At 28.2% G+C, this 72,089-nt stretch overlaps 2 protein-coding genes across 2 annotated transcripts; both read left to right on the top strand.

Moving 5' to 3' along the window:
- Positions 1-28,787: 28,787 nt before the first annotated feature.
- On the top strand, positions 28,788-29,450 carry LOC145270321 (uncharacterized). Its single transcript, XM_080125968.1, has one exon. The coding sequence runs from the start codon at positions 28,788-28,790 to the stop codon at positions 29,448-29,450; it is 663 nt and encodes a 220-aa protein (XP_079982094.1).
- Positions 29,451-56,734: 27,284 nt separating this feature from the next.
- Positions 56,735-59,180, top strand: LOC145270890 (uncharacterized). The gene has a single exon (XM_080126441.1). It carries the CDS (start codon positions 57,128-57,130, stop codon positions 58,667-58,669), a length of 1,542 nt encoding a protein of 513 aa, XP_079982567.1. The 5' UTR covers positions 56,735-57,127; the 3' UTR covers positions 58,670-59,180.
- The last annotated feature ends 12,909 nt before the right edge of the window (positions 59,181-72,089 follow it).

Raw genomic sequence — 72,089 nt, forward strand, 5'->3', positions numbered from 1 at the left:
TAAATTACAACTGAACTTTTTAGTACTTATACAGAATACGGACCGTGCTGAAATAATTGGGTTATTTAAAAACCTATGCTTAACATAAAGAGCGACGGCTTAAAAAAAAAACTATTCTGTAGTTTCACCTATAATTTGATAAACAACGATAAAAACAACAGATACAAAAACAATGTAATATCCCATCTAAACAATAAGTAAAAAAAAGTGTTGTTTCTTCTTTTTGTTTTTTGTTTTTGTTTTTTTAGTAACAAAATCTTTTAATTAATATTTACTTTTCTACTTCATCGTTTTTCGCAATTTTTGATATGTTCATTACTGTGGCATGACAATAAAGTCGATACCATTGATTTAACTTGAAAAGTTTGTATTTCGGCTTTAGATACAAACAATTAGTTTTATTTTAAAGACTGTATTTCGACTAAGCACCTTATATTTTAATATTTCCCAATGCTGTTTATAAAAACACAGATTTTATGATTTAAAAATTTTGAAAAGAAAAAAGAAAGGTACTTGTACAGTTTAATAAAGATATCAAAAAAATGAAAATATTGAAAAATGTTTCAATTGTACGTATCCGGTATGGAATGAAGTTCTCTGAAAAAGAAATTCACTTAATTTCATCCAGTATTTTTTGTTGTTGGTTTATTTTTATTTTTTTTAATTTTATTTTATTTATTTATTTTTTTTTACAGCGAAAAAACAATTTTTGATACCAAACAAAAGGTTCGATTTTTAGGAATAAATGCTAGCATTAAGGATGGGGAGTGTTGGCGCTTTAAATTGAGTTATTTCCCCGTGGCGTGTTAAAAAAAAAAATCCAAGATTCTACCTTCTACGCGCTGTTATAAAAACGTGATTTATCGCTGTTAAAAAATAAAAAAAAATAAAAAAAAAACTTACTCTATCAAATTAATTGAACTTTTTTTTTTTTTGAGATCTTCTGTCCAAAACGGATACATAAAATATAACCTTTTTTTTTATCTTCGATATTTTCAGTTTTTAATGTCTTGATTAAACTATACAAGTGGCAAAAAAATTGTTAAGTTTGAAATGATTTTTGAAAATTATTTTTAGTCCAATTTAAAAAAATATATATTATTTTATTGTGAAATAAAATTTACAAAATGAAAATTTCTTTAATAAATAATTTTCTAAATGCCATCCATTGTGAATGAATATTTTAAATTTACCATTTATATCTCGGTGTGTTTGTAAATTAGTGATCTTTTATAAAACGCATTTCCGATGAGAACAGAATTACGTACTTCATTTTCAGGTAAAAATAAATATAAATTTCAAGAATGACGAAAAAAATAATTTAAAGTAGAATAATAATTAAACTTGTCGAAAGCAATATATTTTTGGGCTGTTTTAAAAATTAAAATTCGTTTCGTTTTACTCTCTTTTATATGATGTCAAATTGGTTGCATATTTTACCTAAGTAATGGCTGACAAATATAATTTTCCAGCATCTTTTTCTTTTCTTTTTTTTTTCGTCGGGCAATAAAACATAGTTTGCGCAACGGCACATTCGACTTTTGAGCGCTTCTACACTATTGAGACAAACTTTCGGAAATCGTAATACTGAATTTCACATGTAGACGATGGTATCGTCGTATTCCTCGTATTTTTAAGATGATTATATCCAAAAATTACGAAAATCGACGAGGGGGAAAATCATTTATTAAAGAAAATAGAACATAGATTTAGAAAAAAAAAAACGGTCATAAGACACAGGAGAGCTCAAAAGGGGGATAATTTTGCGTTTTGATTTAAACAAGATGGTGGCAATTTTTCACTTGTTAACACGATTAAAGTTGTTTTGTTTAATAATGCAATAATATTCAAGTAATTTCGACTGAATAATTTGTAAGCTAACATTGTAATTTATTAGAATTAACATAAAAAAATTAGTAGAAACCATTGCTTTTTTTAAATCTAAAAACTCCATTTATCGACTACAAAATTTCGTCCTAATAGTGTAGAAACGCTAAATAATCATTTAAAAGTCTGCGTAAGGAAATATAAGTTTAATAAAACAATTTAGTATTGAAAGCAACATTAAATTTTTATCAAGTATTTTTTTTTTCGGGTTGTTTCAGATGAATAATTTAAACGAAACATTTTTCGAATTGAGGCAACATTGAAAGGTCATCAACAAATTAATAATTTTAATGAAACATTTTTTTATGATTTAGATAAACATTGAGTCAAATTTGAAATATTTTTGGACTCAATTATTTAATATTAAGGATTAAGATTTTCGTACAAATCCAAACAACAAAATATAGATGAGAAAACATTGTTTCGTAACTATTTGGACAATTTTTAATATATCATTAAAAATATTCCGACATAGCTACTCATCATACGATAAAACACACCCTAATTATACATATATGAGTACATTCCATACATTCAAAGAGACTCAACGCAGCTGATCTATTTTTTGTTTTTTTTTATGTTTTCGATGGCTTACACATCTATCGGTTTTCCAACTTTCGTATTTTTACTTTTTAAATGATATTTCCAACAATTAAATATTTTGCATGCTTTTAAAATTTTTATTTATTTGTTATAATTCTTAACAATTTATTTAATTTATTTCTCAATTACTCTATTACATCTTCAAATTCTAGATTCTATTCAAATATTTATTTTTTGCTTAGTTGTTGTTTCTTATGAATGAACAGAATTTAAAAAGGTTCATCTGAATAAAATATTAATTAAAATATTCTTCATCCCCTGCTGTTTATGTTAATCATTTAATTAAAATTCTTTTTATTACGTTTTTTTTTTCAATTTTAATCTTTCTTGTATGTTTGCAATGAAAGGGAGATAACTTTTTATAGTCAGTTTTTAATAATTTATCGTTTCCATCTGAATTTTACTTTATTTTTTTAATTCTGTATTACTGGTCTTAGCCTAATTTTAAACTAATAATACTAACATTATCTTTTAATGACAAGCTCATTTTAGTTTAAACTTATTATATTTTGTGTGTGAGTGTGCACACACACCTATATATATATATATATATATATATATATATATATATATATATGTGTGTGTGTGTGTGTGTGTGTGTGTATATGCCTCATAACTATGTTTAATCTTAGTTTTTAAATGATTAATATATAAATTATCTTTTTATAAAAAACTCATTTTTATTTGAACTTATATTTTACACACACACACACACACACACACACACACACACACACACACACACACACACACATATATATATATATATATATATATATATGGTTCATAACTATGTTAAATATTTTTTGGAAATGATTAATATATATATTATATAGCTTACTTCTTATATTCAATATTTACCTTTCTATCTTAATTTTGTTTTATTTTCTATTACTGGTCTTCCGATTCCCGATTCCGATTAATAGGTACAACACACACACACACATATATATATATATACATATATATATACATATATATATATATATATATATATGTATATATATATATATATATATATGTATATATATATATATATATGTCATAACCATGTTTATTCTTGTTTTTCAATGATAAAATATATAAATTATAATTCACTTTGTAACATGTAATCAATAAAGTCTGGCAATGAAGAAACTCCAAACCGGATCTTTTGCCAGGATTTACTCTTTTTACCTTGCCTTTATTAAAGAATCAACAAAGAAGCGGAGTGGAGCTATTCGTTTATAGCTGATGAATATTATTAGAATATTAAAATATTTCCAATTTTCACAAAAAATCAGGGAAATTAATCGTAGTTATGATTGTATCATTATAAAATCAACCTCCTGGCCATTGCTGAGAAGATAAGCTGCTCGGGTTAGTTTCTGGGACAGAATAAGGAGGGTAAGAATAAAAAAGCTAACATGTCAGAATAGTCAAAAGAAAAGCTGATGATCTCCTGTTCAAGACTGGGGGTACATTCAATCAGGAGAGCGAGCAGATCTTAGATATAGCAACAAAAAACAATCAGAAATATTATAATAATAACAAGTTAAGTGATTTTTCTTAAAGATCATGATTGTATCAATATAAAAGATATTCATCATAGTTATGATTGTATCAATATAAAACATATTCATCATAGTTATGATTGTATCAATAAAAAAGATATTCATCATAGTTATGATTGTATCAATATAAAAGATATTCATCATAGTTATGATTGTATCAATATAAAAATATTCATCATAGTTATGATTGCATCAATAAAAAAGATATTCATCATAGTTATGATTGTATCAATATAAAACATATTCATCATAGTTATGATTGTATCAATATAAAAGATATTCATCATAGTTATGATTGTATCAATATAAAAGATATTCATCATAATTATGATTGTATAAATAAAAAAGATATTCACCATAGCTATGATTGTATCAATATCAAAGATATTCATCATGGTTATGATTGTATCAATATCAAAGATATTCATCATGGTTATTATTGTATCAATATCAAAGATATTCATTATTGTTATGATTGTATCAATATAAAAGATATTCATCATAGCGATGATTGTATCAATATAAAAGATATTCATCATGGTTATGATTGTATCAATATAAAACATATTCATCATAGTTATGATTGTATCAATATAAAAGATATTCATCATAGCTATGATTGTATCAATATAAAAGATATTCATCATAGTTATGATTGTATCAATATAAAAGATATTCATCATAGTTATGATTGTATCAATAAAAAAGATATTCATCATAGCTATGATTGTATCAATATCAAAGATATTCATCGTGGTTATGATTGTATCAATATCAAAGATATTCATTATAGTTATGATTGTATCAATATAAAAGATATTCATCATAGCTATGATTGTATCAATATAAAAGATATTCATCATGGTTATGATTGTATCAATATAAAAGATATTCATCATAGTTATGATTGTATCAATATAAAAGATATTCACCATAGCTATGATTGTATCAATATCAAAGATATTCATCATGGTTATGATTGTATCAATATCAAAGATATTCATCATGGTTATGATTGTATCAATATCAAAGATATTCATCATAGCTATGATTGTATCAATATCCAAGATATTCATCATAGCTATGATTGTATCAATATCCAAGATATTCATCATAGCTATGATTGTATCAATATCCAAGATATTCATCATAGTTATGATGGTATCAATATCCAAAATATTCATCATAGTTATGATGGTATCAATATCCAAGATATTCATCATAGTTATGATTGTATCAATATAAAAGATATCCATCATAGTTATGATTGTATCAATATAAAAGATACTCATCATAGTTATGATTGTATCAATATAAAAGATATTCATCACAGTTATGATTGTAGCAATATAAAAGATATTCATCACAGTTATGATTGTATCAATATAAAAGATATTCATCATAGTTAAGATTGTATCAATATAAAAGATATTCATCATAGTTATGATTGTATCAATATAAAAGATATTCATCATAGTTATGATTGTATCAATAAAAAAGATATTCATCATAGCTATGATTGTATCAATATAAAAATTATTCATCATAGTTATGATTGTATCAATATAAAACATATTCATCATAGTTATGATTGTATCAATATAAAATATATTCATAGTTATTATTGTATCAATATAAAAGATATTCATTACGGTTATGATTGTATCAATATAAAAGATATTCATCATAGTTATGATTGTATCACTATAAAAGATATTCAACATAGTTATGATTGTATCAATATCAAAGATATTCATCATAGTTATGATTGTAGCAATATCAAATATATTCATTACGGTTATGATTGTATCAATATAAAAGATACTCATCATAGTTATGATTGTATCAATACAAAAGATATTCGCCATAGTTATAATTGTATCAATATAAAGGACATTAATTCATAGTTATGATTGTATCAATACAAACATTTTTTATCAGTTATGATTGTATCAATACAACAGATGTTCATTATAGGTATGATTGTGTCAATATAAAAGACATTAATCATTGTTATGATTGTATCAATACAAATAATATTTTTCATAGTTATGATTGTATCAATATCAAAATGCTCATCATAGTTATAATTGTATCAATATAAAAGACATTAATCAAATTTATGATTGTATCAATACAAACAATATTTATCATAGTTATGATTGCATCAGTACAAAAGATGTTCATCATAGGTATATTGTATCATTATAAAACGTAAATCTCTAAATAATTTTCTAAAAGTGTCAAACAAATTCAATAACTTAAAAATTAAAAAATATCTTTTTAATAAAAAAATCATTTAAAAATAATATTTGCAATAAATAATAAAAATTTATTTATTTTTTCCTTTGCAGATGTTCCTGCTTTAACGCGTTAGTTAAATTTGAAGGACTCTATATTTTCTTTAATATTTGCTACAGAGAAAATCCTTTTCGCGTTTAGAAGATATACACCGACATCTGTGGCAAAAATATATCTCGAATTCTTTTATTTACCAGAAAACATCCTGAATAATTTGTTATAACACTATTGTTATTCATTCTTGTTTCTCAAAATAATAATTATTAAAACATGCAAGTACACTGTAAATATAAACCATATTGTGGCATGTGAATTTTCCTCTTCTCGATTAATACATCTAATGCAACATATTATGAGCCACACAAGAGACAACTCTTAGTTTTGTACAATATGTGTATCGATTTTTTCTAAAGAAAATCAAATGCAACATATGATAAAGAACGCTGAACATTAGTGTTAAATTGTGTATTCTGATAAATCAAATCTAGCGAAACCTGTAACAACTCATTCTGGAAGAAAACAATATTCTCGTGACATTCCCGTTCTGATAAAACAAATCTAGCTATGAATATGAGGAAAAACACTGGACAAAAGCCATATTCTTGGGAACAATGTAAATATCCATGTTCAGTGAAACCAAATCTAGCGATGCATATGAGTACTCACATTGGAGACACGCCATATTCTCGTGAACAATATCAATATTTAGGTTCTGAAAAACATACTTTAGCGATGCATATGAGTACGCACACTGGAGAAATGCCATATTCTTGTGAAAAATGGGATTATTCATGTTCAACTACATCAAATCTAGCAGCACATATAAGAACTTACTCTGAAGACAAACCATATTCTTGTGGACAGTGTGGTCATTCATGTTCAACTAGATCCAATCTAGCAGCACATATAAGAACTCACTCTGAAGACAAACCATATTCTTGTGGACAGTGTGGTTATTCATGTTCAACTACCTCAAATCTAGCAGCACATATAAGAACTCACTCTCAGGACAAACAATACTCTTGTGAACAATGTGATTATTCATGTTCAACTACATCAAATCTAGCAGCACATATAAGAACTCACTCTGAAGACAAACCATATTCTTGTGGACAGTGTGGTTATTCATGTTCAACTACATCAAATCTAGCAGCACATATAAGAACTCACTCTGAAGATAAACCATATTCTTGTGAACAATGTGATTATTCATGTTCAACTACATCAAATCTAGCAGCACATATAAGAACTCACTCTGAAGACAAACCATATTCTTGTGGACAGTGTGGTTATTCATGTTCAACTACATCAAATCTAGCAGCACATATAAGAACTCACTCTCAGGACAAACAATACTCTTGTGAACAATGTGATTATTCATGTTCAACTACATCAAATCTATCAGCACATATAAGAACTCACTCTGAAGACAAACCATATTCTTGTGGAGAGTGTGATTATTCATGTTCAACTACATCAAATCTAGCAGCACATATAAGAACTCACTCTGAAGACAAACCATATTCTTGTGGACAGTGTGATTATTCATGTTCAACTACATCAAATCTAGCAACACATATAAGAACTCACTCTGAAGGCAAACCATATTCTTGTGGACAGTGTGATTATTCATGTTCAACTAAATAAAATCTAGCAGCACATATAAGAACTCACTCTGAAGACAAACCATATTCTTGTGGACAGTGTGATTATTCATGTTCAACTACATCAAATCTAGCAGCACATATAAGAACTCACTCTGAAGACAAACCATATTCTTGTGGACAGTGTGGTTATTCATGTTCAACTACATCAAATCTAGCAGCACATATAAGAACTCACTCTGAAGACAAACCATATTCTTGTGGACTGTGTGATTATTCATGTTTAACTACATCAAATCTAGCAGCACATATAAGAACTCACTCTCAGGAAAAACCATACTCTTGTAAACAATGTGATTATTCATGTTCAACTACATCAAATCTAGCAGCACATATAAGAACTCACTCTGAAGACAAACCATATTCTTGTGGACAGTGTGGTTATTCATGTTCAACTACATCAAATTTAGCAGCACATATAAGAACTCACTCTCAGGACAAACAATACTCTTGTGGACAGTGTGATTATTCATGTTCAACTACATCAAATCTAGCAACACATATAAGAACTCACTCTGAAGACAAACCATATTCTTGTGGACTGTGTGATTATTCATGTTCAACTACATCAAATCTAGCAGCACATATAAGAACTCACTCTGAAGATAAACCATATTCTTGTGGACAGTGTGATTATTCATGTTCAACTACATCAAATCTAGCAGCACATATAAGAACTCACTCTGAAGACAAACCATATTCTTGTGGACAGTGTGGTTATTCATGTTCAACTACATCAGATCTAGCAGCACATATAAGAACTCACTCTGAAGACAAACCATATTCTTGTGGACAGTGTGATTATTCATGTTCAACTACATCAAATCTAGCAACACATATAAGAACTCACTCTGAAGACAAACCATATTCTTGTGGACAGTGTGGTTATTTATGTTCAACTACATCAAATCTAGCAACACATATAAGAACTCACTTTGAAGACAAACCATATTCTTGTGGACTGTGTGATTATTCATGTTCAACTACATCAAATCTAGCAGCACATATAAGAACTCACTCTGAAGACAAACCATATTCTTGTGAACAATGTGATTTTTCATGTTCAACTACATCAAATCTAGCAGCACATATAAGAACTCACTCTGAAGACAAACCATATTCTTGTGGATAGTGTGGTTATTCATGTTCAACTACATCAAATCTAGCAGCACATATAAGAACTCACTCTGAAGACAAACCATATTCTTGTGGACAGTGTGATTATTCATGTTCAACTACATCAAATCTAGCAACACATATAAGAACTCACTCTGAAGACAAACCATATTCTTGTGGACAGTGTGATTATTCATGTTCAACTACATCAAATCTAGCAACACATATAAGAACTCACTCTGAAGACAAACCATATTCTTGTGGACAGTGTGATTATTCATGTTCAACTACATCAAATCTAGCAGCACATATAAGAACTCACTCTGAAGACAAACCATATTCTTGTGGACTGTGTGATTATTCATGTTCAACTACATCAAATCTAGCAGCACATATAAGAACTCACTCTGAAGATAAACCATATTCTTGTGAACAATGTTATTATTCATGTTCAACTACATCAAATCTAGCAGCACATATAAGAACTCACTCTGAAGACAAACCATATTCTTGTGGACAGTGTGGTTATTCATGTTCAACTACATCAGATCTAGCAGCACATATAAGAACTCACTCTGAAGACAAACCATATTCTTGTGGACAGTGTGATTATTCATGTTCAACTACATCAAATCTAGCAACACATATAAGAACTCACTCTGAAGACAAACCATATTCTTGTGGACTGTGTGATTATTCATGTTCAACTACATCAAATCTAGCAGCACATATAAGAACTCACTCTGAAGACAAACCATATTCTTGTGGACAGTGTGGTTATTCATGTTCAACTACATCAAATCTTGCAGCACATATAAGAACTCACTCTGAAGACAAACCATATTCTTGTGGACAGTGTGGTTATTCATGTTCAACTACATCAAATCTAGCAACACATATAAGAACTCACTCTGAAGACAAACCATATTCTTGTGGACAGTGTGGTTATTCATGTTCAACTACATCAAATCTAGCAACACATATAAGAACTCACTCTGAAGACAAACCATATTCTTGTGGACAGTGTGATTATTCATGTTCAACTACATCAAATCTAGCAACACATATAAGAACTCACTCTGAAGGCAAACCATATTCTTGTGGACAGTGTGATTATTCATGTTCAACTACATCAAATCTAGCAACACATATAAGAACTCACTCTGAAGACAAACCATATTCTTGTGGACTGTGTGATTATTCATGTTCAACTACATCAAATCTAGCAGCACATATAAGAACTCACTCTGAAGATAAACCATATTCTTGTGAACAATGTGATTATTCATGTTCAACTACATCAAATATAGCAGCACATATAAGAACTCACTCTGAAGACAAACCATATTCTTGTGGACAGTGTGGTTATTCATGTTCAACTACATCAGATCTAGCAGCACATATAAGAACTCACTCTGAAGACAAACCATATTCTTGTGGACAGTGTGATTATTCATGTTCAACTACATCAAATCTAGCAACACATATAAGAACTCACTCTGAAGACAAACCATATTCTTGTGGACAGTGTGGTTATTTATGTTCAACTACATCAAATCTAGCAACACATATAAGAACTCACTTTGAAGACAAACCATATTCTTGTGGACTGTGTGATTATTCATGTTCAACTACATCAAATCTAGCAGCACATATAAGAACTCACTCTGAAGACAAACCATATTCTTGTGAACAATGTGATTTTTCATGTTCAACTACATCAAATCTAGCAGCACATATAAGAACTCACTCTGAAGACAAACCATATTCTTGTGGACAGTGTGGTTATTCATGTTCAACTACATCAAATCTAGCAGCACATATAAGAACTCACTCTGAAGACAAACCATATTCTTGTTGACAGTGTGATTATTCATGTTCAACTACATCAAATCTAGCAGCACATATAAGAACTCACTCTGAAGACAAACCATATTCTTGTGGACAGTGTGATTATTCATGTTCAACTACATCAAATCTAGCAACACATATAAGAACTCACTCTGAAGACAAACCATATTCTTGTGGACAGTGTGATTATTCATGTTCAACTACATCAAATCTAGCAGCACATATAAGAACTCACTCTGAAGACAAACCATATTCTTGTGGACTGTGTGATTATTCATGTTTAACTACATCAAATCTAGCAGCACATATAAGAACTCACTCTGAAGATAAACCATATTCTTGTGAACAATGTTATTATTCATGTTCAACTACATCAAATCTAGCAGCACATATAAGAACTCACTCTGAAGACAAACCATATTCTTGTGGACAGTGTGGTTATTCATGTTCAACTACATCAGATCTAGCAGCACATATAAGAACTCACTCTGAAGACAAACCATATTCTTGTGGACAGTGTGATTATTCATGTTCAACTACATCAAATCTAGCAACACATATAAGAACTCACTCTGAAGACAAACCATATTCTTGTGGACAGTGTGGTTATTTATGTTCAACTACATCAAATCTAGCAACACATATAAGAACTCACTTTGAAGACAAACCATATTCTTGTGGACTGTGTGATTATTCATGTTCAACTACATCAAATCTAGCAGCACATATAAGAACTCACTCTGAAGACAAACCATATTCTTGTGAACAATGTGATTTTTCATGTTCAACTACATCAAATCTAGCAGCACATATAAGAACTCACTCTGAAGACAAACCATATTCTTGTGGACAGTGTGGTTATTCATGTTCAACTACATCAAATCTAGCAGCACATATAAGAACTCACTCTGAAGACAAACCATATTCTTGTGGACAGTGTGATTATTCATGTTCAACTACATCAAATCTAGCAGCACATATAAGAACTCACTCTGAAGACAAACCATATTCTTGTGGACAGTGTGATTATTCATGTTCAACTACATCAAATCTAGCAACACATATAAGAACTCACTCTGAAGACAAACCATATTCTTGTGGACAGTGTGGTTATTCATGTTCAACTACATCAAATCTAGCAGCACATATAAGAACTCACTCTGAAGACAAACCATATTCTTGTGGACTGTGTGATTATTCATGTTTAACTACATCAAATCTAGCAGCACATATAAGAACTCACTCTCAGGAAAAACCATACTCTTGTGAACAATGTGATTATTCATGTTCAACTACATCAAATCTTGCAGCACATATAAGAACTCACTCTGAAGACAAACCATATTCTTGTGGACAGTGTGGTTATTCATGTTCAACTACATCAAATCTAGCAACACATATAAGAACTCACTCTGAAGACAAACCATATTCTTGTGGACAGTGTGGTTATTCATGTTCAACTACATCAAATCTAGCAGCACATATAAGAACTCACTCTGAAGACAAACCATATTCTTGTGGACAGTGTGGTTATTCATGTTCAACTACCTCAAATCTAGCAACACATATAAGAACTCACTCTGAGGACAAACCATATTCTTGTGAACAATGTGGTTATGCATGTTCAACTACATCAAATCTAGCAACACATATAAGAACTCACTCTGAAGACAAACCATATTCTAGTGGACAGTGTGGTTATTCATGTTCAACTACATCAAATCTAGCAGCACATATAAGAACTCACTCTGAAGACAAGCCATATTCTTGTGGACAGTGGGATTATTCATGTTCAACTACATCAAATCTAGCAACACATATAAGAACTCACTCTGAGGACAAACCATATTCTTGTGGACAGTGTGGTTATTCAAGTTCAACTACATCAAATCTAGCAGCACATATAAGAACTCACTCTGAAGACAAACTATACTCTTGTGAACAATGTGATTATTCATGTTCAACTACATCAAATCTAGCAACACATATAAGAACTCACTCTGAAGACAAACCATATTCTTGTGGACAGTGTGATTATTCATGTTCAACTACATCAAATCTAGCAACACATATAAGAAATCACTCTGAAGAAAAACCATATTCTTGTGGACAGTGTGGTTATTCATGTTCAACTATATCAAATCTAGCAACACATATAAGAACTCACTCTGAAGATAAACCATATTCTTGTGGACAGTGTGGTTATTCATGTTCAACTACATCAAATCTAGCAGCACATATAAGAACTCACTCTGAAGACAAACCATATTCTTGTGGACAGTGTGATTATTCATGTTCAACTACATCAAATCTAGCAGCACATATAAGAATTCACTCTGAAGACAAACCATATTCTTGTGGACAGTGCGATCATTCATGTTCAACTACATTAAATCTAGCAGCACATATAAGAATTCACTCTGAAGACAAACCATATTCTTGTGGACAGTGTCATTATTCATGTTCAACTACATCAAATCTAGCAGCACATATAAGAACTCACTCTGAAGACAAACCATATTCTTGTGAACAATGTGATTATTCATGTTCAACTACATCAAATCTAGCAGCACATATAAGAACTCACTCTGAAGACAAACCATATTCTTGTGGACAGTGTGGTTATGCATGTTTAACTAAATCAAATCTAACGAAACACATGAGAAATCACAGACCCATATTCTTTTGAAAATGTTAATTATCATCTTCTCATAAACAAGAAATAACGAGGCATATGAGTCAATGTGAAAATCATATTCATGTGAACGATGTTAACATTTCAAGTTCTCATAAACGAACTCCTTGTAATCTTGATAACAATGAGTGTATAATTGTTCATATGCATTATAGTTATTTAAACATAAAAATCTATTCTGAAAAAAATAAATGTTTACTGGAAATAACTGAAATGCTTACTTAACATCGTCCTCGAATATCTTCAGGCTCTCTTTATTGTTGTAGGGGACCTGCAATGCGGATACTTCTCATCATAATATCAGCTATTAATAAAAAAAAAAACAGTCGTTAACCATAAGATAATCATATATAAAAATAATATAAAAAAATACAAAAATAATGCGTGCACCCAAGATGAAGGACAGAAATGAGACGATTTCAGATATAAAGTCTTGATAAAATCTATGCAGATCCGTGTATCTCCATCATTTGTAGCAACAAAGAATAGAGAATTAAGAACTCATAAAACCCATGGATTTTTTATCAAAAGAAAATGTTTTGCTATCACTAATCCAACTTTGTCGCAAATAAAATAAATCCTGGATGAGAAAATTAAAGAAAACAACGTCATTGAAAAGAAAAATAATTCACTGGTTCGTCCTTAAAATAAACTTTCAGCGATGAAAGTCTCTTTGTTTTTAATGAAAACACAAATATCATTTCTCATAAGTAAAAAAGAGAATCACAATTGGCTTCATTCAACAATGTATCACAAACACATGTTAAACTACACTACCATTTATTTGTTGATTCATTCGAACAGTTTTGACCATGGCATCTCATCACTTACAACCATGATCTTATTTATCAGCTGATAAATGTAAACACTTACACCGCTTGTTTTTCCTTGTTACTCTCAATGGCAAAGCTACTGCAATCAATTTGACAATAACCTTAGAAATTGCGATGGTCAATAAGTCCAGATTATGGAAATGTAGGGAAGAGCTCAGTTGTCAAACATGAAAATATAAAGAATCACACAGACCGAAATAAAGATTTACCTCTACTATTAAAAAGTGTAACATGCAACACACTCTTCCTGGAGCTTAAGCAGATATATTAAGCTGCAGAACTCTAAATTATGAGTGTCTCAATTGCAATAACAACGGGTGCCCTGTGCACAAAACAAGACCAGATAGTGAAAACGGAAGCACTGGGATCGGCCGAATGTGTGCAGAAATATTTTTTCAGATAAAACAATTCATCGCCTCTTACAGTGCTGATACTACTGGAGAAGATAACCTGCAGATACATTATCTTTTTGTATATAATAAAGATTCTTTATCTTTTTGTATATAATAAAGATTATCTTTTTGTATATAATAAAGATTATCTTTTTGTATATAATAAAGATTATCTTTTTGTATATAATAAAGATTATCTTTTTGTATATAATAAAGATTATCTTTTTGTATATAATAAAGATTATCTTTTTGTATATAATAAAGATTATCTTTTTGTATATAATAAAGATAATTCTTTATCTTTTTGTATATAATAAAGATTCATTATCTTTTTGTATATAATAAAGATTCATTATCTTTTTGTATATAATAAAGATTCATTATCTTTTTGTATATAATAAAGATTCATTATCTTTTTGTATATAATAAAGATTCATTATCTTTTGTATATAATAAAGATTCATTATCTTTTGTATATAATAAAGATTCATTATTTTTTGTATATAATAAAGATTCATTATCTTTTTGTATATAATCAAGATTCATTATCTTTTTCTATATAATAAAGATTCATTATTTTTTGTATATAATAAAGATTCTTTATTTTTTGTATATAATAAAGATTCTTTATTTTTTGTATATAATAAAGATTCTTTATTTTTTGTATATAATAAAGATTCTTTATTTTTTGTATATAATAAAGATTTATTATCTTTTTCTATATAATCAAGATTCATTATCTTTTTCTATATAATAAGACGCAATTTACCCCCTCAAACCCAAGACGTTAAAATAACTTTTTTTGGACTTCTTAAAAAGCCGCAAACACAATTGTTTTGCAACCAACTTTTTCTATGCTTTTATTTATTTGAAGTTAAATACACTTTTATTGTTCTCCGACTTGCATATTCGTGTTTCTTTTTCGTCTGAGTCCAAAGTGTTTGGTCGAAACACAACAGAACTAAAAATATTTGTTTCAAATGAATCCGTTTTTCAATGCCATTTAAAAAAATATTTTTTCAATTAATTTGTAAAAATTGTTTTACAAATGAATCCATTTCTTCATTGACTTTTAAAAATATATTTTTTCAATGAATGAACACCCATTTTACAAATAAATCCTTATTTTCAATAATTTTTTTAAAAGATACTTTTTCAATGAATTAAAAGCGATATGTTTTGGAAATAAAACAATAAAATTATTAAAACATTCATTTTTAAATACCTTAGAAAATCTTTTCTTTTTTTATAATAACTACTCGTTCTACAATTCCAACAATTGGTTATTCCACCAATAAACGAACACTTATAAACAATTAACCACGCTGCGATTTTTTCAATGAATTAAAAATGTTTTACAAATGAATCTATTTCTTCATTGGCTTTTTTAAAGATATTTTTTAATGAATGACAAACAGTATTTTACAAATAAATCCTTTTTTTCAATGACTTTTTTAAAGATGTATTTTACAATGATATAACAATATATTTCGGAAATAAAACAATAACATTCTTTAAACTGTTATTTTTAAATTCTTCGTGTTTATTTATTTTTTATTTATTTATTTATTTTTTTAGATAAGTAATTTTTCTTATACACCGGGCGCCCGGTGTGCTTTTTTCTTCTTTTTTGTGCTCTTTTTGTGCTCTTTTGGAAATGCCCGATCTATGGGTAACTGAAATACAAATCTTCCGGATTTTCTTAATACGAACATATTTAACCACATTTTTGTATAAAGATTATTTTGATTATTCTGATTATTCTAATGACTGTTTTCAGCTTCGACTAATCAAATAATAATGAAATGTTCAGTCTTTAATAATATGCTTAATTTCATGTTTTCATAGATTTTAGTTTTTAATGAATTCGACACACAAAAGAGAAAATTACTGAAGAAATCGCAACAATTCTTCATCATTGACAAATATAATCTTAACTTGATAGGAAAAAAATTCGGCACACTTCACGGACATTTTTACACTAGAAACGAAATAACGATTACACCGTGTTACGGTGATCTAAATTCATTGTTCTTTAACACTCGGTTTTCTCTTTAAATAATCTCACATTTAAATCGTGTTCTTTATCTTTTAATTTTGATTCTTTTATATTTTCATATATTTTATTTCTTAATGAATTGGACACACAAAACAAAGGTTGTATCAATTTACTAAAGAAAAAAACACATTCTGTTTTGAACAAAAAGGACAAAAAACGAATTCATCCGTTTTTTTTTTTTTTTTTGTATTGAACTCTTTTCTTTTCTTTTTTCTTTCTTTTTGTTTTATTTTTTTTTACTTTTTTACACTTAAATGGTGCGACTGCACTTACTGATCCGCGCTATTTTTTTTTCAATCGTTTAATGTTTAATGAAAGTTTTATGAAATTTTTTTTATTCAATTGTAAGGTTAAAGTATAGAATAGGTACAAAACATCCTCCCTTCCTCATGTTAAGAATGGCTTTTTAAATAATAACGTTATTATTTCAGCACGGATCAATAAGTGCACTACTAGTACCAAAATAATTTTAAACAGTTTTTCTTCTGTTTTTAACACACACACACACACACACACACACACACACACACACACACAAAAGATATTTTTCTCGTATTGAATTCCTGGAATAAAAGGTAAGTTTCTTTTTTTTTTTTAATTCTAATATATTTTTTTAAAGTTTTAAACATTAAAATACATTTATTTTAATCCAATAAAAGCATTTATACCGCCATGCATTATAACAAAATAATTAAAAATATATTTTTCAATCTGACTTTTTGCTTATTTAAATAAATCTTTCGTTATTTCTGCGACGGTAATAATGTATACTATAAACACAATGTAAATAAGAACACAATAATTTAATTCGAACTTATTCGAATTATCTGACAATTTAGTTCAAAAACTGCTTTTTCGATATTTAATTGCTTTAACATTTTTAAAAAATATTTCTCTGTCAAAACTTACCTATCATTGTGTTGATTGCTTATTTAATGTTTTATCCATTTAAGAATACGTGTGAGTCTGTTTGCATGAGGATGAGGGTGTTTTTTAAAACTAATTTAACGAACAAAAATATCGTAAAGATTGAATTTAACTTTAGCATATTATTAAAAATATAGCGCGGTTAGCACAAACACCAAGACATCAGTTTAAAAAAAAAATGAAGACCCATTGTTTAGTCATCAGAAATTGAAATCTTTATAAAATTGAAATCTTTATAAAATTGCAATCTTTATAAAATTGAAATCTTTATAAAATTGAAATCTTTATAATGTTACCTTTGTTGTTGTTTTCTTTCTTTTCTTTTTCACACAAAAAAAATTCTAATCAATATTTTTTTTTAATCTTAAACATTAGAAGGATTTTTTTACGCAGTGGCCCAATGTCTAAAAAAATGAAAATCTATTTTGTTTTTCTTTTGTCAAAAATAATATGAATGAAGAAATGTTGAAAAAAATAGATAAAACTTAACACTTTAAAGTGGGAGATCACTTTCCTATATAAATTTAACGTAAAATGAGCACCTACTTCTTGGCCACGTAATGTTCGGCGAGACATATCAACCCTAGCATTTTTTAAAGTTCGATGATTGGGGGGGGGTGACAGATTTAAATATGCTTTTCGGACGGGAGGGTGGCAGAGAGAGAATTACATTTGAAACATAAAATAACAATATATTTGATTTAGATTTATTTGGGCGGCGAAAGGAGAAAAAATTTGAAACATAAAATAACAATATATTTGATTTAAATTTATTTTGATGGCAAAGGGAGAAAAAATTTCAAACATAAAATAACACGATAAATTGAATTAATTTTTGGTAAATGTGGCCTGGTAGACCAACTCATAACCTACCTTTAAAAACTTATTTTCTAGGGCTTTCGAGTGTGCTGAAAATGAATATCGTATTTAATTTAAAATACGATATTCAAGCCGGAAACTAGTTTTTACGATGTTGCAAACATACTTTTTCACATGTTTTATGTTGCAATGTAATGTGGCCGCCACATTTGTTTTATTTCTATAGGTTTTTGGGTGTGCTGAAAACGAATATTGCATGCAATTTTTTTACAAATAAGTAGTGGTCCGGATATTAAACAATGCAATCCTTTGTGTTATACATTGCGGCTAATGTTCTATGCGCAAACGTGCACATATATTTGTTTTAATTTTCGATTTTTAATCGATTATCGTTGGATCTCCTAGGTGATTGTCTCATTTAAACTATATTTTTTGTTGTTCTAAAGTAAGAGTCGGCACCAATTATTTTCAAAGTAAATAAACGCTTCAAAATATGTAAACACCAAAAGTGTATCCAGTATGCTGGAAGAATAACGTCTCTTGCCTTTGGTAACGTTTATTAGTAATATAATTGGGTTTTGTAGTTTTATTCATTTAATTTCTGTGTACTTTTATTCGTTTAATATTGTATTTATTCTATGTTGAAATGATTAACTCATGTGTTTAATTTTATTAATCATCTCTTTTTAATTTTATTTATCTAATGTTTTATTTATTAAGTCCATGTTAAAATGATTTACTCTTGTGTTTAATTTTATTATTCATGATTCGTTTTTATTTAATGCTATATTCATTCCATGTTGAAATTATTTACTAAGGTGTTTAATTTTATTAATTATCTCTCTGAATTAATTTTGAGTTAACTTGATTTTTCTTTCAGTTAATAAAATACGTGTAATTCTCTCCCTGTTCCCCCTTTTTTTTACTCATGTTCACCCCTTCCAAAGCATATTGCCACTAAGACGTAAGGGGCTACTATTTGGGGTCATGTCTAGGAAAGATTAACAAAATATTTGTTTATGTTACATTTAAACTTCTGCATATCAGTACAGCTAAGGAAGCAAGCAGCAGGAAGGGAATTCCGAAGTCTAGCTGTTCGAGGAACAACTATTAGAATAGAAGGTTTTCTGGCATTTAGGGGCACTAACATGAATGGTTGAGATCTTATTGCTAAGCGGGTTTGTCAGGTATATGTATGTCGGGAGGGGGGTAAAAGTGAAACGAGTTAATCAGAACACATTCTGTTCAAACATTTGTAAAACAGGCACAGTGATACAACATTGCAGCGATGGGACAGAGGCTGGAGCTTAGTTGATATGTGGGACTGATTAGATTAACAACTCTTTTTTTAAGAGGGCGAGACTATTGGTAAATCACACGCCTTCAATGTTGACGTCCCTTACTGCCAGAAAGTGTTCTACTCTAATAGGTTCTTCAATAGAACAGATAGACTTCCCTTCATGATATCTGATTCCCTAACTGTACTGACATGCAGAAGTTCAAATGTAATGTAAACAAACATCTTAATCTTTCTTAGCCATAGTCCCAGTTAGTAGCCTCTGAGGTCCTTATTTTTGAGAAAGATGAGTAAAAAAAAATTAATTCGAATTAAAATGTATAGAGTATCATTTTAGCTTTAACAACCAAATTCGTGTCCAAATGGGCACTAAACAAACACATACTAAGTAAATATTTCAATATTTTTGATAACTTTGCATATCAAGTATCGTATGTGTGTTGAAGAAGGCCAGAACGTACATGCAATAAATATTGTTATGGCTTATTGTAATTTACTCTCATTGCTACATTAAGATACATATATAGTGTAGTATTATATATATATATTATAATATTATATATATATATTATAATATTATATATAGACATATTATAATATTATATATAGACATATTATAATATTATATATAGACATATTATAATATTATATATAGACATATTATAATATTATATATAGATATATTGTAGTATTATATATAGATATATTGTAGCATTGTATATAAATATATGGTAGTATTATATATAGATATATATTAATATTATATATATTAGTATTATGTATATATGTTTTAGTATTATACATATATATTAATATTATATATATTGTAGTATATATATTGTAGTATCATATATATTGTAGTATTATATATATTGTAGTATTATATATATTTGTAGTATTATATATAGTGTAGTATTATATATGGTATAGTCTTATATATAGTGTAGTATTATATATTTAATGTAGTATTATATATAAATATTGTAGTATTATATATATAGTGTAGTATATATATATGATAGTATTATATATAGATATAGATCTATCTCTTCTCGTTAAGATACAAATCATAAAACGCAAGATATATTTTCAATTAGCATATAACTTAAACAACAACACTATAGAAAATAGTTGTGAGTTCAATCCAATAATATTTACAACAATAAACAGAATATTAATATGTGAATTCAAATACTAAACATTGAATGTTCCTATCACTTGGATTCATCGGAAAACTGTTCTCATCTTGAGTGTGATTTTTACAATGTTTTCGTCGATGTAATGTCCGCCCTTCTTCAGGTGTATCACTCAAGAATATTTCTATAAAATTCGGGAATTAGGATGGAATTTCAAGCGGAACACTTTTTCGTGGGGTAGCATACTCTTATTCATGAGTCATGAGTAATTCACAACTGTAATTTTTGGTCGCCTTCAGGAGAATATCACTTGTTACAATTGATTTTTCTAATACTCTAACCACTGCGCCACAGGTCCTTGCAGACAATAAGATAAATGCTTAGATCGACCGAAATATTGTGAAAATCACACTCAAGATGAGAACAGTAGTCCCCTGAATCCAAATAACACAAAAATTAATCCTCATTTCAATAATTCAGAAACGTTATATTGAATTGTTATGTTTAACGTTAATCTTCGTCGCTAACTGTTATGTTTGCAGGTTGAACCAAATAACGTATAAGGCAATACAAATAAAGACTCAAAAAACAAAGGTAGATCAATAAGAAGTGTATTACGAAAAGTATATTTACAGTATATTTACATAATGGTTGTCAAGTAAGAGAGTCTTGGCTGGAGAACATATCTGCTCTCGGCTCGGCCTTCGGTGGCTTCTGGTTAATACACACTCAGACTAACCGAGTCTTGCTATTTATGTGTAATATTATCCACATATGTAAATGAGTGGGTGCCTCCACAACACCCTCCTCTCAAGATTTGAAGTCACACAGATTTCAATATCTTTTCTCTTGGGATTTAACAATAATGGTTCATTAAACTTTCTTTTTCTACCTGATCTTAGGGTCTCAGGTGTATATTGAGGCGGTTCCAAATTAAAGGATTCGTATATGATGTACATGGTTTCCTCCTCTTCGACTGCTGTTGCATAATAACCATCTTGAGTGTGGCGTTTTTTTAATTTGGTTCAGGTACTTTTTATGTATATTTTGTGGACCTTTAATCATGTATGTACAATCACCACTGCGTTTACCCACTATTCCACATTCCCAGTAAGAGGTGTTATTCCTGTAGCACTTGAAATATACTCGATCTCCCGAGTTATATTTCTTTCTCATCATGTGTGTAGTGTTTCGGACAATTGCCTGTCTTGACAATAGTTTATAAAACGCCGATTTCACCTTTCTGGCAAACATTAAATCAGCTGGTGATATGTTTGACGATTTATTAAGATAAGAACAGTAGTTCCCTGAATCCAAATAACACAAAAAAATAATCCTGATTTCAATAATTCAGATACGTTATATTGAATTTTATTATTTTTTTACAGATGTTCCTGATTAAACCCTATCATTCAATTTTAATGGAGTATCATTAATTATAAACATCATTAACTTTAAACAGTTATTATTTTGTTTCAAACAAGATAATGAAATTTTGAAAAACTGTACATATAAATAAAAAAGCAAGAAAACAACCTTATCACAAATTATAGAAAAATAACTTTTAAAAGACAATATTATCACAAATTATAGAAAAATAACTTTTAAAAAGACAATATTATCACAAATTATAGAAAAATAACTTTTAAAAAGACAATATTTCCTATTGGAAAAAATAGCACGAAGAAAACTCCCAGAGAAAAGTAATACCTTATACATGCTAAATAGCATTTTAAAAAGATATCATGGTTGTAATAAATGAAATAGTGTGTAACGTTTGGAATATGTATAGTCTCACGTTTTCAGCTTAAAGAAATTCATAGGAAAATTGAAACAAAAAGTATGCGTGTGCGTGGATATATAATCGTTTTGAGTAAAACATAGATACTCACACTAGAAAAAAATTCTTGTAAAGTGTATTGAAATTTTTGTTTTCATATATAAACCTTAGTGGTCAATATGAATATGCATACTGGGGAAAAGAAATTTGCTTGTGAAGTTTGTGACTATTCTTGTTCTAAAAAATCTAATCTAGTGAGACATACAAAAACACACACTGGGGAAAAGGCACATTCTTGTAAAGTATGTGGATATTCTTGTTCTCAAAGATACACGATAATGACACATATGAGAACTCACACTGGTGAAAGGCCATATTCTTGTAAAGTGTGTGAATATTCTTGTTCACAAAAGTCAGTGTTAGTGAGACATATGAGAACTCACACTGGGGAAAGACCATATTCTTGTGAAGTGTGTGGATATTCTTCATCTCATAAATCAACGTTAGTAACTCATATGAGAACTCACACTGGCGAAAAGCCATATTCTTGTGAAATGTGTGAATATTCCTGTTCTGAAAGAACACATTTTGTGACACATATGAGAACTCACACTGGAGAAAAACCACATTCATGTGAAATCTGTGGATACTCATTTTCTGATAAGTCCAATTTAGTTAGACATAAGAAAACCCATACGGGGGAAAAGCCATATTCTTGTAAAGTGTGTGGGTATTCTTGTTCTCAAAAATCAGATTTAGTTAGACATATAAGGACACACACTGGGGAAAAACCACATTCTTGTGATGTTTGTGGATATTGTTGTTCTCAAAAATCAATATTAGTGACACATATGAAGACACACACTGGAGAAAAGCCGCATTCCTGTATAGTTTGTGGATATTCTTTTTCTAGAAAATCACATTTACAGTCTCATATGAGAACTCACACTGGGGAAAAGCCACATTCTTGTCAAGTGTGTGGGTATTCATTTTCTGAGAAATCCAATTTAGTAACACACATAAAAACTCACACTAGGAGCAACTTGAATGCCTGTTAGACACTTCTCGACCGTCTAATGTTTCTCTGTCCAGCAGTTTTCAGAACAACTTAGCTTGAGGATACTTTTCCCTAGAAGGAAACGTTGACAAAACATTCAAATCATACAGTATTCGCAGCCCAAATGAGATTTCCTTTCTATGAAAAACCCACATTTGTCCAAGTGATTTTTCCTCCCTCTATAGCACGGAGGTGGATACTCCACTGGACCTTATAAAATCTTGTCCTGGAACTGAGGAAGACCAAGAAACTAAAATGAAAGATATATCACAGCATATGAAAATGGTATATTAGAGAAGACCAAGAGACTAAAATGAACGATATATTACAGCATATGAAAATGGTATATTAGAGAAGACCAAGAGACTAAAATGAAAGATATATTACAACATATGAAAATGGTATATTAGAGAAGACCAAGAGACTAAAATGAAAGATATATTACAGCATATGAAAATGGTATATTAGAAAAGACCAAGAGACTAAAATGAAAGATATATTACAGCATATGAAAATGGTATATAAGATAAGAGCAAGAGACTAGAATGAAAGATATATTAAAGCATATGAAAATGGTATATTAGAGAAGACCAAGAGACTAAAATGAAAGATATATTACAACATATGAAAATGGTATATTAGAGAAGACCAAGAGACTAAAATGAAAGATATATTAAAGCATATGAAAATGGTATATTAGAGAAGACCAAGAGACTAAAATGAAAGATATATTACAGCATATGAAAATGGTATATTAGAGAAGACCAAGAGACTAAAATGAACGATATATTACAGCATATGAAAATGGTATATTAGAGAAGACCAAGAAACTAAAATTAAAGATATATTACAGCATATGAAAATGGTATATTAGAGAAGACCAAGAGACTAAAATGAAAGATATATTACAGCATATGAAAATGGTATATTAGAAAAGACCAAGAGACTAAAATGAAAGATATATTACAGCATATGAAAATGGTATATAAGAGAAGACCAAGAGACTAGAATGAAAGATATATTACAGCGTATGAAAATGGTATATTAGAAAAGACCAATATACTAAAATGAAAGATATATTACAGCGTATGAAAATGGTATATTAGAGAAGACCAAGAGACTAGAATGAAAGATATATTACAGCATATGAAAATGGTATATTAGAGAAGACCAAGAGACTAGAATGAAAGATATATTACAGCATATGAAAATGGTATATTAGAGAAGACCAAGAAACTAAAATGAAAGATATATTACAGCATATGAAAATGGTATATTAGAGAAGACCAATATACTAAAATGAAAGATATATTACAGCATATGAAAATGGTATATTAGAGAAGACCAAGACACTAAAATGAAAGATATATTACAGCATATAAAAATGGTATATTAGAGAAGACCAAGAGACTAAAATAAAGAAATATTACAGCATATGAAAATGGTATATTAGAGAAGACCAAGAGACTAGAATGAAAGATATATTACAGCATATGAAAATGGTATATTAGAGAAGACCAAGAGACTAAAATGAAAGATATATTACAGCATATGAAAATGGTATATTAGAGAAGACCAAGAGACTAAAATGAACGATATATTACAGCATATTAAAATATTAGAGAGAGGAAAATTATGTACTCCTTTTATAATATCTCAGGGTTGAAATATAAAGAACTTTAATGGAACATTCGAATATTTATGTATGATATATAGAGTTCAAGTGTAAACCCGTTATTTATGAGAATTGTGACAGAAAGAAGGAAAGTAAAACAAAATCTTTGAATCTCAGAGTCCAGTGAGATACATTTTAAGGATTTCTCTTCTACCTTACAAGCTCCTTCAAATATTATGACGTCCTAGTAGAAACAGGAAAGGAGTAAGAGAGTCAACCATTTACTTATTATGGCCGATCTCAAACTCTATGCATCGACAGCAAACAGCTTGTACCTTGTACAATGCATGGAGTTTTGATTTGATAAATGTGCCACATGCACTATAAAGAACGGGGAAAAGACGATATCTGAACATCTTAGGTTACATGATTGGAGATCTTGGAGAGGGTACCACATATAAGTACCTCGTTATAGAGGGAAACGTTATTGTTGAGCATGAAAATACGAAACATATTTTTGAACAAAAATACACATTAAAAAATTCTCACTACTGAATAAAGCTCCAAAACAAAATAACTCATGAATCAGTTTGTCATCTTGTGTGCTTTTTGCGATTGTTGACTAGCATCAATGCAATATCAATATGCTTCTAATCTTACATAAAATAATATACCGAAACCAATGTAAAAGAACGATTATTGACTAGCATCAACTAGCAACCAATGTATTGACAGAATATACCTATCATAAAAAAGAGGGCCCCCGTCTCACTGAAATAAACCATTCATGCCAAGCCACTAAATTAAGCATGAAGCAGTACATCAAAATGTATGGACAGGATATACCTATCATAAAAAGAGGGGCCCTGTCTCACTGAAATAAACCATTCATGCCAAGCCACTATAGTAAGCATGAGGCAGTACATCAAAAGCTTAACAAATATGACAATGGAAATAGTAAGGGACAACAATGAACGTCTACCCCCCCAAAAAAACCTCAATAACAAACTTTGCTGAAAACTTTGCTGATGTCATGCTTATAAATACTTTCGATGTATATGATCAACCAGCAACACAGATTGCAATACAGAAAATACACAAATCCACGAAAATCGATGAGTACAACGTAATAAAGCAGGAATACATAGACAATGGCTCAAGAGCAGGAATTACACATACATTAAAAATGGCCAGTGCAGCTTTTGCGACTCAGCGATTGAGAGCCACGCAACAATCTTATTGGCAGATGATTTTACAATTGTTGGAAGATCTGTGGAGAGATGTTACTTGACACTTTGCCATCTGGAAACATTACCAATAATATCATGCGATAAAATGACAGTGTTCTATGACCAAGATACACATGCAGGCAGATACATGAAAGACAATGCAATCAAACCAGACATGGCGATCATTATCACTGTCATATTTCCGAATGATTTTGGATTTAATAGAGCTGAATGGGAAAAGATAACAAAATATGATGACCTAAAAATGATTTAAAACGACATGTTTTTTTGGAAGAAATAAACATTATATTCCCGATTGAAATAAACATTATACCGATTGGAATAGGGATAACTGGACTAATAAAAAGGAACTAGCAGAAATACTTAGAAGCAATTTCTGGAAAACCACGCTGTAAAGAAATACATATAGCAGCTACAAAGGGAATAACGTCTATTCTTAAAAGAACCTTCGGATATAAATCTTATTGGAATTTCTCTTAAAACTGACTGAAGTTTAATAAAAACAAAGAAAAGCTATATTGTTGTGAAGTGTGCGGAAATTCTTGTTCTCAAAAATGACATTTAGGGACTCACATGAAAAAGTATATATTATATTTTTATAAACTTCAAGAGTATTATATTTTTATATGAATTTATTGACGTAACTAACTCAACATTTATTGCCATAAAAGAGTAGAAAATATCAGTTAACATAATTGATTAGAAAGGTTATACATCACTATAAGAGGAACTAAAAAAGTGTTTAATGACAGCAAAGTCGCTAAAAGTTATACAAATTACACCGTCTTCTACAAGCTAAACAACTGATTGCAGCTATGAAAATGACTAAGTATCTCATTAAATAATCTGGTACTTTATTCATAATGAAAACAAATATTGATTTCTTCAAACTGATGTATTATACAAAATGCAAGATGGGACTCATGGTGTGATATCAAAAGAATAAAAAACAATATTCTTACACATTGTTTTGTTTTTTGTAATAAATGTGTTGTGAAAATAACTCATTTAAAATAAATTCTTACACATTATTTCAATGTTTGGTTTTTTATAATAAATGTGTTGTGAAAATAACTCATTTAAAAATATATTTTTACACATTATTTCAATGTTTTGTTTTTTGTTATAAATGTGTTGTAAAAATAACTCATTTAAAAATATATTTTTACACATTATTTCAATGTTTATGTTCTTTATAATAAATGTGTTGTGAAAATAACTCATTTAAAATATATTCTTACACATTATTTCAATGTTTGTTTTTTTTGTAATAAATGTGTTGTGAAAATAACTCATTAAAAAATATATTTTTACACATTATTTCAATGTTTTGTTTTATTGTAATAAATGTGTTGTGAAAATAACTCATTAAAAAATATATTTTTTCACATTATTTCAATGTTTTGTTTTTTTGTAATAAATGTGTTGTGAAAATAACTCATTAAAAAATATATTTTTTCACATTATTTCAATGTTTTGTTTTTTATAATAAATGTGTTGTGAAAATAACTTATTTAAAAAAAATATTTTTACACATTATTTCAATGTTTTTTTTATAATAATTGTGTTGTGAAAATAACTCATTTAAAAATATATTTTTACACATTATTTCAATGTTTTGTTTTTTGTAACAAATGTGTTGTGAAAATAACTTATTTAAAAATATTTTTACACATTATTTCAATGTTTGTTTTTTATAATAAATGTGTTGTGAAAATAACTTATTTATAAAATATATTGTGCTGACAAAAGAAGAACTCTCTTCTATGCCTTCCGGAAGCGAATTACTTCCCTTACCGGAAGCGAATTATTTCCCTTTAGTTTTTATCCTATGTATGAAATGTAGAACACGTGGACTCGCTTCTCTGCGTTGTTTTTAGTGAAATAAAGCTTAGTTTAAGCTCACTCAGTTCTCCTGTCCTATTTATCACAATTTATTTCAGTAAAGAACTATGGAGAAGTACCTGAACCCCGAACGCCTTGATTTGGAACCCACAAAGGCGGACGCAACCGATATATGGCGACACTGGAAGAGGTCGTTTGTTATATTTATCGAGGCGGTTAGTGGTCCGCAACTGACAGACGAGTTAAAACTCAATTTATTAATCAACCTTGTGTCTACAGCGATTTATAAACACATTTCTGACGTTAATGACTACCAGACAGCTATGAACACCCTAGAAGAGGTTTTTGTTCAACCTAAAAACAGCATCTTCTGTCGACATTTACTTGCAACTCGTCGTCAACAAAGAAACGAAAGCGTGGACCCGTATTTACAGTCCTTAAAAGAACTTGCTAAGGATTGTGACTTTCAGGCTGTGTCGGCGATACAAGCGAGGGATGAACACATCAGGGATGCATTCATAAACGGAATCGAGTCATCCTACATCAGACAGAGGCTCCTGGAGAACAAGAAACTCGACCTGCATACTGCGTTCGACCAGGCTCTCACGCTCGAGACAGCTCAAAAACAGTTGTCATCGTACGCTCAGTCGGACTCCTTGACTGCGTCGATATCTGCAGTCGGAACGGAAGAAGACGACAACCAGTCTAGATGTGAGGAGCAACCCACAGTAGCGTCACTCTCAGGACTTCTGTGGAAACCCAAGGCATGACCGGGCGAGGTGCACCGCCAGAAATTCTTTTTGCAAAAACTGTAAGAAGAAAGGGCATTTCGCTCGTGTCTGCAGATCGCCAACGGCTGCTGCTGCTGCTGCTGCTGCTGCTGCTGCTGCTATAAACTACGGTGAGTCTCTTCTTGCTTCGTCAGTTCCTTCTCTTAACTTTTCGGAGAGTCTCTCTCGTTCGTCTTTATGGGGAAACATCAAAGGTGAACCCATGAGGATACTCATCGATACTGGGAGCTCAGAAAATTTTATCCATCCTGACAAAGTAAAGATACTCGGGTTAACGGTCCTGCCAAGTTCCGAGAAGATTTTGATGGCAAGCAGTTCTCATTCGTCCTCTACTCTCGGTCATTGCGTTGTAGCTCTGGGTCTGAATGGAAGGGAGTACGATAATGTCAAGTTATCGATTATGGCCAACCTGTGCAGTGATGTAATTCTCGGACATACATTTCTGAACCAACACTCGTCGGTAGAAATACCTTTCGTAGGACCCCTCCCCCCTCTTACTGTTTGTGGGCTTACCGCCATTAAAAATGTCCCTTACCCGTCTCTCTTTACAAACTTAACCCCAGACTGTCGCCCAATTGCGGTTAAATCCAGGAGACATACCCTACCAGATGCCAAATTTATTAAATCGGAAATAACCCGCATGCTAAAGGAAGGTATTATAGAGCCCTCTCAATCTCCATGGCGAGCCCAAACGCTCGTAGTGACTCCTGAGAATCACAAGAAGAGACTTGTTGTGGATTACTCTCAAACGATAAACCGTTTCACTCTCCTCGAATGGAGGACATGGTAAATGAGATTGGCACTTATCAAGTGTTTAGCACTCTTGATCTAACTAGTGCTTATCATCAAGTTGCAATCAAGACGGAAGAACGAAAATACACAGCCTTCGAAGCTTCTGGATCCCTGTACCAATTTCGGCGAATTCCGTTTGGAGTAACCAATGGAGTAGCTAGCTTCCAACGAGTAATCGATGATATCATCAAACGAGAAGACCTCCGAGGAACCTTCGCCTACATTGACAATGTTACAGTTTGTGGAGAAAATCAGGCAGATCATGATGCTAATTTAAAATGTTTTATGAAGGCTGTAGAGAAATATGGACTGACACTGAATGAAAGCAAGTGTCACTACTCTCTTGTTTCAGTAGACTTGCTCGGCTATACAATAAGCAAAGGTTCGGTAAAACCAGACACTGACAGGCTTAAAGGGTTTATGGACTTGCCTGTCCCTCAGGATTCTCCTTCTCTTCGACGAGCTATGGGAATGTTCTCCCACTATTCAAAGTGGATATTTAACTTCTCTGAGAAACTACATCCCCTAACTAAGATTACCAACTTTCCCCTCTCTAAGGAACAAACCGATGTCTTTAGGGACCTAAAGAAAAATATTGCTAAATCCTCTCTAGTAGCCATAGACTCCTCTCTTCCCCTTGAGGTTGAAACTGATGCCTCGGAACATGCCATCGCTGCCTCTCTGACCCAGAACTCCCGGCCAGTGGCCTTCTTTTCCAGAACATTAACCTCCGCCGAGCAAAAGCACTCCTCAGTGGAAAAGGAGGCCTATGCAATTGTGGAGTCGATCCGAAAATGGCGACATTTACTGCTCGGGAAGCATTTTAAGCTAACCACTGACCAAAAGTCTGTCTCTTTTATGTTCGACCCTAAAGGAAAGAGCAAAATAAAAAAATGAAAAGATAATAAGATGGAAGTTAGAACTTGCCTGTTTTAGCTATGATATTGCCTATCGACCAGGGAAACAAAATGTTACTGCAGACACTCTGTCTCGAATTTGTTCTTCCGCCACCTCCGCTGACAAATTACACTCATTACACACAGACTTATGCCATCCGGGGGTAACCAGGATGCTACATTTCATCAAAACCAGAAATCTGCCGTACTCTGTGGAGGAGGTTAGCGCTGTTTCGAAGACTTTCCAGGTATGTTCTGAAGTAAAACCTAGGTTCTTTAAGTTGGCACATCAGATTCTCATTAAAGCAAGTCAACCATTCGAAAGAATAAGCGTAGACTTCAAGGGGCCGTTACCCTTAAATTCTTGCAACCGGTACCTTCTGACAGTGGTTGACGAATACTCTCATTTCCCCTTCGCTTTCCCCTGTGCCGACATCTCAGCTGCTACTGTCCGAAAACACCTAATTAGCTTATTCTCCATGTTTGGAAATCCTTCCTTTGTACATTCTGATCGTGGAACAGCCTTCATGTCAGACGAACTAAGAGAATTCTTACTTTCTCGTGGCATTGCTACTAGCAGAACAACTGCCTTCAATCCTCAAGGTAATGGACAAGTGGAAAGATATAACGGTATTATCTGGCAAACAGTGAGTCTAGCTCTACGCTCAAGAAATCTCCATGTTACAAATTGGGAAAGTGTGTTAGATGTAGCCCTCCACAGCATCCGCTCATTGCTTTCCACCTCTACGAACAGCACTCCTCACGAACGTCTCTTTAATTTCCAAAGGAAATCAGCCACTGGGAATTCTATGCCCACCTGGCTAACAAATGCTAAATCTGTTCTTTTAAAGCGACATGTACGCGGGAGCAAATACGAGCCCCCAGTCAAGCCTGTAGACCTACTTGAAGTCAATCCTAGCTATGCTCATATCCGTTTCAATAACGGACGGGAGACGACAGTGTCCCTACGCCACTTATCTCCATTGGGTGATAGATCGAGCATTCTAGAAGCAGAAATAGATCCCGTGCCGGAGAACCAACAGCTACAGGATGTACCTCAGCAGCCCGATTCGGACCCCCTGCCATGAGTGCACGAAAACTCTCCCCTCAAGAATTCGGTTCCTACTTCTCCTCAATCAGACGATCCACAGAGGAGATCATCGGAGGACAATGAGGTGCTGAATCTTCGACGCTCTACTAGAGTTCGTCGAAGCCCCCAATATTTAGCTGAAAACTATCTGCTTTGAACTTTTCTTTTCTCTTTTGCTTTGCAGCTTAAACAGAAACCCGCTCCTGCAGTTCCTGGTAACTCTACATCCTAAGATCATCATATGGCCTCGGATTCCTCTGAGTGGCGGAGAATGTGCTGACAAAAGAAGAACTCTCTTCTATGGCTTTCGGAAGCGAATTACTTCCCTTACCGGAAGCGAATTATTTCCCTTTAGTTTTTATCCTATGTATGAAATGTAGAACATGTGGACTCGCTTCTCCGCGTTGTTCTTAGTGAAATAAAGCTTACTTTAAGCTCACTCAGTTCTCCTGTCCTATTTATCACAATAATATATGTATTTCAGAAGTTGTTTTTGAAAAAAAAACTTAAAAAGAAACTTCTATTTATATTGCTTTTAATTAAAATAAAAAAGGTGTTCATATGTTACAATTATCAAATGTTCTATTCATATTTATATATTTTATATGTTCCGTGTGGGTTTCTTTTAATTGTACACTAGGTACCTCCAAGTTTAAACAATATTTTTTAAAAAAATTTATGCAAAATTAAATCACGTGAGTAGTTATAAATTAATATTAAATGCGCGTAATCTCTTGCAATTTATTATTTTTCTATTTCAAATTTAAATTTATCAATTCTTAAACGTTCGGTACTTATGTATTTTTAATTTCCCTAATCACCGGTACAGGAGTTGTTTTTGAAAACAACTTTACAAAAAACAACAACTTTTTACTTATTTATTTTAAAACGTTTCACGATCTTTTTTTACGATATCATTTTTAAACAGAACGTTTCACGATAAGCACCTTTTTTTAATCAAATTATTAGGTGGAAGCACATAATTTTTACAAACGCAAATAATATACAAACAATAATATAGGTATTTCAGGTGTTGTTTTTGAAAACAACTTAAAAAAAGCTTTTTACTGATTTATTTTAAAACGTTTCACGATATCTTTTTTCTCTCATTTTTTACTTCTTTATTTTAAACAACATTTTGTAATGTAAACTATTTAATTTTAAACAGAACGTTCCACGATATCTTAAACACTCGTTTTTAGTACTGTACCAAAAATACACAAGTACCGAATGTTTTATAATTAATAAATCTAAATTTGAAATAGAGAAATACTAAATTGCAAGAGATTATACGCATGTTTAATATTAATTTGTATCATTTATAACTACTCACGTGATGTAATAATAATCACGTGATTCAATTATGAATTAAAAATTAAAAAATATATATTGTTTAAACTTAGACTTAAAAAAACCTGATGATTTATTATTTCTATTTATATACTGTTTATCATAAAAAAGGTATTCATTGTGTACAATAAAAAAAAAAACAACAACAACACGGAACATATAAAACATTTAAATATGAATAGAACCTATGAAAACCATTTTTATTTTAATTAAAAGCAATATAAATACAAGTTTCTTTTTCTTTCTGAGCTGTTTTCAAAAACGACTCCTGAAATACCTATATTATTGCTTATATATTATTGACATAGTAACGTACCAGTGATTAGGGAAATTAGTTCATTTTATGTGATAAAGGGTTCGAGATTATTTTTCCACCTAAACTACAGTCTTGCCAAGAATCGTATTATCTGCATTTGATAGGAAATCAGTTCGGCACACATAACTAATGAACGGACATTTTTACACGAGGAACAAAATAATGATTACACCGTGTTACGATGATCTTAAGTTCTTTGTTCTTTAGAAGTTGATTTTCTCTTTAAATAATTTCACTTTTAAATCGTGGTTTTCATGTTTTAATTTTGATTCTTTTATATTTTCACATATTTTATTTCTTAATGAATTTAATGACACACAAAACAAAACTTGCATCAATTTACTACAAAAATCTTAACAAACAAAACAAATTTTCTGACAAAAGAAAAAAACGAATCTATCCCGATTTTTCATTGCTTTTTTTTCGTATTGAATTTTAGAAATGAAAGGTAAGTTATTATTTTTTTCTTTCTTTATACACTTTTAAAAATGAATTTTCAAATAAACTGAAACGTAAAAAAAAGTTGTTTTTTTTCATTGCAATTACTTATTATGTCGCTAAAAATTTCGTTTTTTAATGTTTTATCCAATATTTTTTTTATTGTAGAATGGAAACCTCTATCTTTTTTATAAACTTTATTTCAAATAAGTACCCATTTATCGGCCATCACAAATTAGTAGCAACTTAATGTAGAACAAAATATTGGTAAACCTATATAATTACACTATTGCGTTGTTCACCGTCGAAATAAATATAAAATATGCTATTTTTCTCGTTCTGATATAAACTCATCACTATTTTTTTCAAACTAAATAAACACTTTAAAATAAGTATAGAACACAAAAACTTATCCAGTTACGTAGAGTTTCCCCCTTTAGTAACATTTATTTGTAATATATTGGTTTTATTTTTATACTGTTTTTTTTTTGTCTAAACTATAAAATGACTCCTTTCTATTAAATTGTTAGGTGAAAGTACAAATTAGTTTGAAAGAATATCTTTCTTTGTGTTAAGACTGGCTTTCTAACTAATCAAATTAATATTAATGAATGGAGGCATTTTCATTTGAAATTGGACAGAAAATGGAAAGGGTAAATCGTTTAAAATTGAAATTAAATAAATCTTTATAATTTTACTAAGCGTAGTTTATCATCGAAATAAATTCAAAATTACCAGTTTTCTTGTGCTGACGTAACTTCATGACTAATTTTTGCAAAATATTATTTTTTAAGTAAATAAACACTTTAAAATAAGTATAAAAGAAAACAAGACACATCAAATTACGTAGCGTTTTTTTTTCGCCATTTGTAACATTTATTTGTAATATATAGGTATTATTTTTTTACTACTGTTTGTTTTGTTTAAACTATAAACTGACCCTTTTGTTTATTAAATTGTTAGATGAAAGTACAAATTAGTTTGCAAAGACTTCCTTCCTTATGTTAGGACTGGCTTTCTAACTAAAAAAATTATTAATGAGGAGAGGCATTTTCATTTGCAATTGGACACAAAATTGAATGGCTAAATAATTTAAAATTGAAAATAAATATAAAATAATAAAACAACGACAACAAATCTAAAAAATTTATAAGCGATAAAAATAAACAGTAAAGTCATCTAGGAGTTCATGGTGGAACGATTAACGCACCGGACAGGGATAAACATGGTCTGGAGTTCGAGTCCTAGAAATAGTCAAACTTCGCTCATGAGAGGTAGTTACCTGGAAACACGTGTGTACGTAGATTATTTTTATAAAAATAATAAAAAAATAAATAAAATGTTATATATGTACAAATAAATTATGGACGACTTTCTAAGTAAATAAAAATGAACTTCAAGGCGAGACCACAATTTAACCATATTTATCATTAGAAAAACAACGACAACAAATCTCTCTCTCTCTCTCTCTCTCTCTCTCTCTCTCTCTCTCTCTATATATATATATATATATATATATATATATATATATAAATATATATATATATATATTTATATATATTTATATATATATTTATATATATATAAATATATATATATATTTATATATATATATATATTTAAATATATATAAATATATATATATATATTTATATATATATATATATATATTTATATATATATATATATATATATATATATATATATATATATATATATATATATATATAAAAGACAAAAATGGATAACCATTTTTTAATAATTATAAAGACAATATATTATATCGCATAAAATCAGAAACTGAATATTTGACCCTGAAGTGGTTTGCCATCTTACATTAAATTAATACAGGAACGCGATTCCTATTCTAAAATCTTAAATATATATTTTTTAATTCATGGTTTTTGGATACTTTTAGCATCTATTTTAAAATGTTATATATCTTTATTATTATTATTATTATTATTATTATTATTATTATTATATAAAAGGAACTTTGTGTGTGTCTGAGTAAGTTTGTTCCCCACATACTCCTAAACAACAGCGCTACTTTTTGTTGTTGTTCTTGTTTTATTAATTTTACATGAAGGTATTTTCAATATTTTCCATAAGTATCAATAATCGAAAAATTCGGATGAAAGAAGGAACAGCCGCTCTGTTCTAATGTTAACGCATTATACTAATCACTATATGGTCTGAGATCATTTTTAGCACCTATTTTCAAATTTTCTTTATTATTATTATTATTATTATTATTATTATTATTATTATTATTATTATTATTATTATTATATAAAAGGAACTTTGTGTGTGCCTGTGTGAGTTCGTTCCCCACATATTCCTAAACAACAGGGCTACTTTTTGTCGTTGTTGTTGTTTTATTAATTTTACATGAAGGTATTTTATGTGCCTGGCAATGTTCTAAGATAGATTTTGTATGCAAAAGTTTTCAATGAGTATCAATAATAGAAAAATTCCGATGAAATAATAAACAGCCGATTTTTACTAATGATTATACGATCTAATATCACAAGTTCTTTTAAAAGATTTATTACCACACAAGCAGAAAGGCCCGGCGTCTAAAATCAACGGTGGATTCTTTGATATTATAGGGTATGTTCAAAATGAACGTTACTGTTTAGAGTACAAGTAAACCATGATACTTTATTTTTGCATTTGAAATTTAATTCAAGCTATTTTCACTACACAAGTAGAAAGACACAGCATAAAAAATCAACAGTGGGTTATTTCATATGATATGGATGGGTTCGACATCAATGTTTCTGTTCAGAGCACAATTGAACCGTGATACTTTACATTTGCATTTTAAACTTGAGTTGATTTTTTCATGAAATCAACAGTAGGTTCTTTACAGTGCAATTTACAGTGCATTGTGAACTAAGCCACTGTGGAGAGGCATGTGAAATTTTCCCATGATGCAACGGGGTGCGTTCCCTCCTGGAGCAGCAATTAATCGATTTGATTATAAAATGGTCAATTTCACCGATTTTGATGACAATAAAAATGGGATTATGAATCATTCGTTTATCCTTTTTCTTTTAATCACATTCAACCCTAATAAGGAATATCGCAACTTGGACGCAACGGGCTACTCGTTGGAACCATGCTTAGGAAAGATTATCAAGATGGCAACAAGATGTTGGTTTACATTACATTTAAAATTTTGCAGATCAGTGCAGCCAGGGAAGCGGGTAGTAGGAAGGGAATTCCAAACTTCATTAAAATATGTTATGTAAAATTGAAATCCTACATATTTTTAAACTTTCTTAAGATTTCGTATTTAAAATTGAAATCTTATATATTTTAAAACTTTCTTAAGATATGTTATGTTTTTATATAAAATGACTTTTTAATTACTCTATTCGATTGAATCTTTTTTTAAAAATGCATGATATGATTTTTTGAATAAAGGGAATTCATTGTTACAATGTATTAGGAAATATGAAACCATTCTATTTTAAACAATGTATTGTGAAATATGAAACCATTCTATTTTAAACAATGTATTAGGGAATATGAAATAATTCGATTTTAAATAATGTATTAGGAAATATGAAATAATTCTATTTTAAACAATGTATTAGGAAATATGAAACCATTCTATTTTAAACAATGTATTAGTAAATATGAAACCATTCTATTTTAAACAATGTATTAGGGAATATGAAACCATTCTATTTTAAACAATGTATTAGGAAATATGAAACCATTCTATTTTAAACAATGTATTAGGAAATATGAAACCATTCTATTTTAAACAATGTATTAGGAAATATGAAACCATTCTATTTTAAACAATGTATTAGGAAATATGAAACCATTCTATTTTAAACAATGTATTGTGAAATATGAAACCATTCTATTTTAAACAATGTATTAGGAAATATGAAACCATTCTATTTTAAACAATGTATTAGGAAATATGAAACCATTCTATTTTAAACAATGTATTAGGAAATATGAAACCATTCTATTTTAAACAATGTATTAGGAAATATGAAACCATTCTATTTTAAACAATGTATTAGGAAATATGAAACCATTCTATTTTAAACAATGTATTGTGAAATATGAAACCATTCTATTTTAAATAATGTATTAGGAAATATGAAACCATTCTATTTTAAATAATGTATTAGGAAATATGAAACCATTCTATTTTAAACAATGTATTAGGGAATATGAAACCATTCTATTTTAAACAATGTATTAGGAAATATGAAACCATTCTATTTTAAACAATGTATTAGGAAATATGAAACCATTCTATTTTAAACAATGTATTAGGAAATATGAAACCATTCTATTTTAAACAATGTATTAGGGAATATGAAACCATTCTATTTTAAACAATGTATTAGGAAATATGAAACCATTCTATTTTAAACAATGTATTAGGAAATATGAAACCATTCTATTTTAAATAATGTATTAGGAAATATGAAACCATTCTATTTTAAACAATGTATTGTGAAATATGAAACCATTCTATTTTAAACAATGTATTAGGAAATATGAAACCATTCTATTTTAAACAATGTATTGTGAAATATGAAACCATTCTATTTTAAACAATGTATTGTGAAATATGAAATCATTCTATTTTAAATAATGTATTAGGAAATATGAAACCATTCTATTTTAAATAATGTATTAGGAAATATGAAACCATTCTATTTTAAACAATGTATTAGGAAATATGAAACCATTCTATTTTAAACAATGTATTAGGAAATATGAAACCATTCTATTTTAAACAATGTATTAGGACATATGAAACCATTCTATTTTAAACAATGTATTAGGAAATATGAAACCATTCTATTTTAAACAATGTATTAGGAAATATGAAACCATTCTATTTTAAACAATGTATTAGGAAATATGAAACCATTCTATTTTAAACAATGTATTAGGAAATATGAAACCATTCTATTTTAAACAATGTATTAGGAAATATGAAACCATTCTATTTTAAACAATGTATTAGGAAATATGAAACCATTCTATTTTAAACAATGTATTAGGAAATATGAAACCATTCTATTTTAAACAATGTATTAGGAAATATGAAACCATTCTATTTTAAATAATGTTTAGGAAATATGAAACCATTCTATTTTAAACAATGTATTAGGAAATATGAAACCATTCTATTTTAAACAATGTATTAGGAAATATGAAACCATTCTATTTTAAACAATGTATTAGGAAATATGAAACCATTCTATTTTAAACAATGTATTAGGAAATATGAAACCATTCCATTTTAAACAATGTATTAGGAAATATGAAACCATTCTATTTTAAACAATGTATTAGGAAATATGAAACCATTCTATTTTAAATAATGTTTAGGAAATATGAAACCATTCTATTTTAAACAATGTATTAGGAAATATGAAACCATTCTATTTTAAACAATGTATTAGGAAATATGAAACAATTCTATTTTAAATAATGTATTAGGAAATATGAAACAATTCTATTTTAAATAATGTATTAGGAAATATGAAACCATTCTATTTTAAACAATGTATTAGGAAATATGAAACCATTCTATTTTAAATAATGTATTAGGAAATATGAAACCATTCTATTTTAAATAATGTATTAGGAAATATGAAACCATTCTATTTTAAACAATGTATTAGGAAATATGAAACCATTCTATTTTAAATAATTTATTAGGAAATATGAAACCATTCTATTTTAAATAATGTATTAGGAAATATGAAACCATTCTATTTTAAACAATGTATTAGGAAATATGAAACCATTCTATTTTAAATAATGTATTAGGAAATATGAAACAATTCTATTTTAAACAATGTATTAGGAAATATGAAACCATTCTATTTTAAACAATGTATTAGGAAATATGAAACCATTCTATTTTAAACAATGTATTAGGAAATATGAAACCATTCTATTTTAAACAATGTATTAGGAAATATGAAACCATTCTATTTTAAATAATGTATTAGGAAATATGAAACCATTCTATTTTAAATAATGTATTAGGAAATATGAAACCATTCTATTTTAAACAATGTATTAGGAAATATGAAACAATTCTATTTTAAACAATGTATTAGGAAATATGAAACAATTCTATTTTAAATAATGTATTAGGAAATATGAAACAATTCTATTTTAAATAATGTATTAGGAAATATGAAACCATTCTATTTTAAACAATGTATTAGGAAATATGAAACCATTCTATTTTAAATAATGTATTAGGAAATATGAAACCATTCTATTTTAAATAATGTATTAGGAAATATGAAACCATTCTATTTTAAACAATGTATTAGGAAATATGAAACCATTCTATTTTAAATAATTTATTAGGAAATATGAAACCATTCTATTTTAAATAATGTATTAGGAAATATGAAACCATTCTATTTTAAACAATGTATTAGGAAATATGAAACCATTCTATTTTAAATAATGTATTAGGAAATATGAAACAATTCTATTTTAAACAATGTATTAGGAAATATGAAACCATTCTATTTTAAACAATGTATTAGGAAATATGAAACCATTCTATTTTAAACAATGTATTAGGAAATATGAAACCATTCTATTTTAAACAATGTATTAGGAAATATGAAACCATTCTATTTTAAATAATGTATTAGGAAATATGAAACCATTCTATTTTAAATAATGTATTAGGAAATATGAAACCATTCTATTTTAAACAATGTATTAGGAAATATGAAACAATTCTATTTTAAACAATGTATTAGGAAATATGAAACAATTCTATTTTAAATAATGTATTAGGAAATATGAAACCATTCTATTTTAAATAATGTATTAGGAAATATGAAACCATTCTATTTTAAATAATGTATTAGGAAATATGAAACCATTCTATTTTAAACAATGTATTAGGAAATATGAAACCATTCTATTTTAAATAATGTATTAGGAAATATGAAACCATTCTATTTTAAACAATGTATTAGGAAATATGAAACCATTCTATTTTAAATAATGTATTAGGAAATATGAAACCATTCAATTTTAAATAATGTATTAGGAAATATGAAACCATTCTATTTTTAGCAATGTATTAGGAAATATGAAACCATTCTATTTTAAACAATGTATTAGGAAATATGAAACCATTCTATTTTAAATAATGTATTAGGAAATATGAAACCTTTCTATTTTAAATAATGTATTAGGAAATATGAAACCATTCTATTTTAAATAATGTATTAGGAAATATGAAACCATTCTATTTTAAACAATGTATAAGGAAATATGAAACCATTCTATTTTAAACAATGTATTAGGAAATATGAAACCATTCTATTTTAAATAATGTATTAGGAAATATGAAACCATTCTATTTTAAACAATGTATTAGGAAATATGAAACCATTCTATTTTAAACAATGCATTAGGAAATATGAAACAATTCTATTTTAAACAATGTATTAGGAAATATGAAACCATTCTATTTTAAATAATGTATTAGGAAATATGAAACCATTCTATTTTAAACAATGCATTAGGAAATATGAAACAATTCTATTTTAAACAATGTATTAGGAAATATGAAACCATTCTATTTTAAATAATGTATTAGGAAATATGAAACCATTCTATTTTAAATAATGTATTAGGAAATATGAAACCATTCTATATAAACAATGTATTAGGAAATATGAAACCATTCTATTTTAAACAATGTATTAGGAAATATGAGACCATTCTATTTTAAACAATGTATTAGGAAATATGAAACCATTCTATTTTAAACAATGCATTAGGAAATATGAAACCATTCTATTTTAAATAATGTATTAGGAAATATGAAACCATTCTATTTTAAATAATGTATTAGGAAATATGAAACAATTCTATTTTAAACAATGTATTAGGAAATATGAAACAATTCTATTTTAAACAATGTATTAGGAAATATGAAACAATTCTATTTTAAACAATGTATTAGGAAATATGAAACCATTCTATTTTAAATAATGTATTAGGAAATATGAAACAATTCTATTTTAAACAATGTATTAGGAAATATGAAACAATTCTATTTTAAACAATGTATTAGGAAATATGAAACCATTCTATTTTAAATAATGTATTAGGAAATATGAAACAATTCTATTTTAAATAATGTATTAGGAAATATGAAACAATTCTATTTTAAACAATGTATTAGGAAATATGAAACCATTCTATTTTAAATAATGTATTAGGAAATATGAAACCATTCTATTTTAAATAATGTATTAGGAAATATGAAACAATTCTATTTTAAACAATGCATTAGGAAATATGAAACAATTCTATTTTAAACAATGTATTAGGAAATATGAAACCATTCTATTTTAAATAATGTATTAGGAAATATGAAACCATTCTATTTTAAATAATGTATTAGGAAATATGAAACCATTCTATTTTAAATAATGTATTAGGAAATATGAAACCATTCTATTTTAAACAATGCATTAGGAAATATGAAACAATTCTATTTTAAATAATGTATTAGGAAATATGAAACCATTCTATTTTAAATAATGTATTAGGAAATATGAAACCATTCTATTTTAAACAATGCATTAGGAAATATGAAACAATTCTATTTTAAACAATGTATTAGGAAATATGAAACCATTCTATTTTAAATAATGTATTAGGAAATATGAAACCATTCTATTTTAAATAATGTATTAGGAAATATGAAACCATTCTATTTTAAATAATGTATTAGGAAATATGAAACCATTCTATTTTAAATAATGTATTAGGAAATATGAAACCATTCTATTTTAAACAATGTATTAGGAAATATGAAACCATTCTATTTTAAATAATGTATTAGGAAATATGAAACCATTCTATTTTAAACAATGTATTAGGAAATATGAAACCATTCTATTTTAAACAATGTATTAGGAAATATGAAACCATTCTATTTTAAATAATGTATTAGGAAATATGAAACCATTCTATTTTAAACAATGCATTAGGAAATATGAAACAATTCTATTTTAAACAATGTATTAGGAAATATGAAACCATTCTATTTTAAATAATGTATTAGGAAATATGAAACCATTCTATTTTAAACAATGCATTAGGAAATATGAAACAATTCTATTTTAAACAATGTATTAGGAAATATGAAACCATTCTATTTTAAATAATGTATTAGGAAATATGATACCATTCTATTTTAAATAATGTATTAGGAAATATGAAACCATTCTATTTTAAACAATGTATTAGGAAATATGAAACCATTCTATTTTAAACAATGTATTAGGAAATATGAAACCATTCTATTTTAAACAATGTATTAGGAAATATGAAACCATTCTATTTTAAACAATGCATTAGGAAATATGAAACCATTCTATTTTAAATAATGTATTAGGAAATATGAAACCATTCTATTTTAAATAATGTATTAGGAAATATGAAACCATTCTATTTTAAACAATGTATTAGGAAATATGAAACAATTCTATTTTAAACAATGCATTAGGAAATATGAAACAATTCTATTTTAAACAATGTATTAGGAAATATGAAACCATTCTATTTTAAATAATGTATTAGGAAATATGAAACCATTCTATTTTAAATAATGTATTAGGAAATATGAAACCATTCTATTTTAAATAATGTATTAGGAAATATGAAACCCTTCTATTTTAAACAATGCATTAGGAAATATGAAACAATTCTATTTTAAATAATGTATTAGGAAATATGAAACCATTCTATTTTAAATAATGTATTAGGAAATATGAAACCATTCTATTTTAAACAATGCATTAGGAAATATGAAACAATTCTATTTTAAACAATGTATTAGGAAATATGAAACCATTCTATTTTAAATAATGTATTAGGAAATATGAAACCATTCTATTTTAAATAATGTATTAGGAAATATGAAACCATTCTATTTTAAATAATGTATTAGGAAATATGAAACCATTCTATTTTAAATAATGTATTAGGAAATATGAAACCATTCTATTTTAAACAATGTATTAGGAAATATGAAACCATTCTAATTTAAATAATGTATTAGGAAATATGAAACCATTCTATTTTAAACAATGTATTAGGAAATATGAAACCATTCTATTTTAAACAATGTATTAGGAAATATGAAACCATTCTATTTTAAATAATGTATTAGGAAATATGAAACCATTCTATTTTAAACAATGTATTAGGAAATATGAAACCATTCTATTTTAAACAATGTATTAGGAAATATGAAACCATTCTATTTTAAACAATGTATTAGGAAATATGAAACCATTCTATTTTAAACAATGTATTAGGAAATATGAAACCATTCTATTTTAAATAATGTATTAGGAAATATGAAACCATTCTATTTTAAATAATGTATTAGGAAATATGAAACCATTCTATTTTAAATTATGTATTAGGAAATATGAAACCATTCTATTTTAAACAATGTATTAGGAAATATGAAACAATTCTATTTTAAACAATGTATTAGGAAATATGAAACCATTCTATTTTAAATAATGTATTAGGAAATATGAAACCATTCTATTTTAAACAATGTATTAGGAAATATGAAACAATTCTATTTTAAACAATGTATTAGGAAATATGAAACAATTCTATTTTAAACAATGTATTAGGAAATATGAAACCATTCTATTTTAAATAATGTATTAGGAAATATGAAACCATTCTATTTTAAATAATGTATTAGGAAATATGAAACCATTCTATTTTAAACAATGTATTAGGAAATATGAAACAATTCTATTTTAAACAATGTATTAGGAAATATGAAACCATTCTATTTTAAATAATGTATTAGGAAATATGAAACCATTCTATTTTAAACAATGTATTAGGAAATATGAAACCATTCTATTTTAAATAATGTATTAGGAAATATGAAACCTTTCTATTTTAAATAATGTATTAGGAAATATGAAACCATTCTCTTTTAAATAATGTATTAGGAAATATGAAACCATTCTATTTTAAACAATGTATTAGGAAATATGAAACCATTCTATTTTAAACAATGTATTAGGAAATATGAAACCATTCTATTTTAAATAATGTATTAGGAAATATGAAACCATTCTATTTTAAACAATGTATTAGGAAATATGAAACCATTCTATTTTAAACAATGCATTAGGAAATATGAAACAATTCTATTTTAAACAATGTATTAGGAAATATGAAACCATTCTATTTTAAATAATGTATTAGGAAATATTAAACCATTCTATTTTAAACAATGCATTAGGAAATATGAAACAATTCTATTTTAAACAATGTATTAGGAAATATGAAACCATTCTATTTTAAATAATGTATTAGGAAATATGAAACCATTCTATTTTAAATAATGTATTAGGAAATATGAAACCATTCTATTTTAAACAATGTATTAGGAAATATGAAACCATTCTATTGTAAACAATGTATTAGGAAATATGAAACCATTCTATTTTAAACAATGTATTAGGAAATATGAAACCATTCTATTTTAAACAATGCATTAGGAAATATGAAACCATTCTATTTTAAATAATGTATTAGGAAATATGAAACCATTCTATTTTAAATAATGTATTAGGAAATATGAAACCATTCTATTTTAAATAATGTATTAGGAAATATGAAACAATTCTATTTTAAACAATGCATTAGGAAATATGAAACAATTCTATTTTAAACAATGTATTAGGAAATATTAAATCATTCTATTTTAAATAATGTATTAGGAAATATGAAACCATTCTATTTTAAATAATGTATTAGGAAATATGAAACAATTCTATTTCAAACAATGTATTAGGAAATATGAAACCATTCTATTTTAAACAATGTATTAGGAAATATGAAACCATTCTATTTTAAATAATGTATTAGGAAATATGAAACCATTCTATTTTAAACAATGTATTAGGAAATATGAAACCATTCTATTTTAAACAATGTATTAGGAAATCTGAAACCATTCTATTTTAAATAATGTATTAGGAAATATGAAACCATTCTATTTTAAACAATGTATTAGGAAATATGAAACCATTCTATTTTAAACAATGTATTAGGAAATATAACCATTCTATTTTAAATAATGTATTAGGAAATATGAAACCATTATATTTTAAATAATGTATTAGGAAATATGAAACCATTCTATTTTAAACAATGTATTAGGAAATATGAAACCATTTTATTTTAAACAATGTATTAGGAAATATGAAACCATTCTATTTTAAACAATGTATTAGGAAATATGAAACCATTCTATTTTAAATAATGTATTAGGAAATATGAAACCATTCTATTTTAAATAATGTATTAGGAAATATGAAACCATTCTATTTTAAACAATGTATTAGGAAATATGAAACCATTCTATTTTAAATAATGTATTAGGAAATATGAAACCATTCTATTTTAAACAATGTATTAAGAAATATGAAACCATTCTATTTTAAACAATGTATTCGGAAATATGAAACCATTCTATTTTAAACAATGTATTAGGAAATATGAAACAATTCTATTTTAAACAATGTATTAGGAAATATGAAACCATTCTATTTTAAATAATGTATTAGGAAATATGAAACAATTCTATTTTAAACAATGTATTATGAAATATGAAACCATTCTATTTTAAACAATGTATTAGGGAATATGAAACCATTATATTTTAAACAATGTATTAGGAAATATGAAACCATTCTATTTTAAACAATGTATTAGGAAATATGAAACAATTCTATTTTAAACAATGTATTAGGAAATATGAAACAATTCTATTTTAAATAATGTATTAGGAAATATGAAACAATTCTATTTTAAATAATGTATTAGGACATATGAAACAATTCTATTTTAAATAATGTATTAGGAAATATGAAACCATTCTATTTTAAATAATGTATTAGGAAATATGAAATAATTCTGTTTTAAATAATGGGGTAGGAAATATGAAACCATTCTATTTTAAATAATGTATTAGGAAATATGAAACCATTCTATTTAAACAATGTATTAGGAAATATGAAACCATTCTATTTTAAATAATGTATTAGGAAATATGAAACCATTCTATTTTAAATAATGTATTAGGACATATGAAACCATTCTATTTTAAATAATGTATTAGGAAATATGAAACCATTCTATTTTAAACAATGTATTAGGAAATATGAAACCATTCTATTTTAAACAATGTATTAGGAAATATGAAACAATTCTATTTTAAACAATGTATTAGGAAATATGAAACCATTCTATTTTAAACAATGTATTAGGAAATATCAAACCATTCTATTTTAAACAATGTATTAGGAAATATGAAACCATTCTATTTTAAACAATGCATTAGGAAATATGAAACCATTCTATTTTAAATAATGTATTAGGAAATATGAAACCATTCTATTTTAAATAATGTATTAGGAAATATGAAACCATTCTATTTTAAATAATGTATTAGGAAATATGAAACAATTCTATGTTAAACAATGCATTAGGAAATATGAAACAATTCTATTTTAAACAATGTATTAGGAAATATGAAATCATTCTATTTTAAATAATGTATTAGGAAATATGAAACCATTCTATTTTAAATAATGTATTAGGAAATATGAAACAATTCTATTTCAAACAATGTATTAGGAAATATGAAACCATTCTATTTTAAACAATGTATTAGGAAATATGAAACCATTCTATTTTAAATAATGTATTAGGAAATATGAAACCATTCTATTTTAAACAATGTATTAGGAAATATGAAACCATTCTATTTTAAACAATGTATTAGGAAATCTGAAACCATTCTATTTTAAATAATGTATTAGGAAATATGAAACTATTCTATTTTAAACAATGTATTAGGAAATATGAAACCATTCTATTTTAAACAATGTATTAGGAAATATGAAACCATTCTATTTTAAATAATGTATTAGGAAATATGAAACCATTATATTTTAAATAATGTATTAGGAAATATGAAACCATTCTATTTTAAACAATGTATTAGGAAATATGAAACCATTTTATTTTAAACAATGTATTAGGAAATATGAAACCATTCTATTTTAAACAATGTATTAGGAAATATGAAACCATTCTATTTTAAATAATGTATTAGGAAATATGAAACCATTCTATTTTAAATAATGTATTAGGAAATATGAAACCATTCTATTTTAAACAATGTATTAGGAAATATGAAACCATTCTATTTTAAATAATGTATTAGGAAATATGAAACCATTCTATTTTAAACAATGTATTAAGAAATATGAAACCATTCTATTTTAAACAATGTATTAGGAAATATGAAACCATTCTATTTTAAACAATGTATTAGGAAATATGAAACAATTCTATTTTAAACAATGTATTAGGAAATATGAAACCATTCTATTTTAAATAATGTATTAGGAAATATGAAACAATTCTATTTTAAACAATGTATTATGAAATATGAAACCATTCTATTTTAAACAATGTATTAGGGAATATGAAACCATTATATTTTAAACAATGTATTAGGAAATATGAAACCATTCTATTTTAAACAATGTATTAGGAAATATGAAACAATTCTATTTTAAACAATGTATTAGGAAATATGAAACAATTCTATTTTAAATAATGTATTAGGAAATATGAAACAATTCTATTTTAAATAATGTATTAGGACATATGAAACAATTCTATTTTAAATAATGTATTAGGAAATATGAAACCATTCTATTTTAAATAATGTATTAGGAAATATGAAACCATTCTATTTTAAACAATGTATTAGGAAATATGAAACCATTCTATTTTAAACAATGTATTAGGAAATATGAAACCATTCTATTTTAAACAATGTATTAGGAAATATGAAACCATTCTATTTTAAACAATTTATCAGGAAATATGAAACCATTCTATTTTAAATAATGTATTAGGAAATATGAAACCATTCTATTTTAAATAATGTATTAGGAAATATGAAACCATTCTATTTTAAATAATGTATTAGGAAATATGAAACCATTCTATTTTAAATAATGTATTAGGAAATATGAAACCATTCTATTTTAAACAATGTATTAGGAAATATGAAACCATTCTATTTTAAACAATGTATTAGGAAATATGAAACCATTCTATTTTAAACAATGTATTAGGAAATATGAAACCATTCTATTTTAAACAATGTATTAGGAAATATGAAACCATTCTATTTTAAACAATGTATTAGGAAATATGAAACCATTCTATTTTAAATAATGTATTAGGAAATATGAAACCATTCTATTTTAAATAATGTATTAGGAAATATGAAACCATTCTATTTTAAACAATGTATTAGGAAATATGAAACAATTCTATTTTAAACAATGTATTAGGAAATATGAAACAATTCTATTTTAAGTAATGTATTAGGAAATATGAAACAATTCTATTTCAAATAATGTGTTAGGAAATATGAAACAATTCTATTTTAAGTAATGTATTAGGAAATATGAAATAATTCTATTGCAAATAATGTGTTAGGAAATATGAAACAATTCTATTTTAAGTAATGTATTAGGAAATATGAAATAATTCTGTTTTAAACAATGTATTAGGAAATATGAAACAATTCTATTTTAAATAATGTATTAGGAAATATGAAACAATTCTATTTTAAACAATGTATTAGGAAATATGAAACAATTCTATTTTAAATAATGTATTAGGAAATATGAAACAATTCTATTTTAAATAATGTATTAGGAAATATGAAACAATTCTATTTTAAATAATGTATTAGGAAATATGAAACAATTCTATTTTAAATAATGTATTAGGAAATATGAAACAATTCTATTTTAAATAATGTATTAGGAAATATGAAACCATTCTATTTTAAATAATGTATTAGGAAATATGAAACCATTCTATTTTAAACAATGTATTAGGAAATATGAAACCATTCTATTTTAAACAATGTATTTGGAAATATGAAACCATTCTATTTTAAACAATGTATTAGGAAATATGAAACCATTCTATTTTAAACAATGTATTAGGAAATATGAAACCATTCTATTTTAAATAATGTATTAGGAAATATGAAACCATTATATTTTAAACAATGTATTAGGAAATATGAAACCATTCTATTTTAAACAATGTATTAGGAAATATGAAACCATTCTATTTTAAATAATGTATTAGGAAATATGAAACCATTCTATTTTAAATAATGTATTAGGAAATATGAAACCATTCTATTTTAAATAATGTATTAGGAAATATGAAACCATTCTATTTTAAATAATGTATTAGGAAATATGAAACCATTATATTTTAAACAATGTATTAGGAAATATGAAACCATTCTATTTTAAACAATGTATTAGGAAATATGAAACCATTCTATTTTAAACAATGTATTAGGAAATATGAAACCATTCTATTTTAAATAATGTATTAGGAAATATGAAACCATTCTATTTTAAATAATGTATTAGGAAATATGAAACCATTCTATTTTAAACAATGTATTAGGAAATATGAAACCATTCTATTTTAAATAATGTATTAGGAAATATGAAACCATTCTATTTTAAATAATGTATTAGGAAATATGAAACCATTCTATTTTAAATAATGTATTAGGAAATATGAAACCATTCTATTTTAAATAATGTATTAGGAAATATGAAACCATTCTATTTTAAACAATGTATTAGGAAATATGAAACCATTCTATTTTAAACAATGTATTAGGAAATATGAAACCATTCTATTTTAAATAATGTATTAGGAAATATGAAACCATTCTATTTTAAATAATGTATTAGGAAATATGAAACCATTCTATTTTAAACAATGTATTAGGAAATATGAAACAATTCTATTTTAAACAATGTATTAGGAAATATGAAACAATTCTATTTTAAAAAATGTATTAGGAAATATGAAACAATTCTATTTTAAACAATGTATTAGGAAATATGAAACAATTCTATTTTAAATAATGTATTAGGAAATATGAAACAATTCTATTTTAAATAATGTATTAGGAAATATGAAACAATTCTATTTTAAATAATGTATTAGGAAATATGAAACAATTCTATTTTAAATAATGTATTAGGAAATATGAAACCATTCTATTTTAAACAATGTATTAGGAAATATGAAACCATTCTATTTTAAACAATGTATTAGGAAATATGAAACCATTCTATTTTAAATAATGTATTTGGAAATATGAAACCATTCTATTTTAAACAATGTATTAGGAAATATGAAACCATTCTATTTTAAATAATGTATTAGGAAATATGAAACCATTCTATTTTAAATAATGTATTAGGAAATATGAAACCATTCTATTTTAAACAATGTATTTGGAAATATGAAACCATTCTATTTTAAATAATGTATTAGGAAATATGAAACCATTCTATTTTAAATAATGTATTAGGAAATATGAAACCATTCTATTTTAAACAATGTATTAGGAAATATGAAACCATTCTATTTTAAATAATGTATTAGGAAATATGAAACCATTCTATTTTAAATAATGTATTAGGAAATATGAAACCATTCTATTTTAAACAATGTATTAGGAAATATGAAACCATTCTATTTTAAATAATGTATTTGGAAATATGAAACCATTCTATTTTAAACAATGTATTAGGAAATATGAAACCATTCTATTTTAAACAATGTATTAGGAAATATGAAACCATTCTATTTTAAATAATGTATTAGGAAATATGAAACCATTATATTTTAAACAATGTATTAGGAAATATGAAACCATTCTATTTTAAACAATGTATTAGGAAATATGAAACCATTCTATTTTAAATAATGTATTAGGAAATATGAAACCATTCTATTTTAAATAATGTATTAGGAAATATGAAACCATTCTATTTTAAATAATGTATTAGGAAATATGAAACCATTCTATTTTAAATAATGTATTAGGAAATATGAAACCATTATATTTTAAACAATGTATTAGGAAATATGAAACCATTCTATTTTAAACAATGTATTAGGAAATATGAAACCATTCTATTTTAAACAATGTATTAGGAAATATGAAACCATTCTATTTTAAATAATGTATTAGGAAATATGAAACCATTCTATTTTAAATAATGTATTAGGAAATATGAAACCATTCTATTTTAAACAATGTATTAGGAAATATGAAACCATTCTATTTTAAATAATGTATTAGGAAATATGAAACCATTCTATTTTAAATAATGTATTAGGAAATATGAAACCATTCTATTTTAAATAATGTATTAGGAAATATGAAACCATTCTATTTTAAATAATGTATTAGGAAATATGAAACCATTCTATTTTAAATAATGTATTAGGAAATATGAAACCATTATATTTTAAACAATGTATTAGGAAATATGAAACCATTCTATTTTAAACAATGTATTAGGAAATATGAAACCATTCTATTTTAAATAATGTATTAGGAAATATGAAACCATTCTATTTTAAATAATGTATTAGGAAATATGAAACCATTGTATTTTAAACAATGTATTAGGAAATATGAAACCATTCTATTTTAAATAATGTATTAGGAAATATGAAACCATTCTATTTTAAATAATGTATTAGGAAATATGAAACCATTCTATTTTAAATAATGTATTAGGAAATATGAAACCATTCTATTTTAAATAATGTATTAGGAAATATGAAACCATTCTATTTTAAACAATGTATTAGGAAATATGAAACCATTCTATTTTAAACAATGTATTAGGAAATATGAAACAATTCTATTTACATAATTAAAATAAATCTGCGGCCTTTGCATCATCTTAAGTTCTTTTGAATATTCTTACATTTTGTCTGTAGCGTCATATAAACAAGTTAAATTATTGAATCTGATTGTAAAAAGGCATAATATGATCTTTTGTTACAATCTTATAAGAAATATATGAACAAGTTCTATTCTTAATTATTAAAACATTTTTCAATTCACGAATTTATCATTTAAAATGTTTTTCTTACAGTTGACTTTGTTAATCGCATGCCATAAAATGTTTGGTTTAATTCTCGAACGGGTGTTCCGTGCATTATGGGATACGCTGATCGTTAGATGTAAATAACATTAAACGTGAAAAAAAAATTAAAGTTGGAGAAGAAATTAAGAAATGAAACCACGAAATACGCTTAGTTTTTTACGTGTTTATAGTAATTCAAACCTTCGTAATCGTTTTTTTTAATATTTTAAGATGAAACATTAAAACGATGATGATGTAAATGCATGTGGTTACAATTAATGGTTTGCTGAATTGGAGATAAATGGATATTTCCCATCAAATGAACATTCATTTGGAAAAGTAGAATTGAGAAATGGAGAAATACATTGGGATAAATAGGACATGTTGCCAACAGCAAGGACACTACAAACATCAATCTACATGCGTTAGTTTTATTATTATAAAAGTTTAAGATTAAACTTAATTATATGGTAAGGTTAAATGATTGTGACGATGAGAGAGAGAATGCACTGTAGGATTTTGAAACTAATTAAAGTTTTGGGTGCTAAACAAATATATGATGAAAGAACGTTGAGGACTTTTTATAATTTTTTCATATATATATATATATATATATATATATATATATATATATATATATGTATGTATATATATAAATGTGTGTATAATTATAAAGAAAGTAAAAGAAAGATTGTTAATGGACTTTTTGTAATTTATATATTTATTTTACATACATGCAAACAAAGTAAACCTTTGTAATTTATATATTTATTTTACATACATGCAAACAAAGAAATTTTTTTGTTATTTATATATTTATTTTACATACATGCAAACAAAGAAAATTTTTGTAATTCATATATTAATTTTATACACATGCAAACAAAGTAATTTTTGTAATTTATATATTCATTTTACATACATGCAAACAAAGTAAACTTTTTTGTAATTTATATATTCATTTTACATACATGCAAACAAAGTAAACTTTTTGTAATTTATATATTCATTTTACATACATGCAAACAAAGTAAACTTTTTTGTAATTTATATATTTATTTTACATACATGCAAACAAAGTAAACTTTTTGTAATTTATATATTCATTTTACATACATGCAAACAAAGTAAACTTTTTCGTAATTTATATATTTATTTTACATACATGCAAACAAAGTAAACTTTTTGTAATTTATATATTCATTTTACATACATGCAAACAAAGTAAACTTTTTTTGTAATTTATATATTCATTTTACATACAGGCAAACAAAATAAACCTTTAATAATTTATATATTTATTTTACATACATGCAAACAAAATTTTTTAAATTTATATATTTATTTTACATACATGCAAACAAAATAAACCTTTAATAATTTATATATTTATTTTACATACATGCAAACAAAGTAAACTTTTTTAATTTATATATTTATTTTACATACATGCAAACAAAGTAAACTTTTTGTAATTTATATATTTATTTTACATACATGCAAACAAAGTAAACTTTTTAAATTTATATATTTATTTTACATACATGCACACAAAGTAATTTTTTGTAATTTATATATTTATTTTACATAGATGTAAACAAAGTAAACGTTTTTTAATTTATATATTTATTTTACATACTATCAAACAAAGTAAACTTTTGTAATTTATATATTTATTTTACATACATGGAAGGTAAACGTTTTTTAATTAATATATTTATTTTTCATATATGCAAACAAAGTAAACCTTTTGTAAATTTATATATTTATTTTACATACATGCAAAGTTAATTTTTTTAAAAATATATGGTTATTTGTAATTTATATATTTTTACATGCATGCAAACATAGTACATTTTTGTAATTTATATATTTATTTTACATACATGCAAACAAAATAATTTTTTTTGTAATTTATATATTTATTTTACATACATGCAAACAAAGTAAACTTTTTAAATTTATATATTAATTTTACATACATGTAAATATACTAAACTGTTTTTAATTTATATATTCATTTTACATACATGAAAACAAAGTAAACTTTTATAAATTTATATATTAATTTTACATACATGCAAACAAAGTAAATGTTTGGATGCCACTGATTCAGAATACTAAAAATATTGAATTTAATTTTTTTTTCAGATGATTTCGCTGATTGAACGATTATAATTGCATTTAATCAAATCACAAACTGGGACAAAGAAGAAATCCAACTGGAAAAAAGTGATATTCTTGTTTAGTATGTGATTTTTCAAAACTCACGCTGGAAAAAGCCACACTATTGTGTTATTTTCTTGTTCTTCAAAACATTTTTCTAAAACATGTACTAAATCACTGACGAAAAAAGAGTTCCCGGCTAGTTTCAATAAAAGACAGCGAATGTTGACAGCTGGGCTGGCTGCCCCATGCTCATTCTTTAATGAAAGAAACTAAAAAAGATAAAAGCGAAACAGCTTTTGGATCTGGTAGAAAGTCGTATCCTTGTCGTAAAATATTTGAAATAAAAAATGTTAGTGTAAAATGTAAAATATTCTTTATTCAAAAAATCAGAATTAATAAAACACCTCCAAGTCATGTTATCTCAAGTAATAGCACGAAGCTGGATATTCTGGTTATTCAAAATCATCGTTTATGAGACATATGAGAAATCAAACTGGGAAAAAGCCTTATTCTTGTGAAATGTGTGGATATTCCTTTTCTCAAAAATCATCGGCTAGTTATACATATGAGGACTCACACTGTTGAAAAGCCACATTCTTGTGAACTGTTTGGATATTCGTATTCTCAAAAGTAAAACTTAATGAGGAATATGCGAAATTACATTGGCGCAAAGCCACATTCTTGTAAACTGTGTGAATATTCCACTAATAAAAAATTTGAGTGACACATATGAGAACTCACACTTGGGAAAAGCAACATTCTCTTACAAAGTGTGTAAATATTCTTTTTCTCCAAAATCATCAAAAATAGTTATACATATGAGTATTCATACTCGGGAAAGGCCACATTCTTATAGAGTGTGAAAATATTCCTTTTCTCAAAAAACAAATTTAGTAGCACATATTAGCAATCACACTAAATGCCTACTTTACACTGTCCTCGACTGTCTAAGGTCTCTTTGTAGAGTGGTTTGTCAGAACAACCTGGCATGAAGATACTTTTTCCATAGAAGTAAACCCTTACTAAATATTCAAAATCACATAGTATTTGCTGCCCAAATAAGATCTCCTTACTATACGTAACCCTTTTATTAGCTTTTACAAGTAATGGTGCGCCTTCTCCAAGTGATGTTACCTCAAGTAATAGCACGATACTGGATACTCTACCAGACTAGATAAATACTTGTCCTGGAATCCAGTAAGACAAAGAGACCAAAATGAAAGATATACTACAAGGTATGAAAATGGTTAATTGGGGAGAGGAAAATTAGATTTTCAATTTCTTTACTTACTCAGTGTTTGAGAAATAAAGAACTTAAATGGAACATTTGAATATCTATGTATCTCATATAGACGTCAAGTGTTTGGCCCAGTTTGGCTTAGAACTTCGAGTGAAGTAAAATAAAACAATAAAAGTGAAAAACCACATTCTTGCAAAGTGTGAAAATATTCTTGTTCTGAAAAAATCATCGTTAGTAAAAAATGAGAACTCACACTAGTGAAAAGCCACATTCTTGCAAAGTGTGTAAATATTCATGTTCTCAAAAGGCATCGTTAGTGAGACATATGAGAACTCACACAGGGGAAAAGCCACATTCTTGTAAAGTGTGTGGACATTCCTTTTCTCGAAAATCTACGTTAGTAGCACATATTAGAACTCACACTGGTGAAAAGTCACATTCTTGTGAAGTTTGTGGATATTCTTGTTCTCAAAAATCATATTTAGTTAAACATATGAGAACTCACACTGGGGAAAAGCCATATTCTTGTAAAGTGTGTGGACATTCATTTTCTGAAAAATCAAATTTAGTAGCACATGCGAGAAATCACACTGGGGATAAGCCACATTGTTGTAAAGTGTGTGGATATTCCTCTGCTCAAAGATCAAATTTAGTGACACATATGAGAACTCACACTGGTGAAAAGCCACATTCTTGTGAAGTGTGTAATTATTCTTGTTCTCACAAAGACTCGTTAGTGAAACATATGAGAACCCACACTGGGGAAAAGCCACATACTTGTAAAGTGTGTGGATTTTCTTGTTCTGAAAAATCAAGTTTGGTAGCACATATGAGAACCCACACTGGGGAAAAACCACATTATTGCGAAGTGTGTAAATATTCTTTTTCTCAAAAAGCATCGTTAATGAAACATATGAGAACACACACGGGGGAAAAGCCACATTCTTGTAAAGTGTGTGGATATTCATTTTCTGAAAAATCATATTTAGTGAAGCATATGAGAACTCACACTGGGGAAAAACCGCATACTTATGAGGCGTGTGGATATTCTTTTTCTACAAAATCAAATGTACTGACAGATATGAGAATATTCACTGTAGAAAAGCCACATTCTTGCGAAGTGTGTAATTATTCTTGTTCTTACAAATCATCGTTAGTGAAACATATGAGAATTCACACTGGGGAAAAACCGCATTCCTGTGAAGTTTGTGGATATTCTTGTTCTCAAAAATCAAATTTAGTAGCACATATGAGAACCCACACTGGTGAAAAGCCACATTCTTGCAAAGTCTGTAAATATTCTTGTTCTGACAAATCAAATTTAGTAAAACATATGAGAACTCACACTGGGGAAAATCTACATTCTTGTAAAGTGTGTGGACATTCCTTTTCTCGAAAATCAAATTTAGTAGCACATATGAGAACTCACACAGGGGAAAAGCCACATTTTTGTGAAGTTTGTGGATATTCCTGTTCTCAAAAATCATATTTAGTGAAACATATGAGAACTCACACTGGGGAAAAGCCACATTCTTGCGAAGTCTGTAATTATTCTTTTTCTCAAAAAGCGTCGTTAGTGAAACATATGAGAACTCACACTGGGGAAAAGCCACATTCTTGCGAAGTCTGTAATTATTCTTTTTCTCAAAAAGCATCGTTAGTGAAACATATGAGAAATCACACTGGGGAAAAATCGCATTCTTGTGAAGTTTGTGGATATTCTTGTTCTAACAAATCAAATTTAGGTCTTCATGTTAGAACTCACACTGGGGAAAAGCAATAGTCTTGCACAATATGTGAATATTCTTGCTCATGTAAATCAAGCTTAGTGATCCATATAAAAAATTAACATAATTAAAAATGTTATTTTCAAAAAATAGTCTCAATCTTAGAGTTTGCATTTATTCAAGAAAGACATAAAACAAGTATGTATTACAGTGTTACATAAGACCTAAAATCACATAAAACAAACCTGAAACTCATCGTTAGTAAAACGCATATGAGAACTAACACGACTCATCATTCTTAATTAATATTTTTATAATAGAGCGGAAGCAGATAATAAAAAAGTATATAAGGAGGTAAAGAATTGAAAAATACAAATATTATATTGATTGCTGTCAGAACAAGTGAACTAATCAAAACCTGACGAAATACCAAGACACAATTAGTAGAACACCAAGCTGTTGTGCAAAAGAAATAAAGTTATAAAAGCAACGTTATTACTTAATAAAATTCATTTTGTGTGTATTTTAATTTTAATGAAATCAAATATGTGCTCCAAAAAGATTTCTTTTAAATAAAGACGGATTTCTTTATCCACACTTTGTTTCTCTTCTCGTTAGTAAACTTTTATTAAAATGAAAAAAAAATTGACAAAAAATTATATTTTTGCAAAGCATGTAAGCTTGCTTTTAGAACTCAAGTTTTTTTATATGAATGAGAAATCACACTGAAAAGTAAAATATACTTTATGAACCAAGTTACAACTATATCGAACTAATTACGTCTAAAAGAATTATTAGAAGCTTTAAAATGGATCTCGGCTAGAATGTATGAAATACCAGGTGAATTCTTCATTCCATAAAAAAAAAAAATGATGAGAAAATAAAAAGAAAAAAAAAGACTAATTAGATATTGAATATCTTTATGTGATGAAAACAAGGTTGAAATGCGAAAGCCAAGAATAAGTTTTGTTAACGTTGGATTGATTTCCATGTGACAAAATGCATTGACAACTTATTAAATTTTTGATTGAAGACACTGGCATCACTTCATAGTTTCTATAGATGTTGTTTAATAAATTGTTTTCATATCATGTTTGGATGAGAACAATAGTCTGAATAAACTAATTAAAAAGGTGAAACAATATTTCACATAAACAAATCTGTATAGGCAACCAGGGATTATCTCCCTTGAACAGGCAGTGATTAATGGTGAACTCCCCTGATGTATAAAATGTCAGCGATATATATATAGAGTGGATGAAACACAGAATATTCAGTGTAGCTTAATCGCCATATATATTTTATAAATTACTAAGTAGCTCTACCTACGTATTGAGCACTTTTGAAGTAAATACTTAAAGTTTACGCATAAATCTAAACTTTCGTATATTAAATATATGTGAGTAAATGAAGTAGTTATATATATATATACATATCGCAGACATTTGCATTTCGAATTTAGCTTAGCAACGAGCTGGAAGGATACATTTCCCATTTTACGCTGCCAATACAAACTCAGAAAAGAAAAAAGAATTGTACAAAGCAGTGAAGTCAATTAAATAACAAAATTACATTATGAAACTTGTATACGTTATGGCAGACTATTGACTTTATAAATCATTACGCCAACAAAAGGATTGTGTTTAATCCAGAAGTGTCACTATATGGAAGTGCGAAGGGGTTTTAGTTACGGTGAACGGGGTTAAACGCACAAAAATAACGACAGAAGCAATTCTGAACTCCTTACCTCAACAAATATTAACGGGGTTAAATCCTTGTTTGGACTCATGAACTAGGTGACGTATGCCTTCTCACAATTGAAAGTTATGGCTCCCTTCCAAGAGTTATTGAGGACAAAGAACAGAAAGTTCTGTTGGGATGAAATACGAGAGTATCTCCCCTGAATAGAATTAACCCGTGGTGATCTCTCTATATATTTTCAACTTATCTTACTTGATTCGGTTAAACTTACAATGATTTTCGTATTTCAAACTTAATCCTACTTAGGCGTACCATCAGAAGCCAGAAAAGAACGACTAACGTGTAGTATCTGTTCCTGTTTTGAGTTCTCATGTGTGCCATGATTCGGGTTATCATTAGTCTGACGAGATAAACACAGTCTTTACTTGTCATGAGTTGTATTCTCCCATGCATGTACTCCTCTATTGAAATTCAATGTGTCTTTCTCGGTCATTTTTCCTGTAAGAATTCCCCATCCATTAAGTAGTTTTCATATTGAACGTTAAATTTGTAAAATCTTCACAGAATCGTAAACTCATAAAAACTATTTGTTTAAATTTCTGCTTCTTCTGTTCAATAAACTTGTGTGTACAAAATAATTTTGTCAATAAATTTAAATCAACGTGTTCGTTTTTTTTTTTTTTTTGTGGTTTATTCTTTATCACTGCTAATAAATCGTCTGTAAAAAATATGTTTTGAAAGTACCTATTTACTATGCCTCCCCACGGGACAGAGTTAGACACCAGGGTCGTTTTTTAACGTGGAGAAAAGGTACAAAAATAAAAATTGTCTCAGTCGTGAAGGATTTCTCCTCCACCGAAAGAGAACAAGAAATAGAAGTGCAGCATCTGAAGATAGATACTACACTTTGATCTTGTCCCGAAGGCCAAGAAAATATGTTTTGAAAGTAAATTAAAATGAAAGTGTCGTACCTGTTTCTGGTTTGTGCTGAAATCTGCCGTGTTTATGTACCCATAACAACCATGTTTAGCATTATCATTATTATTGCAAGTTAAATGCAAGTTTTGCTTCTGGAATTTAGGTATAGTTTATTTGTATCTCATGAATTGAATCATCCCATGCATTATTTCTTCCTTTCATATAAATTTGATTAATAGCCAATCTTTAGCGTCGGTACTATGAAATGCCAAGTGATCCTTGTGTTTTTTAATATTTAAATAATTTTAATAAATGGTTTTGTGCTTCCTCTTTACAAAATCCTAAACATTAATCAAACTATACTTATCAACACAAAAACTATGGATCCAATGTGTTGATTGTAAGGTTTTGAAGGTTTTAGTATAAGAACAGAACAAAAAGAGAAATATGAAATACGACCGGATTTATTGAATCACTCTTACAGCCCGCGTGGGGCTCGATTACATTACATTTTTTATCTCTCGTTCCAAATTAGGGAAAAAAGGGTTAACAGTCCAAGGGAGGTAATTCCGATTATTCCACATTTCCCTTTCAAGTTCCAAATTCATAGTGAAAGTTTCTCTGGTGGTTGAACTTTTCTACTACTCTTTGTATATTTTACTTTGGGATATCCTCGTGTACAGTTGACTGCACATCTTTCTGGTTAGTTTGTCCCATTAAATTATTGTAGCTGCACTCAGGAATGTCTCTGGATGCATTTGGCAAGGCAGACAATTCTGTCGGTGCAGCTATTTGAGGAAAATCGATTTGCTCACTTCGTTTTCGAAGATGGTTTCTGTTTCTACGAGACAATCCTGAGTCCGTTTCAACCAAGATTGATCTTGGAGTAACAGTATCTACCACTTTGGGTGTTTTCACCCAAACTGCCTGTCCTTGGGTAACGGGTTTGTTCTCTAGTTCTATGACGTTTATCAAAATACAACTTCTGTTTCATTTTGACCCGAGCGTCTGCTTCTTTGAATTTTTCGACACTTTGTTGATAATTTTCATTTTGGTGAGGAAGTGCTGGAATGCGAGTCCTGAGTTTCCTATTCATCAACAATTCTGCAGGGCTTTGGTCATGCTGTAGTGGAGTAGTACGGTAATTAAGTAAAGCAATGTAAGGATCCTTTGACTTTTTAAAAAGATTTTTGACTGTCTGAACAGCACGTTCTGCTTCGCCATTGCCTTGAGGATGGTGTGGGATGCTGGTAAGGTGAGTAAAACCATAGATTTTTGTAAACTCCGGGAAATCTTAAGATATAAATTGAGGGCCATTGTCACTTATTCTCATTTCAGGTATACCGTACTTAGCAAATATTGATTTGCAGTGGTTACCGATACAACTTGCATTAGTATTTTCAAGATGTGATATCTCTATCCATCTTGAATAATAGTCTATAACTATGAGGTATTTGTGGCCATTCAATTGAAATAAATCCATCGCAACTTTTTGCTAATGGTAGTCTGGCAACTTGGTTGGCTGTAGGGGTCTGGCGGATATCTTCTTTCTCTTTCACAAATACTACATTTTTCTATTTTCTCCCCTATTTGCTTTGAAAGTCCTGACCACCAAACATTACTCCGTGCCAATGCTCTACATTTCACTATACCTTGGTGTCCCTCATGAAGACGATCCAAGATGTCTTTTTGAAGATCCACAGGGATGATTAGTCGGTTCTGATACAGTAAAAGTCCTTGGCAGACTGTAAGGTCCTGCCTTATAAACCAGTAGAGTCTTAGCTGAGGGTCTTGTGTAGCGGTTTAAGGCCAATGAACCATTTTATAATAGTTCATGACTTGATAGCAGATTTTGTCAGAGTGTTGTTTCACCCTTATTTCTTCCAATCTCCTGTCGGTAACAGAGATGTTTTGTATAATTGAACGGATGAACAATTCTGTCTCTGTCTCCTGCTCAAATTCATGTTTGGTTGGTAGGCTGTTTGGAGCTCCAGATAGAGTGTCTGCTGTAATGAGTTAGTTCATCAACACGTTTTGTTTTTAATAATGCCAATAATAGCTTGTGATCCGTTTCAATTATGAACTTATGCAGCCCAATCAAAAAGTCGGCAAATTTTTCGCAACACCAAGTGACTGCAATGGCTTCTTTCTCAACCTGAGCATATCTCTGTTCCGTTTCAATAAGTGCTCTCGATGCATAAAATACAGGTCTCCAGTCATTCCCTTGTTTCTGGAGCAGTACTCCTCCCAAGCCATAGGAAGATGCATCAGCCGAAATTTTTGTTGGCTTATCAGCACTATAATGGAGCAGTACCTGTACAGAACTCCGATTTTTCTTTAGTGTTTTAAATGCAGTTTCCTGAGGCTCATCCCATATCCATGCATTGTCTTTCCTCAGGAGATCTCTGAGTGGTTTTGTGGTCTCTGCTAAATTTTCAGCAAATTTACCAACATAATTTGCCATTCCTAGCAGTCGTAGCAGTTCAGACACGTTTTGTGGTCTGGTCATGTTCATGATTGCGTTAATCTTCTCTGGGTCTATTTGGATACTTTCTTCTGAAATGAGATTCCCAATAAATTTAATTTTGCTAACTAAGAATACACATTTAATGTTATTCCTGCTGCCTCCATTATCTCTAGCACTATTTTTAAACGCTGGTCATGTTCCTGTTGGCTTCTCCTACTGACAAGAACATCATCTATGTCACAGATGACTCCTGGTATTCTTAACCAAATGTGTGTGATTTCGCGGTTAAAAATTTCAGGGCCTGGACTTATTCCAAATAGTAGGCGCTTATAACAATATCTTCCAAATGGCGTAATAAAAGTGGTAAGCTTCTGAGAATCTTCATGCAACATAATTTGATGGAATCCGCTGTTGCAATCCAGTTTACTAAATATCTTGGCTCCATCAAGTTGAGCTAATAATTGGTCTGAAGAAGGTAGTGGGAAATGTTCACGCTTCACACTTTCATTAAGTTTAGTGAAGTCAACACAAAGTCTAATTTTATCATCCTTCTTTGGAACTGCTACAATAGGAGCACACCAATCAGTAGGCATTTCAATTGGGCGGATGATATCTTCACTTTCTAATCTTTTAATCTCATTCTAGACCTTTTGTTTCATATTAAGTGCTAGTCGTCTGGGAGTTGTAATTGAAAAAGGTTGAACATTCTTATCCAAATGTATTTTATAAACATGCTTCAGTTTTCCTAGTCCCGTAAATACTTTTAAAAAGTTTTTTTTTTTTGTATTGGTGATCGCTGCCTTCTATAAAGTTGATTTTGCTCAACAAGTTCAAAGCTTTAATTGCTGGTCCACCCAACAATGGTTCCATCAAGTCCTTAATGATGTACAACTCTTGCAGTGAATTTTTTTCTCTATAGCAAAGTGTAGCATCTACTTTTCCAATCACCTTTATCTTGTTCTGACCTGGTCCATATAGTCTTTCATCCGTCTGCTTTATTATAGGAGAATTTTTCCTAAAGAACCGGTCCGGCAATACAGTAACATCAGCGCCTGTGTCCAACCTGAACTTGACTATTCTGCTGTTCTTCGCGGTGGTGACCTTTATATTGGCTTACCAGTCAATTTTTCCTTCCTCTTCACCGTTTTTCATGTTTCCCAATGAGATCGACCCTAGGAAGTCATTTTCTTCTTTTGCAACTCCCCTCACCGATTTTGTTCTATATTCCGATGCATAATGTCCTAGTTTTTTACATTTATTGCATGTTGCATGCATCGCTGGGCAGTCATCTCTGCCGTGTGAGGTAAAATATCCACATTGTATGCACTTTCTTTAAGTCATTTTATTATTGTACTGAAGATTCTTTTTTTTTAAATACACGGTTTATTTGTGTATCTGGTTCTGCCGAGGATATAGGTTGTGACTGTTGCTTTGAGGTTTCATGTGCTCTACCCATTTGCAGGCATTAATCTCGAAGAAGTCCTCAAATTTTTGCAAGACTTTTTGAAAATTATTTCGATCCTCCTCTGAATAAAAATGTAACCCTTCAAAAATATCGAAACATTCCTCATCGATTATAGAAAGGAAAACAGAAGTCTGATATACTGAATCGACCTCGTTTGACAATCGACTGGCCACAGAATAATGTTTTAAAAATTCGTTTAAATTTCCTCCAATTGTTTGCAACATTTCCTGACAGAGACATTTTTGCCGGGGGCGGTATATTTGCGTTGAAATTTCTTTGAGCCATAATTTTATTTTATTTTATTTTAGTTATTTTTTTATTTATTTTTTTGTAAAAATAAAACAAACTTACTATTTTTCTGACGACACTCTTCTTTTTTTCTTTTTATTTGGTAACTTACTTCAGTTGTCCGGGTTTTTTTTGCTGTTTTGATGTCTTTCTTTTTTCTTTTATATATAAAATTCTTTTTTTTTCTCGATCTCACTTCTGAATCCATGTAAGGTTTTGAAGGGTTTAGTATGTAGGGGACTAGGATATATAAATCCCAATCCCGTTACAAAAGAATAATGGAACGTATGGAATTGAAGGAAACAAAAAACTCAATTGATGGATAAGATAAACGTGTCGTTTATTTACTGTTGAAAGAATGAATTTTTTAGATATAGCACGTGTTCATGTCCACGCGGGTGTAACCATCGTTCGTTGTGGGACTGGTGTTGTAGAAGGAAAAAGGAAATGTGTGTTCATCTCAAGTTCGGGTCACTATCGTTTGTGGGAAGAGAAGTGAGTAATGTAATAGAACGAGAAATGGCAGTCCATTGTGTAGACAAAGAAAAGGATAGAGGGTTGCTGTCAGTTTGCAGTCAGCTACGTGAAGGCGTTCTCAGGGACCAGTAGTAGATAGAGAGAGAAAGAGTGTAAAGGTGTACATAAGGTCTGTTAGCTTTTTGCCCCACATAGTAGCAAGTGGTGTGAGGTATGCGCGTGCATGCGCATGCCGAAACAGTGGTGAGTGGTGCGCCGCCCAACCACCTCAGAAGGCAGGTTTGAAAAGGAAGAAGCCGCTTGTTGCTCTTTCTTTTATATAGGTGTTTCTACTGGTCTTTTGCACATGTGTGGATTTCCTTTGAAAGGAAGTGACGTTGTCCATCTGTGTGCGCACGTGTGCGCGTGTGTGAGTACATGTGTGTACATTAGCGTGTGTGCATATACACGTGAATGTGAGTGTATGTACGTGAACGTGAATATATGTACGTGTGTGGATGTGGGCGCGTATGCTTGTGTGTGCATATGTATATGACAAGTAATATAGTTTGAAATGTGAACCTGTGTTTTTGTGTGAGACTAGGAAAGGCTCGCGCAAGTATAAGAACAGAACAAAAAGAGAAATATGAAATACGACAGGATTTATTGACTCACTCTAACAGCCTGCGTGGGGCTCGATTACATTGCATTATTTTTGTCTCTCGTTCCAAAAGAGTTCAATAAGAGGAAAGAGGGTTAACAGTCAAGGGAGGTAATTCTGATTATTCCACATATCTCTCTGTGGCTTTCCCTGTGCGGGTGGATACACATATCAACATTGTTTACAACTTGAACAAATATCGTATGCGAGACAATTCTTTCAACATGACGAATAAGCATCTTTGCATTGTACATCACACAAAAGGGAAACATACCTTTTCCATTGACCTTCGCTCTCTTGGTGGTTTTTACCTTACAAGAAATACATCTTCTTCTGAACAAAACACGATAACACAAATATATATTATTATATAGCTTTATTCCATGTCTGTGACTTTTCTCTCAGTTGCACCCAATTATATTCTTTGTGATTATTTATTTACTAATATTATATTATTCTCTTTTTCTCTTTATTATGACAATATTCATTTAGAATTGTTGCATTAATCATGAGTCATTTCAAGTGTGTTTGATGTAATGGTGTCTAGTTTAAAGTTAAAGATGAAGTTAAATGTAATGGTGTCTAGTTTGAAGTTCTCATATAAATAAATGCAAATTCTTAGAATAAGACTATAAACATATTTTGCAAAAAATATATCTTTTACTGATTGTGTGATTTTCATATGCATCAATGAACTTGATTAAAAAACAAGAATATTCACAAATTGTTCTAAAATATGAATTTTCCAGTGTTGAGTTCTCATATGTTTCACTAACTTTTCATTATTTATAAGAAAAAGGCAAACATTTCACAAGAATGTGGCTTTTATATTCTTCTAATTTATTTATTACTGTGTTTTTGTTGGAACTAGAGCCTTCCACCAGATGCCAAACATTCTCAAATTAGTTTAGTTACTCCAACTGAAAGATATTTTTAAGATTGTAACCGTCCATTGTTGTGCAATTGTTTGTATTTCATTTTCACTTGGTTCACCGAGTATATTCGCCAAATAGTTTTTGAAATTCTTTTTCAATAGCCTGGTTGTTCCTATGAGTGGAATGACAGATATTTTGATTCCAGTTTCTTTTCATGTCGTACATAAGTCCTTGATATTTTTCATGTCGTACATAAGTCCTTGCTATTTTATTATTTTCTTCATATCAGCTCTGTTCATGCCAGCATCATTAGGGACGCTTACTCCAACTTGAGTTGCTACTTTCTACCTCTTGTCCCATATATATATGTTAGGCTTAATATCCAGTTTTCTATATATGTAGATGTAGGAATTTTGTAGTCATAATGGATGGTGTATGACTTATTACCAACTGTTGTTTCTGGTAAACATGTTCCCAAGACTTGCAACTACATTGGATATTAAAGTTTTTACAAATTTTTCAGTGGAATTATTTACACACTCCATTGAGTCGCATTGTATAGTATCCAACGGGACTTTACAACTGGATGTCAGCTGGTTCACACTCCTTAATTTTGTGTGGCAGAAACAGCAATAGTTGTGTTTGCTGAATGAGTTCTCATGTGTCTCACTAAATTTGATTTGTCAGAGCTAGAATAATTACACACTTCACAACAATGTGGCTTTTCACCGGTGTGAGTTCTCATATGTATGGCTAAGTATGATTTTTCAGAACAAGAATATCCACACACTCCACAATGTTGTGGCTTTTCCCCAGTGTGAGTTCTCTTATGTCGGTCTAAACTTGATTTTTGAGAAAAAGAAAATCCACAAACTTCACAAGTATGTGGCTTTTCCCCAGTGTGAGTTCTCACATGTAGGATTAAGTCTGATTTTTCAGAAAAAGAATATTCACACACTTCACAAGTATGTGACTTTTCTCCAGTGTGAGTTCTCATATGTTTGACTAAGCCTGATTTTAAAGAAAAAGAATATCCACACACATCACAAGTATGTGACTTTTCTGCAGTGTGAGTTATTTTATGCCTGATTAAGCTTGATTTTAGAGAACAAGCGTATCCACACACTTCACACCTATGTGGCTTTTCCCCAGTGTGAGTTTTCATATGTCTCACTAAACTTGATTTTTGAGAACAAGAAAAGCCACATATTTCACAAGTATGTGGCTTTTCACCAGTGTGAGTTTTCATATGTTTGACTAAATATGAGTTTTGAGAAAAAGAATATCCACACACTTCACAGCTATGTGGCTTTTCCCCAGTGTGAGTTTTCATATGTTTTACTAAATTTGATTTTTCAGAATAGGAATACCCGCATATTTCACAAGTATGTGGCTTTTCACCAGTGTGAATTCGTATATGTTTAACTAAATTTGATTTCTTAGAACAAGAATAATCACACACTTCACAATAATGTTGATTTTCCATAGTGTGAGTTCTTACTTTTGTCATTAACGTTTATTTATTAAAGCAAGACTACCCTTACATTCATAAGAATTCTGATTTTCTCAAGTTGGAATCATGATTAAATGTTGAACAAAGTCTGATGCTTTAGAACAAGAATATCAACAAATTTGGCAAGAATATTTCTTTTCTCCAGTGTGAATATTTATGTTTTACTCAATTGTATTTAACAAACCCATTATATCTACACACTTCACATGTCGCATTTTTATAGTGTGATTTCCACAATATTATACACGCATTATCAACACATTGATTGTAAGTAGAATTTATAAGGTGTTACTTTTCTTTCTACAAAATTATTCTAAGTGTTATAGTTTTAGGTGCTGAAAAAATATTGTTTCCTTAAAGCCACATACTTTTCTTTCTACAAAAGTTTTCTTAGTGCTATAGTTTCGAGTGCTGTAAAAATATTGTCTTTATAAAATCAAATACGAGAAAATATTGTCTCCTTAAAACCACACACTTTTCTTTCTCCAAGATTGCTTTTTCTCTATTCAACAAAAATATATTACCTTTAAGATGTGTTATATTTTCACCAATGTCTCACAAAATTCATTAAATAGTATTGTAGAGTATAATAACTCTTCTCATAGATGTCTCTATATTTTCCAAATGAAACAATATTGGTTTATAGGATATTGTTTAAAGAAAATGATACTCCATTAAAATTGATCAGGAACATCTGCAAAAAATGAAATTCAAGATTTTAATTTTTGCAATCACATATACATTCTTAATATTTTATTATATGTAGATTATTTTTATAAATTTAACATATAATCTGTTTGTTTATTATATGTAGATTACTTTTATAAATTTAACATATAATCTATTTGTTTATTGTTGTCGATATTATTGGGTTGAACTCACAATATCTAGATTAAGTTAATCTAAAAACAAGTTAATTGAGACACGTTAAAAACAATCGTTGCAAAAATAAGCAGATATTTTCTAATCTGAGACAGGCCAGTCAATACAAGTGTTGTTTAAGATATAGTCTAATTGAAAATATTTTTTTGCGTTTTATGATTTATATCCTAGTGAAAGCGAAACATTTATATTTGTATATATTGCATTCAAATATTAGTATAATGTCTGTTTATTATTAATATTATTGGATTTAACTCAATATGTAGATTAATTTAATCTAAATAAGTTATACGATGCACTTTACAAAAATAACCTGATATTTTCTAACTTGGCACAGATTCAGTCCACACAGGAATTATTTTAAGCTGTAATTATATCTAGCGCCATTTATGGTTTAGATGAGAAGGGAAACATATATTATATTGCAATATGTATATAAATATATGCAATAAACAAATGAGACGAAACGTGTATTCAACAAATACTTTTAAGGGATTTATTATACTTTACTCTAATAGTAAAATAAGGATATGTATATTATATAACAATATATATATATGAATATATAACAACATATATATTGATATATTACAATAATATATTATTAATATATGACACTATATATTAATATATTACAAAATATATAATTTTATATTATAATATATACATTAATATATTACAATATATACATTAATACATTACAATATATATAAATATATTACAATACGTATATGTATATATTACTATATTACAATACATATATATATATATTAATATACTACAATATACATATATTACAATATATGTATTAATGTATTACTATGTATATATTTATATATTACAATATATACATTAATATATTGCAGTATATATATTCATATATTACAATATATATTGATATATTACAATATATTAATATATTGCAATATATGTATATTAATATATTACAATATACATATATATTAATATATTACAATATACATATATATATTGATATATTAAAATATATAGATATATATTAAAATATATAGATATATAGTAATATATTACAATATATATATTAATATATTACAATATATATATATATATATATATATATATATTAATTTGCTTGTACGTACGGTGTCACGTCATCATCATCGCAAACATTAATTAATGAAATGCGTCATCATCATCGCAGACATTAATTAATGTGAATTATCTCCCTTTATTGTTCACTCTTTATTATTTAACGATGCCTTCTGTTTATTATTGTAGGAACGTTTATTCTATTTTATTCAGTAATAAATATATTTTTTACATTTAACGTTACGAGTTCGTTTTTTTTTGTTTACTGTGCCACTTTATGTTTTTTATTTACTTTTTATTTACACAACAAAAAATATGTTTCGAAATAAATGTTACAAAAGTCAAGAATGACTTTATTAAATAAATAACCAAAGTCACCATTCGCAAATACACTGAGTAACATAGTCAAAACATACTTTACGTTTTGTTCTGTTTTGCTTTTGTTTTACGGCATATCAATCTTTTTTCGTGTTATTTAATGCCGAATCGAGTAATTTTGTAACATTTATACATCTTCACGTTGTTAACATAGTTATTATTTATGTTTTGTCTGTTTTATTTGCTTCTTTTACAGGCATTCATCATCTTCTAATGCCCACCGACAGAGCATACATATTTAAATACTATAAAAAATGGACACGACAATTTTTTTAATATGAAATAAAACACTTAGTTTCATTACTTACGATTTAATTTATTTAAAGAAATATTTATTTCCTATTTAAAGATTTTCAGTATATTTTATTTAACTGAAGAAATATTTATTGTTCATACATATATTTTTTCCATTATTTTTATTACATTGTTAGGTGACGTTTCAGAATAGTTAACCCCCCTCCCCATATTAAGAATGGCTTTCAGCATGATTCTTACAATAGCGGTATCAAAGTTTTTTTTTTATTATTATTTTAAAACAAATTATACAAAAAAAAGATACAAGACCATTGAATTTTTTTTCATTAAATCGCTACTTAGGAGAAGGTTCAAAATAGTTAACCCTTCTCCCCATAACCGTTTTTTTATGCAGTAAAATACTGTTTTAATAATTATGGTTTAAATAAATATTTATTCCTTATTTAAAGATTTACACTATAATTTTTTTAACCGAAGAAATATTTATTGTTCATACATATATTTTTCCCTTATTTTTTTACATTGTTTGGTAAAGTTTCAGAATAGTTA

Source organism: Euprymna scolopes, chromosome 46, assembly GCF_053919585.1.
Source record: "Euprymna scolopes isolate OS-2025 chromosome 46, ASM5391958v1, whole genome shotgun sequence".
In the NCBI taxonomy this organism is placed as follows: domain Eukaryota; kingdom Metazoa; phylum Mollusca; class Cephalopoda; order Sepiida; family Sepiolidae; genus Euprymna; species Euprymna scolopes.

Coding starts and splice junctions, on each gene's coding strand:
- LOC145270321 (XM_080125968.1), top strand. CDS start 28,788: ATGGAGAAGTACCTGAACCCCGAACGCCTTGATTTGGAACCCACAAAG.
- LOC145270890 (XM_080126441.1), top strand. CDS start 57,128: ATGAGAACTCACACTAGTGAAAAGCCACATTCTTGCAAAGTGTGTAAA.